At 47.7% G+C, this 72089-nt stretch overlaps 1 protein-coding gene across 1 annotated transcript; it reads right to left on the bottom strand.

Moving 5' to 3' along the window:
- Nucleotides 1-42666: 42666 nt before the first annotated feature.
- PELO (pelota mRNA surveillance and ribosome rescue factor) lies at nt 42667-62125 on the bottom strand. The gene is made up of 2 exons (XM_038765944.1): nt 61291-62125; nt 42667-43374 (listed from the first exon to the last, which is right to left on the bottom strand). Exons 1-2 carry the CDS (start codon nt 62029-62031, stop codon nt 42940-42942), a joined length of 1176 nt encoding a protein of 391 aa, XP_038621872.1. The 5' UTR covers nt 62032-62125; the 3' UTR covers nt 42667-42939.
- Between the last annotated feature and the right edge of the window lie 9964 nt (nt 62126-72089).

Raw genomic sequence — 72089 nt, 5'->3', positions numbered from 1 at the left:
ATGGGTTCGAATCCCGGCTCCCCCCCAAGTCTGCTGTGTGACCTTGGGCAAGTCACTTAACTTCTCTGAGCCTCAGTTACCTCGTCTGTAAAAATGGGGATTAAGACTGTGAGCCCCACGTGGGACAACTTGATCACACTGTATCCCCCCCAGCGCTTAGAACAGTGCTTTGCACATAGTAAGTGCTTAACAAATGCCATTATTATTATTATTTGCACGTAGTAAGGGCTTAATAAATGCCATCATTATTATTATTATAAGTGGGGTACCCAGAAGAAGAGCATATCCTCAAGGAGGCTACTGCCAACCTCATGGTACACCCTTGGCTTCTCCTGTACCCCTTATCCTTCATCTAGACAGTCCGGGAGAGAGAGTTCTCTCTGTCAGGGTCCATTGTGACACCAGGATCTTTCTCTTTGATCCGAGCTATGCATGACTCAAGCCTCTGTTTCCTTTTTCATCTTGTTTGTTTATCGTACAGGGTGGGTGGAATGTCCGGGGGAGAGAGGGAGGGTGTATATGTGTGTGTGTGTATCCAGTTTTTTCATGGTTCCTGACCTTAGGATGCCTTGTTGGAATCAGCCCACGTGATCACACACACAAAAAAACTGTATGAACCCAAAGGCATGAAGACCAATAACAATAATATATAATAATAATAATAATAATGGCATTTGTTAATAATAATAATGATGGCATTTCTTGAGCGCTTATTATGTGCAAAGCACCGTTCTAAGCACTGTGGGGGGGATACAAGGTGATCAGGTTGCCCCACATGGGGCTCACAGTCTTCATCCCCATTTTACAGATGAGGTAACTGAGGCTCAGAGAAGTTAAAAGTGCCCAAGGTCACACAGCAGATATGTGGAGGAGCCGGGATTCGAACCCATGACCTCTGACTCCAAAGCCCGGGCTCTTTCCACTGAGCCACACTGCTTCTCTAAGCACTTCTGTTAAGCACCTACTATGTGCTAAGCGCTGTTCCCTAAGCACTGGGGGGTGATAAGCAGCGTGGCTCAGCGGAAAGAGCATGGGCTTTGGAGTCAGAGATCATGGGTTCAAAGCCCAGCTCTGCGAGTTGTCAGCTGTGTGACTTTGGGCAAGTCACTTAACTTCTCTGGGCCTCAGTTACCTCACCTGTAAAATAAAGATTAAGACTGTGAGCAATCTGATCACCTTGTAACCTCCCCAGGGCGTAGAACAGTGCTTTGCACATAGTTAGCGCTTAATAAATGCCATCATCATTATACAAGGTGATGAGGTTGTCCCATGTGGAGCTGACAGTCTTAATCCCCATTTTGCAGATGAGGGAACTGAGGCCCAGAGAAGTGAAGTGAATTGCCCAAAGTCACACAGCTGGCAAGTGGCTGTGAGCCCACTGTTGGGTGGGGACCGTCTCTATATGTTGCCAACCTGTACTTCCCAAGCGCTTAGTACAGTGCTCTGCACACAGTAAGCGCTCAATAAATATGATTGAATGAATGAATGAATGACAACCTGATCACCTTGCAACCTCCCCACTGCTTAGAACAGTGCTTTGCACATAATAAGCGCTTAATAAATGCCATAATTTATTATTTATTATTATTATTATTATTAGCATGACTCTGGGCTCTCAAGGGTCTGCTCTCCGCCGCTCCCCAAGGGTTTATCAGGCTCCTGTAGACTCACGTTGGATCCGATCCCGGGGTACCCCATAGCTGGGGGAGCGGTTGACCCAGATTTGAGAAGCTGCTGTGGCTCAGTGGAAAGAGCCTGGGCTTTGGAGTCAGAGGTCATGGGTTCACATCCCGGCTCTGCCAACTGTCAGCTGTGTGACTTTGGGCAAGTCACTTCAATTCTCTGTGCCTCAGTTACCTCATCTGGAAAATGGGGATTAAAATTGTGAGCCCCCCGTGGTACAACCTGATCACCTTGTAACCCCCCCAGCGCTTACAACAGTGCTTTGCACATAGTAAGCGCTTAACAAATACCAATATTATTATTATTATTATTATTATTATTTGACTGTCAGGGACACCAAGGGGATTCCGTGACAAAATGCGGGAGCTGCAGGGACTCTGACTTGTCATTTTCTGGTGTTTTGTTTTTTTTTTTCCCTGAGTAGTCCCCTTCCCCTTCCCTGAACTGCAGTTAGGTTTTGCTTAAGGTTTTGTCGGTCAGTCAGTGGCATTTATTGAGCGCTTACTATGTGCAGAACATCGTACTAAGCGCTTGGGAGAGTACAGTAGAACAATATCATGGCATAGTGGATGGGGCACGGTCCTGGAAGTCAAAAGGTCATGGGTTCTAGTCCCACTCTGCCGCTTGTCTGCTGAGTGACCTTGGACAAGTCACCTCACTTCTCTGGGCCTCAGTTACCTCATCTGTAAAATGGGAATTGAGACCGTGAGTCCCACCTGGGCCAGGGACTGTGTCCAACTTGATTAAGCGCTTAGTACAGTGCTCTGCACACAGTAAGCGCTCAATAAATACGATTGATTGATTGAATCGCTCGTATCCACCCCAGCGATTAGTGCAGTGCCTGGCACATAGTAAGCACTTAACAAATAGCATTACTATTATATTTATGGAGAGCTTATTGCACACGGAGCACTGCATTTAGGTCCTGGAAGAATAAAAAATAACAGAGTTAGCTGGAAGACATGTTCCCTGCCCAAAATGAGCTTACACTCTAGAGAATCCTTGGGGACAGGGTATCCTGCCAATTCTATAGGTGGTATTTATTGAGCACTGTACTAAGCCCTTGGGAGAGTACAGAAGTAGCAGACACATTCCCTGCCCATAACAAGTTTACAGTCTAGAGGAAGAGCTGAGGCGGATACAATAATAATAATAATAATAATAATAATGGCATTTATAAAGCACCTACTATATGCAAAGCACTGTTCTAAGCACTGGGGAGGTTACAAGGTGATCAGGTTGTCCCAAGGGGGGCTCACAGTCCTCATCCCCATTTTCCAGATGAGGTAACTGAGGCCCAGAGAAGTGAAGTGACTTGCCCAAAGTCACACAGCTGACAGTGGGCGGAGCCGGGATTTGAACCCCTGACCTCTGACTCCAAAGCCCCTGCTCTTTCCACTGAGCCACGCTGCTTCTCATACAAGACGCAAGATAGGTTAGACACAATCCCTGCCCCACATGGGGCTCGCAGGCTCCATTTTACAGTTGAGGAAACCGAGGCACATGATTGAAGTGACTTGCCCAAGGTCACACGGCAGAGAAGTGGTGGAGCCGGGATTAAAACCCAGGTCCTCCGACTCCCAGGCCTGTGGTCTATCAGGTCACGTTGCTTCTCATTCTCTTGCAAGGAATATTCTCAAACACAGGACAACTCCCTCTGCAGAACCAAGGAAGACGTAGTTTCCTTGGGCAAATCACTTTAATCAATCAATCAATCAATCAATCGTATTTATTGAGCGCTTACTGTGTGCAGAGCACTGTACTAAGCGCTTGGGAAGTCCAAGTTGGCAACTTATAGAGACGGTCCCTACCCAACAGTGGGCTCATTTTACTTCTCTGACCTTCAGTTCCCTCATTAGTAAAATGGGAATTAAGACCATGAGCCCCATGTGGGACAGCGACTGTGTCCAAGCTGATTTGCTTGCATCCACCCCAGAGCTTAGTACAGTGCCTGGCACACTGTACCATCATCATCATCAATCGTATTTATTGAGCGCTTACTATGTGCAGAGCACTGTACTAAGCGCTTGGGAAGTACAAATTGGCAACGTATAGAGACAGTCCCTACCCAACAGTGGGCTCACAGTCTAAAAGGGGGAGACAGAGAACCAAACCAAACATACTAACAAAATAAAATAAATAGAATAGATATGTTCTATTTATTCACTGTATATATGTATATATATTTTATACATATTTATTACTCTATTTTGCTTGTACATATCTATCCTATTTATTTTATTTTGTTAGTATGTTTGGTTTGGTTCTCTGTCTCCCCCTTTTAGACTGTGAGCCCACTGCTGGGTAGGGACCGTCTCTATATGTTGCCAACTTGTACTTCCCAAGTGCTTATTACAGTGCTCTGCACACAGTAAGCGCTCAATAAATACGATTGATGATGGCACACAGTAAGCGCTCAACAAATACCACCATTATCATTATTATAGTTTATCCAGACCACCCCACCCCCTCAAACGAGTGATACCTTCCAGATAGCTACATGAGAAAAATTTAGCTTTTTTTCAGGTAGCTTGTCTGGCAGCGTGGCTCAGTGGAAAGAGCCTGGGCTTGGGAGTTGGCACTCATAATAAATCCTTAACAAATCCCATTAAAAAAAAAAAATGAAAACCTCTTCTCATATAGGATCTGGGATGACCCTGTGGGTTTTCTATGGGTCCATTTTTCATTTTTCCCAGAAACCGCTCTCCTTTCTAGCGGCATTCCCAGGCCAATTGTAAAGCCCACTTGTGCTGTTTCTCCCCCATCTCAAAACAGTCCCCTCACCCCTCTCTCTTCCTGAATGGATTTCTTGATTTCCCCTCTCCAGACAAAGGAACAGTAATAATAATTACTTTTAATTACTTTTAGTAATAATTTTGGTATTTGTTAAGCGCTTACTGTGTGCAAAGCACTGTTCTAAGCGCTGGGGAGGATACCAAGTGATCAGGTGGTCCCACGTGGGGCTCACAATCTTAATCCCCATTTTACAAAGCAATTCAGCTTTGGTTCCGCTCGGCAAAAGTTATCATCTATTGTGTTTCCCGAGCGCTTACTGTGTGCCGAGCATTTAAATAAATAAATAATAGCATTTATTAAGCGCTTACTATGTGCAAAGCACTGTTCCAAGCGCTGGGGAGGTTACAAGGTGAACAGGTTGTCCCACGTGGGGCTCACAGTCTGAATCCCCATTTTACAGATGAGGTAACTGAGACACAGACAAGTGAAGCGACTTGCCCAAAGTCACACAGCCGACAAGCGGCGCAGCTGGGATTTGAACCCACGACCTCTGACTCCCAAGCTCATGCTCTTTCCACTGAGCCAACAGGAGAACCACAGGCCTTGACCTACTGAAAAATCTGAGCAAGAGGGCTGTTGGGAATTCCCCAATCAATCAATCCATCAATCAATAGTATTTATTGAGCATTTACTATGTGCAGACCACTGTACTAAGCACGTGGGAGAGTACAATTTTTTTTCAATGGAGTTTGTTATGCACTGACTCTGTGCCAGGCACTGTGCTAAGCGCTGGGGTAAATACAACCTAATCTGGTTGGACACAGTCCTTGTCCCATATGGCGCTCTCATGCTTACTTAATCTAACATTTTATAGATGAAGTAAAAGAGGCACAGAGGAGTTAAGTGACTCGCCCATGGTCACACAGCAGACAAGCGGCTGTGTTGAGATTAGAATTCAGGTCCTCGAACTCCCAGGCCTGGGCTCTTTCAATTAGGCCCTGCTGCTTCTCTAATTACCACAGAATTAGTGGGTGCATTCCCTGCCCTTAATGAGCTCACAGCCTAGAGGGAGAGACAGACATTAATATGAATAAATCAGTAATTTATACTATAGAATTTCAATAATTTATATCATTTTTTATGTATTTGTTAAGCACTTGCTATGTGCCAGGCACTATACAAAGCGTCGGGATAGTCAGGTTGGACGCAGTCCATGCCCCACAGGGGGCTCACAGTCTTTAATCACCATTTTACAGATGAGGGAAGTGAGGCACAGAGACGTAAAGTGAGTTGCTGAAGGTCACACAGCAGGCGGATGGTAGAGCCAGATTTAGAATCAATCAATCAATCAATCGTATTTGTTGAGCGCTTACTGTGTGCAGAGCACTGTACTAAGCGCTTGGGAAGTACAAGCAGCAGCGTGGCTCAGGGGAAAAGGGCCCAGGCTTTGGAGTCAGAGGTCATGGGTTCAAATCCCGGCTCGGCCAATTGTTAGCTGTGTGACTTTGGGCAAGTCACTTAGCTTCTCTGTGCCTCAGTTACCTCATCTGTAAAATTGGGGTTAAGACTGTGAGCCCCCTGTGGGACAACCTGATCACCTTGTAACCTCCGCAGCGCTTAGAACAGTGCTGTGCACATAGTAAGTGCTTAATAAATGCCATCATTATTATTATTATTATTACAAGTCGGCAACAAATAGAGACAGTCCCTACCCAACAGTGGGCTCACAGTCTAGAAGGGGGAGACAGAGAACAAAACCAAACATATTAACAAAATAAAATAAATAGAATAGAGGTCCTCTGACCCCCGGGCTCGTCCTCTTTCTACTAGGCCATGCCACTTCTCCCACCTAGACTGTGAGCCCGTTGTGGGGTAGGGACCGTCTCTGTATGTTGCCAACTTGGACTTCCCAAGGCTTAGAGCAGTGCTCTGCACACAGTAAGTGCTCAATAAATATGATTGAATGAATGAATGAATGTGTACATAAATACATTGTACATATTTATTACTCTATTTATTTTACTTGTACATATCTATCCTATTTATTTTATTTTGTTAGTATGTTTGGTTTTGTTCTCTGTCTCCCCCTTTTAGACTGTGAGCCCACTGGTGGGTAGGGCCTGTCTCTATATGTTGCCAATTATGTACTTCCCAAGCGCTTAGTACAGTGCTCTGCACATAGTAAGCGCTCAATAAATACGATTGATGATGATGTACATACATAAGATACGTACCTAGCTCTCCATAGTGCTCCTCTGATGCTAACCTTGCCACTCTTCCTTGACCTCATCTATTTCACCACTGACCCCTCTCCCACTTCTGACCTCTGGCCCGGAACGCCCTCCCTCCTCAAATCCGACAGACAATCCCCTCAAATCCCCTCCTTTGAATCCTTATTTGCCCCCTTTAATAATAATTATGGCATTTAAGTGCTTACTATGTGCCAAGCATTGTTCTAAGCACCGGGGGGATACACGGTAAGCGGGTTGTCCCACAAGGGGCTCACAGTCTTCATCCCCATTTTACAGATGAGGGAACTGAGGCACAAGGAAGTTAAGTGACCTGCCCAAAGTCACACAGCTGACGTGTGGCGGGGCCGGGATTAGAACCCATGACACCTCTACTCCAGCACTTAGCACAGTGCCTGGCACATAATAAGCGCTTAACAAATGCCATATATATAAATAAAAATAGAACTACCCAGTAGACTAACTTATCCAGAAGGCTTACAGTTGTTTCAAACAATCTACCACTAGGCTACTGTTTAAACAAAACACTTCATCATCATCATCATCAATCGTATTTATTGAGCGCTTACTATGTGCAGAGCACTGTACTAAGCGCTTGGGAAGTACAAATTGGCAACATATAGAGACAGTCCCTTGCTGCTGTATCATTTTTCGTCCTTCTTTAGATACTAATTAAACTATTTTCCATGGTCTCGTCTGCAGCCGGTGTTTTGGTCTCCTTGCAGGGCTTTGTTAGTTCTGAAAAAATGTTTCTATCTTAGGGAAGCAATTGTAACGAATCTAGGAACATCCATTTTCGGAACACTTGAAATCATCTTGGCAACACATTACACAGATCAAGTGGCCTTGCCATTTAGCCACGCCAGAATTTATCTCCCTCTATAAAAGAGATAAGCAAAGGAATCAATAACGGTGGAATGCCTTGAGACATCCCAGAAGATGACACTTGCAGAGAAAGTTTCTTTCTTCTCAAAGGGATGAGACCGAGTTGAGTTTTCTTTGTTGTGCGGTTGCTAAGACGGAGATCTCTTCACGCTTAGGACGTCAGTTGAAGAATAACGTCCTTTAAACAGAAATGCATTCTTCCTGTTTACCTTCATGATCTAAATTCTTTCACAAATCTCTCCGGGTAGTAGAAGAAATATAGTTCCACTCAGTATCCGCAAATACTAGCTAGGCATATCTTCCATAAAAGGAAATTCTGCTTCTTGGCATTCCGGGATTATCACTCATTCATTCATTCAATCGTATTTATTGAGCGCTTACTGTGTGCACAGCACTGTACTAAGCGCTTGGGAAGTACAAGTTGGCAACATATAGAGACGGTCCCTATCCCACAGTCTAGAAGGGGGAGACAGAGAACAAAACAAAACGTATTAACAAAATAAAATAAATAGAATAAGTATGTACAAATAAAATAGCGCTTACTGTGTGCAGAGCACTGTACTAAGCGCTTGGGAAGCACAAGTTGGCAACATATAGAGACGGTCCCTACCCAACAGTGGACTCACAGTCTAGAAGGGGGAGACAGAGAACAAAACAAAACGTATTAACAAAATGAAATAAATAGAATAAGTATGTACAAATAAAATAGCGCTTACTGTGTGCAGAGCACTGTACTAAGTGCTTGGGAAGTACAAGTTGGCAACATATCAACCTAAACGGATGAGGGCCAGTTGAGAAATTTAACTGGGCTCAAAAAGTCGACTCTGCTATTAATATCGTTCCCCCCTAACAATAAGCCGGGCAGTAACAGTTAAAATTGAATCTGTTTTTGTTCTTGATAAGGTTGATGATGAGATAAACGCCGTAGACGAAACATAAGCAAGGGAAAAACACTCCTGACGACTCATTTCGAGTATCCTCTCCCCAAAGCGTACAAATATGAATTCTGTTTCTAGAACTGAACATAGTGTTGGTCTCAATTTGGAATGCGACGATGACGGTATTGAGCTCTAATGTCTGGAGCAAATTTGGACAAAGGCTATTAACATTTCCAGGAAAACCGTAGGAAGGTTTCCCAATTGTTTTGTAGCATTTCTTTTTGAATTATTTGAATGGCGGAGGACATTAAGCCTCATATCTTTCAGACGCCTTCCCTCAGTTCTATCTGAGTTCTATTTCTAGAACTGAACACAGTGTTGGTCTCAATTTGAAATGCAATAATGACGGTATTGAGCTCTAATGTCTGGAGCAAATTTGGACAAACGCTATTAACATTTCCAGGAAAACCGTAGGAAGGTTTCCCAATTGTTTTGTAGCATTTCTTTTGGAATTATTTGAATGGCGGAGGACATTAAGCCTCATATCTTTCAGACGCCTTCCCTCAGTTCTGAGTTCTATTTCTAGAACTGAACACAGTGTTGGTCTCAATTTGAAATGCGATAATGACGGTATTGAGCTCTAATGTCTGGAGCAAATTTGGACAAACGCTATTAACATTTCCAGGAAAACCGTAGGAAGGTTTCCCAATTGTTTTGTAGCATTTCTTTTGGAATTATTTGAATGGCGAAGGACATTAAGCCTCATATCTTTCAGACGCCTTCCCTCAGTTCTGAGTTCTATTTCTAGAACTGAACACAGTGTTGGTCTCAATTTGAAATGCAATAATGACGGTATTGAGCTCTAATGTCTGGAGCAAATTTGGACAAACGCTATTAACATTTCCAGGAAAACCGTAGGAAGGTTTCCCAATTGTTTTGTAGCATTTCTTTTTGAATTATTGAATGGCGAAGGACATTAAGCCTCATATCTTTCAGACGCCTTCCCTCAGACTGAGACTATACATCTTTGTTATCCCTTTACCTGAGGATGAGCTGAGATCTGATCTTTTAATGGTTTGGTAAAAAGGAGTTGAACATGGGACAGTGAGGGTTAGGGGGCTGGGCGGTGTTTTAAATGTTCCCGAAATGCAGCCGGAGAGAGTGCGGATCAAAATAACCCCATGAAGATCCTTTACCTGAGGATGAGCCGAGATCTGATCTTTTAATGGTTTGGTAAAAAGGAGTTGAACATGGGACAGTGAGGGTTAGGGGGCTGGGCGGTGTTTTAAATGTTCCCGAAATGCAGCCGGAGAGAGTGCGGATCAAAATAACCCCATGAAGATCCAGTTAGAAGCAAATATCTTTCAGAGACAGGACGGGAGAAAGTTTACTCGTGTTTATGTCTGCATTGTAAATTATACTTTTTAATACAGGAGCTGAAACGATGGACATACCACTTGCTTTCTATTTAGAAGGGGCACAGCTTAGTGGAAAGCACACAGGACTTAATAATAATAATAATAATGGCATTTATTAAGCGCTTACTATGTGCAGAGAGCACTGTTCAAAGCGCTGGGGAATTTACGAGGTGATCAGGTTGTCCCACGTGGGGCTCACAGTCTTCATCCCCCTTTTACAGATGAGGGAACTGAGGCCCAGAGGAGTTAAGTGACTTTCCCGAAGTCACACAGTTGACAAGTGGTGGAGCCGGGATTTGAACCCATGACCTCTGACTCCAAAGCCCGGGCTTTTTCCACTGAGCCACGCTGCTTCTCTGACTTGGAAGCAGAAGACCCGGGTTCTAATCCTACCTCCACCACACGCCTGTTGTATGACCTTGGACAAGCCAGGGGATAATACTGTGGTGGATAATAATAATTATTATCAAACCAATGATCCACCTAGACTGTAAGCTAGACCGCAAACTCGCTGTGGGCAGGAAGTGCAATACTGTACTTTCCCAAGCGCTTAGTACAGTGCTCTGCACACAGTGGGCGCTCAATAAATACCACTGACTGACTGACTGAATTCTTGCTCCCACCCTCCCTCCTAAGAAGCAGCATCGCGAAGTGGAAAGAGTCCGGGCCCGAGAGTCAGAGGGATCTGGGTTCTAATCCCGGCTCCGCCACTTGTCTGCTGTGTGACCTCAGACAAGTCATTTCACTTCTCTGTGCCTCAGTTCCCTCATCTGTAAAAAGGGGATTAAGACTGTAAGCCCCATATGGGACAGGGACTGAGTCCAACCTGATTAATAATAATAATAACGGTATTTGTTAAGTGCTTACTGTGTGCCAAGCACTGTTCGGTAATCAGGTTGTCCCATATGGGGCTAACAGCCTTAATCCCAAGCGCTTAGTACAGTGCTCTGCACACAGTAAGCGCTCAATAAATACGATTGAATGAATGAAGAAATGAATCCCCATTTTACAGATGAGATAACTGAGGCAGAGAGAAGTGAAGTGACTTGCCCCAAGTCACACAGCTGACAAGTGGCGGAGCCGGGATTAGAACCCATGACCTCTGACCCCCAAGCCCGGACTCTTTCCACTGAGCCACGCTGCTTCTCAATAGCTTTATCTATGATTTTTTATGATTAGCTTTATCTACCCTAGCACTTAGTACAGTGCCTGGCACATAGTAAGTGCTTAACAATTACCGTAATTCTTATTATTATTCACTTCTCTGAGCCTCAGTTCCCTCCTCTGTAAAATGGGGATTAAGACTGTGAGCCCCATATGGGACAGGGACAGTGTCCAACATAGTAAGTGCTTAACAATTACCGTAATTATTATTATTATTCACTTCTCTGAGCCTCAGTTCCCTCCTCTGTAAAATGGGGATTAAGACTGTGAGCTCTATATGGGACAGGGACAGTGTCCGACAGGATTAGCTACCCCAGAGCTTAGTACAGTGCCTGGCACATAGTAAGTGCTTAACAATTACCGTAATTATTATTATTATTCACTTCTCTGAGCCTCAGTTCCCTCCTCTGTAAAATGGGGATTAAGACTGTGAGTCCCATATGGGACAGGGACAGTGTCCAACATAGTAAGTGCTTAACAATTACCGTAATTATTATTATTATTCACTTCTCTGAGCCTCAGTTCCCTCCTCTGTAAAATGGGGATTAAGACTGTGAGCCCCATATGGGACAGGGACAGTGTCCGACAGGATTAGCTACCCCAGCGCTTGGTACAGTGCCTGGCACATAGTAAGTGCTTAACAATTACCATTATTATTATTATTATTCACTTCTCTGAGCCTCAGTTCCCTCCTCTGTAAAATGGGGATTAAGACTGTGAGCCCCATATGGGACAGGGACAGTGTCCGACAGGATTAGCTACCCCAGCGCTTAGTACAGTGCCTGGCACATAGTAAGTGCTTAACAATTACCGTAATTATTATTATTATTCACTTCTCTGAGCCTCAGTTCCCTCCTCTGTAAAATGGGGATTAAGACTGTGAGCCCCATATGGGACAGGGACAGTGTCCGACAGGATTAGCTACCCCAGCGCTTAGTACAGTGCCTGGCACATAGTAAGTGCTTAACAGTTACCGTAATTATTATTATTATTCACTTCTCTGAGCCTCAGTTCCCTCCTCTGTAAAATGGGGATTAAGATTGTGAGCCCCATATGGGACAGGGACAGTGTCCGACGGGATTAGCTACCCCAGCGCTTAGTACAGTGCCTGGCACATAGTAAGTGCTTAACAGTTACCGTAATTATTATTATTATTCACTTCTCTGAGCCTCAGTTCCCTCCTCTGTAAAATGGGGATTAAGATTGTGAGCCCCATATGGGACAGGGACAGTGTCAGACGGGATTAGCTACCCCAGCGCTTAGTACAGTGCCTGGCACATAGTAAGTGCTTAACAGTTACCGTAATTATTATTATTATTCACTTCTCTGAGCCTCAGTTCTCTCCTCTGTAAAATGGGGATTAAGACTGTGAGTCCCATATGGGACAGGGACAGTGTCCAACATAGTAAGTGCTTAACGATTACCATAATTATTATTATTATTCACTTCTCTGAGCCTCAGTTCCCTCCTCTGTAAAATGGGGATTAAGACTGTGAGCCCCATATGGGACAGGGACAGTGTCCAACATAGTAAGTGCTTAACAATTACCGTAATTATTATTATTATTCACTTCTCTGAGCCTCAGTTCGCTCCTCTGTAAAATGGGGATTAAGACTGTGAGCCCCATATGGGACAGGGACAGTGTCCGACCGGATTAGCTACCCCAGCGCTTAGTACAGTGCCTGGCACATAGTAAGCGCTTACCAAATACCACAATTATTATTATTATTATTATTATTAGGAACATCCTGGATGAGAAGGAAACATGAAACCCAGTAAAAACATCACAACAGTCCTAGGGAAACAAGCAAACCCCGTTGCAAGTTTCTCAGAGACACTATCAGGTGGCTGTTGCTTGTTGGCAGGAAATGTATGATGATGGCGTTTATTAAGCGCTTACTACGTGCAAAGCACTGTTCTAAGCACTGGGGAGGTTACAAGGGGATCAGGTTGTCCCACGGGGGGCTCCCAGTCTTAATCCCCATTTTACAGATGAGGTAACTGAGGCCCAGAGATGTTAAGTGGCTTGCCCAAGGTCACACAGCAGACACGTGGTGGAGCCAGGATTCGAACCCCTGACCTCTGACTCCAAAGCCCGGGCTCTTTCCACTGAGCCATGCTGCTTCTCTGTTTTGCTGTTCCATTGTCCTCTCCAGGAGCTTAATACAGTGCTCTGCCCACAGAAAGTGCTCAATAATAATGATGATGATAATAATAATAATAATAATGATGGTAATTGTTAAGCGCTATTTGCCAAGCACTGTTCTAAGCGCTGGGGTGGATATAAGGTGATCAATTTGTCCCGCGAGGGGCTCACACTTTTAATCCCCATTTTACAGATGAGGTAACTGAGGCACAGAGAATCAATCGATTGTATTTGATACAGGGTGATCAATTTGTCCCACGAGGGGCTCACACTTTTAATCCCCATTTTACAGATGAGGTAACTGAGGCACAGAGAATCAATCAATCAATTGTATTTATTGAGCGCTTACTGTGTGCAGAGCACTGTACTAAGCGCTTGGGAAGTACAAGTTGGCAACACGTAGAGACAGTCCCCACCCACCAGTGGGCTCACAGTCTAGAAGTTAAGTGACTTATCCAAGGTCATACAGGTCATACAGCAGAAAAGTGGGGGAGCCGGAATTAGAACCCACATCCTCTGACTCTCAAGCCTGTGCTCTTTCCACTAAGCCACATTGCTTCTCCATGAGCGTTTGAGACCGTGACTTTTTTAGACTGTGAGCCCACTGTTGGGTAGGGACTGTCTCCATACGTTGCCAATTTGTACTTCCCAAGCGCTTAGCACAGTGCTCCGCACATAGTAAGCGCTCAATAAATACGATTGATGATGATCAAGGCTGGGTGGATGGCAGAGAGCCAATAAGTTCGATAAGAACTTGGAAATCAAAAATCTACATGTCACCAAGTAGGAAATTAATCTTTGCAACTCCTCTCACGGCAGTAAAGAAACAGAGGCCTACAAAAGCTGTGATGGGGACATTTAGCACCAACTAAGGACCTTACTTGACCAGTAATAATTAATCAATCAATCAACTGTATTTATTGAGTGCTTACTGTGTGCAGAGCACTGCACTAAGCACTTGGGAGAGTACACGAGAACAGAGTTGTAGCCACTTTCCCTGCCCACAGTGAGCTCACAGTCTAGAGGGGCAGATGGACGTTATAAAAATAAACGACGGATATGTACGCTTTGCACATTGAAAGCGCTTAATAAATACCATCATTATTATTATTATAAGTGCTGTGGGGCTGAGGGAGGGGTGAATAAAGGGTGCAAATAATGATAATCACCTCCTCCAGGAGGCCTTCCCAGACCGAGCCCCTTCCTTCCTCTCCCCCTCGTCCCCCTCTCCATCCCCCCATCTTACCTCCTTCCCGTCCCCGCAGCACCTGTATATATGTATATATGCTTGTACATATTTTTTTACTCTATTTATTTATTTATTTATTTTATTTGTACCTATCTATTCTATTTATTTTATTTTGTTAGCATGTTTGGTTTTGTTCTCTGTCTCCCCCTTTTAGACTGTGAGCCCACTGTTGGGTAGGGACTGCCTCTAGATGTTGCCAATTTGTACTTCCCAAGCGCTTAGTACAGTGCTCTGCACATAGTAAGTGCTCAATAAATACGATTGATGATGATGATGATAATAATAATAATAATAATAATAATAATAATAATAATAGTGATGGTATTTGTTAAGCGCTTACTATGTTCCAAGCACTGTTCTAAGTGCTGGGGGAATACCAGGTGATCAGGTTGTCCCACGTGGGGCTCACAATTTTAATCCCCATTTTACAGATGAGGTAACTGAGGCTTGGGAGAGTGCAAATACCACGATAGACCCATTCCCTGCCCACAATAAGCTTACAGAATAAATGCTTTCCCAAATGCTTAGCAAAAGTGCTCTCCAACTCTTTGGACTCTCCAAAATGCTCAGTCCATTGCCCTGAACACAGTAGACTGTGAGCTCCTTGAGGGCAGAGATGGTCTACTACTCCTACTATACTCTCTCCAATGCGGTCAGCACGCAATAGATGCTCAGTACATAGCACGGAGTGATTGGCGGACAGTCCAAATAACGGTATTTAAGTGCTTACTATGTGCCAGGCACTGTACTAAGCGCTGGTGCGGATACAAGCAAATCGGATTGAACACAGTTCCCGTCCCACACGGGGCTCACAGTCTCAATCCTCATTTTATAGATGAGGTGACCGAGGCCCAGAGAAGTGAAGTGACTTGCCCGGGGTCACACAGCAGACAACCGGCAGAGCCGGGATTAGAACCCATGACCTTCTGAATCCCAGGCCCCTGTTATGATGGTATTTGTTAAGCGCTTACTATGTGCAAAGCACTGTTCTAAGCGCTGGGGGGGGGATACAAGGTGATCAGGTTGTCCCACGTGAGGCTCACAGTGGTCATCCCCATTTTACAGATGAGGGAACTGAGGCGCTGAGAAGTGAAGTGACTTGCCCAAGGTCACACAGCAGGCATGCGGTTCTATCCACCATGCCAGCCAGATGCAAGGGCGATGCAGAAGGGAGAGGAAGAAGAGAAGAGGAGCAGTGTGGCCTAGTGGCTAGAGCATGGGTCTGAAGGCCCTGGGTTTTAATCCCGGTTCTACCACCGGTCCGCCGGGTGACCTTGGGTAAGTCATTTTGCTTCTCTGTGCCTCGGTTGCCCCATTTGTAAAATGGGGATGAAGTCTTTGAGCCCCGTGTGGGACGTGAACTGTGTCTACCCTGATTAGCTCGCATCTACTCCAGCGCTTAGTACAGTGTCTGGCACACAGTAAGCACTTAAATCAATAAAAAAAAAAGAGAAAAAGAGGGCCCTGTTGGGGATGGAGGAGATTCAAGGAAAACACTGACCACCCCCGATACTAAGGGCTTGGACTCGATGCGAAGTCTGACAGCATTTCATCTGGGGACTAGCAGGGGAATGTGGAACTGGCAGCGGGCCCGGAAGAGGGAAGAAGATCATGGCAAAGATCAAAGACTGGAGGAGGAGGAGGAGGGAAGTGGAGGAGTTGGAAATTCTTTGGAATTTTGGGTGCCCTAAATTCCATAGAAGTGACAAAAACAGTCTGCTTTGAGCCGCTGGGACCCCTTGAGGGTTGAAGGAATGATCCACGCTACTATGAATCTCGGTAGAGCACAGAAAATAATGATTAATAATAATGATGGTATTTGTTAAGTTCTACGTGCCCGGCACTGTACTAAGCGCTGGGGTGGATACCAGCAAATGGGGTTGGACACAGTTCCTGTCCCATGTGGGACTCAGGGTCTCAATCCCCATTTTACAGATGAGGTAACTGAGGCACAGAGAAGTAAAGTGACTTGCCCAAGAGCACACAGCGGACAAGTGGCGGAGCTGGGATTAGAACCCGTGACCTTCTGACTCCCAAGCACATGCTCTACTCATATTCCCCCTTCTAGGCTGTGAGCCCGCTGTTGGGTAGGGACCGTCTCTATAGGTTGCCAACTTGTCCTTCCCAAGCGCTTAGTACAGTGCTCTGCACACAGTAAGCGCTCAATAAATATGATTGAATGAATGAATGAATTATAATAATAATAATAATGATGATGACGATACATGTTAAGTGCTTACTATGTGCCAAGCACTGTTCTAAGCACTGGGGTAGATCTAAGGCAATCAGGTTGTCCCACGTGGGGCTCACAGTCTTAATCCCCATTTTACAGATGAGGTAACTGAGGCACAGAGAAGTAAAGTGACTTGCCCAAGAGCACACAGCAGACAAGTGGCAGAGCTGGGATTAGAACCCGTGACCTTCTGACTCCCAAGCCCATGCTCTACCCATTATAATAATAATAATAATAATGATGATGGTATACGTTAAGTGCTTACTATGTGCCAAGCACTGTTCTAAGCGCTGGGATAGATCTAAGGCAATCAGGTTGTCCCACGTGGGGCTCACAGTCTTAATCCCCATTTTACGGATGAGGTAGCTGAGGCACAGAGAAGTTAAGCGACTGGCCCAAAGTCACACAGCTGATAAGTGGCGGAGCCGGGATTAGAACCCACGTCCTCTGACTCCCAACTCCGGGTTCTTTCCATTAAGCCACGCTGCTTCTCATAATAATGATAGTATTTGTTAAGCGCTTACCATGTGCCCAGCACTGTTCTAAGCGCCGGGGTAGATACAAGGAAATGAGGTTGTCCCAAATGGGGCTCACAGTTTTCATCCCCGTTTTCCAGATGAGCAACTGAGGCCAAGAGAAGCGAAGCCATGCCCCTCCACAAATGGCTCAATCAATTACCTTGTATCTACCCCAAAGCTTAGAACAGTGCTTGGTACATAGTAAGCATTTAACAAATAGCACAATTATCATTATCATTATTAATTCTGTACTTTCCAGGCGCCTTGTACAGTGTATTAAGTGGGCATTTTCAATAATTGCCGCTACTTGCTATCCCTGCTAGAAATTTGTTTTTCTTATCTGTCTCCCCAACTAGATTGCAACCTCCTTGAGTTCAGTCGACCAACTGAACTGTATTCATCATCATCATCATCATCAATCGTATTTATTGAGCACTTACTATGTGCAGAGCACTGTACTAAGCGCTTGGGAAGTACAAATTGGCAACATATAGAGACAGTCCCTACCCAACAGTGGGCTCACAGTCTAAAGGGGGGGGACAGAGAACAAAACCAAACATACTAACAAAATAAAATAAATAGACTAGATATGTACAAATAAAATAAATAACTGTATTAATAACTGTATTACCAAATACAGTTTGGTAATAATAATATAATAATTATATTAATTATTAATAATTAATATTAATAATATTAATTGATTAATAATGGTATTGCCAATAATATTACCAATATTTGGTATAATAATAACTGTAATAGACTCCTCAGCGCCCTGCGCACAATAAACACTCAAATACCACTGATCACTATCCTTACAACGTATAATCTTGGGCTTGGAAGAAATGTTCCGCCACAGAAAGGACACTCACGAAAAGATAGGAATGATCATTTTTTTTAGGGGGGTGGAGAAGTGTAAATAGTCGAGCTACTGATGGATTAGTGGGGTTCGGTTTTGTTTAACATATTAGTTAGGATTCTAAAAACGGGAGTGGGTAGTGGAATTTTTTTTTTAAACCGCCAAATTATCGCAAGGCGCTCAAGCACTTCTGCGGGCTAAAATGCTCTGCAGACTGGGATGAACTTTGGAGAACTCATAAATCTGAGACTAAAAAATATTAGACGAGCGTCAGTGAGAGTATAAGGTAGGTACAAATCAATCATCATCATCATCAATCGTATTTATCGAGCGCTTACTATGTGCAGAGCACTGTACTAAGCGCTTGCGAAGTACAAATTGGCAACATATAGAGACAGTCCCTACCCAACAGTGGGCTCACAGTCTAAAAGCGCTTACTGTGCGCAGAACACTGAACTAAGCGGTTGGGAGAGTTCAATGTAACAGAGTTAATAATGATAATGACGGAATTTGTTAAGTGCTTACCATGTGTCCAGCATTGTTCTAAGCCCTGGGGTAGATAGGAGTTAATCGGGTTGGACACAGTCCACATATTAGTAATAATAATGATGGTATTTGTTAAGCATTTATTATATGCCAAGCACTGTTCAAAGCGCTGGCTGGCTCGAACTCTTAATCCCCATTTTACAGATGAGGTAAGTGAGGCTCAGAGAAGTGACTTGCCCAACGTCATACATCAATCGTATTTATTGAGCGCTTACTATGTGCAGAGCACTGTACTAAGCGCTTGGGAAGTACAAATTGGCAACCTATAGAGACAGTCCCTACCCAACAGTGGGCTCACAGTCTAAGAGATAATAGTTTTGGTATTTGTTAAGCGCTTACTACATGCCAAGCACTGTTCTAAGCGCTGAGGGAGATACAAGGTGATCAGGTGGTCCCACATGGGGCTCCCAGTCTTCATCCAGCAGACATGCGGCGGTGTCAGGATTAGAACCCAAGCTGCTTCTCCCAAAATCAGGCTAGAAAACAGTAGATGAGTTTCAGGGAGAGTGAGTACAAGTTCCAACTCAAACGTATTTATTAAGTGCTTACCGTGGGCAGAACACTGTACTAAGCGCTTGGGAGAGTTCAACATAGAGTTTGTAGATACGTTCCCTGCCCACAAGGAGTTTACGGTCTAGAGTAGGAGCTCCATAATTCTGGGTTCAGATCTGTGAGTGGCGATTCAGGAGAGAAAGATCAGAGCGTCGTCGCTGACTTATTTTCTAACATCGAGCCAATGCCTGAAGCCAACCAAATGCTGGGCATCGTTAGAAAGAAGGAAAAAAATGGAAAATTTGCCCTTCACGAAACCGCAACTAAATCCGGAGAGCAGTTGGGCTTGCAACATCTTAAAAGAAGCTGGAAGAGGGATGGAGAAAGGCGGTGAAGATAATCAGAGGAATGAAGGATTTTTGTCACGAGAAAAGACCGAGGAAGTTAGGACCGTTCAATCCGGTAAAACAGATGGTGTGAGTGAAAAGTTTTGAAGTTGACAAAAGCCCAACGGGTGAAGATGGAAAGATCATCTTTCCAGAGCAGGGCAGCAGCGTGGCTCAGTGGAAAAAAGAGCCCGGGCTTTGGAGTCAGAGGTCATGGGTTCAAATTCCAGCTCTGCCACTTATCAGCTGTGTGACTTTGGGCAAGTCACTTCGCTTCTCTGGGCCTCAGTCACCTCATCTGTAAAACGGGGATTAAGACGTGAGCCCCTCGTGGGACAACCTGATCACCTTGCAACCTCCCCGGCGCTGAGAACAGTGCTTTGCACATAGCAGGTGCTTAATAAATGCCATTATTCTTCTTATAGAATTGTTGTACACAAAATTCCACAGGGGCACCCACTGAAGTCAGAAGGTGGTAGGCTCGAATCGAGCAAGAGGAACGCGTCTTTCCAGAGTGGGCGGCAAACGTATTGAATTTATCAAACCAGAAGCAATTTCTCCTCACTGGCTTTAAAGCACTCCATCGCCTCGCTCCCTCCTGGCTCTCCTCCCTGATTTCCTAAACTCAGCATGAACCCTTTGCTCCTCTCCCGACCTCCTCACGGTGCTTCGATGTCATCTAGCTCACCGCCGACGCCTTACCCACATCCTGCCTCTGGCCTGGAGCCCCTTTCCCCCCATCACATCCGACACCTGATATTCTCCTCAACTTTAAAGCCTTATTATGAGAAGCTCTGTAGAGTAGCGGAAAGACTTCTAATCTCTATTCTGCCCTGTCCCCATTGAGTGACCTTGGGTAAGTCGCTTCACTTCTCTGTGCCTCAGTTTCTTCGATGTAAAATGGGGATTATCTGCCCTCCCTTTCCAACTGGTCCGTGAGCCCCATGCGGACAGGGGCTGGATTATCCTGTATCCTCCCCAGAGCTCACTATAGTGCTTCGCACCAAGTGCTTAACAAACACCGCAATTATTATCTCGGGGATTCCAGAGCCAATCAAACAATCAGTGGCATTTGAGTGCTTACTATGTGCAGAGCACTGTACTAAGCACTTGGGAGAGTACAATGTAACGGTGTTGTTGGACACGCTCCCATTAGGCCAATGTGGAGGGGAGGGATGCTTTGAGAGCCACAGTGTGAGGCAGCCGGCTGGCACGAATAGTTTAGAGAGGGTTGGTAGTCGGGTTCTTGAGAGAGAATCGGCTATTTATTTATTAATTTTACTTGTACATATCTATTCTATTTTATTTTGTCAGTATGTTTGGTTTTGTTCTCTGTCCCCCCTTTTAGACTGTGAGCCCACTGTTGGGTAGGGACTGTCTCTATATGTTGCCAATTTGTACTTCCCAAGCGCTTAGTACAGTGCTCTGCACACAGTAAGCGCTCAATAAATACGATTGATGATGATGATTTTCTTCCCAACTCCACATGCCTCTCCTGGAAGGATGGAAATATACTGAACAGGCACCTGAAGGAATTTCTGCTAAACCACCACCATCACAGCGAAGCACCATGCCCCAGTGGATGGAGCACGGGCCCGGCAGTCAGAAGGACCTGGGTTCTAATCCTGACTCCGCCACCTGTCTGCTGTGTGACCTTGGGCAAGTCACTTCACTTCTTTGTGCCTCGGTTACCTCTCTGTAAAACGGTGATTAAGACTGTGAGCCCCATGTAGGGAAGAGAATACGTCCAACCCGATTTGCTTGCGTCCTTCCTGCAGTTAGTACAGTGCCTGGCACAAAGTACGCACTTAACAAACACCACTATTATCATTATTAATCAATCAATCGTATTGATTGAGCGCTTACTGTGTGCAGAGCACTGTACTAAGCGCTTGGGAAGTACAAGTTGGCAACATATAGAGATGGTCCCTACCCAACAGGGGGAACACAGTCTAGAAGGGGGAGACACAGAACAAAACATACTAACAAAATAAAATAGACTAGATATGTACAAGTAAAATAAATAAATTACTATTATTACCATCCCTGCTGCCTTAATGTCTAAACCACTGGGGCCAGAGCTCTATAGTGTTTCCCAGCTATTTCACTGTGCTACGGAAAATTTAAATTGGCTTTTCATTTTGGGGAGATACAGAAGGGTCTTTGTAAAGTGTCGCCTGCGATGGGTCTGACTTAATCTTTAACCTTTCTACCAAGAAGTAACTGGCTTTCTGGAGGGAGTCCAACCCACTGGAAAATGGCAGTTGACCATTTTAAAAAGTCTTCAATTGTCAAGTAAGGCAAAGGCGAAGCTGCTTGCCAAACCATCCCCGCGGACATAAATTGGGACTTGTTCAAAACTGAGCTAGGCTTCATCCCATCCAGTAACTGTAAGTTTCCTAAAATAGTGATCCCGGAGAACACAGTTTTCAAATCAACTGGAAGGCGGAGAAAGGGGTGAATCAAAGCTTTGTCATCCACTTCTGAACCCAGGTCATCGCCGGGGAGGAAAAACCATCCTAAGGTCGCACAGTAGTTCCCAAAAAATGAGTGCCTGGACTTTAGTCTTCTGAATTCAGTCATTGATTGCAAATCTCTAGGTTTGCATATTGTCATGCAGAAACTATTATTCATAAGGCTGCTTTATAGGGAACTTGGAAAGCTTTTCTCCTTACATTCAGGATTGCAGAAGGGTTCCCATACAACTAGCTAATTCATCATTCGTGGGAAGCGAGGGCCTCTTTCTTCCCGTATCTGTTTCTCAGCTCAATAACCAAGACTCAGACTGCCCGACTCGAACTAGGAGTTAAATAAATCATTTCCCGCCTCACGTTAAGGACCATAACCTTTACCTCGGTGTCCGTATTCTGTGGCATTTAGTAAGAAGCGGAGTTTTGAAATGTGTGGGAGAAGGCTTTTGCGAACACCGCGGACTGCCCGAAAAACAAACAGAAGGATTTTAGAGGAAATTAAGCCAAAGTGGTCGTTGGAAGGCCGAATGACTGAACTTAGATGAGCATATTTTGGACACATCTCTGGAGTGATTCTCTGGAGAAGACGCTAATGCTAGGAAAAGTCCAGGGAAAATGTGGAAGAGGCAGGCCAGCAGCTAGATGGATAGAAACCGTAACAACGATATGGGAAGAACCGTTAGAAAGGTTACGGATTATCATCATCATCATCATCATCAATCGTATTTATTGAGCGCTTACTGTGTGCAGAGCACTGTACTAAGCGCTTGGGAAGTCCAAGTTGGCAACATATACAGACAGTCCCTACCCAACAGTGGGCTCACAGTCTAAAAGGGGGAGACAGAGAACAAAACCAAACATACTAGCAAAATAAAATAAATAGAATAGATATGTACAAGTAAAATAGAGTAATAAATATGTACAAAATATATCCATAGAGTCGCTATGAATCAGAAACGACTCGCTGGCACTTGATAACGCTAGAGTTTAATTTAGAGTCAGGTCTCGTGAGCTTGTTTCATCTTGGAAGCAAAAAAACTGCCCTGTGTGTAAGTATATGTTGATGCTGCTCCTGGTGCCTCTTCTTTCCAAGATAATTCCCAGAAATCACGGCCGCAGGAATGTGTCTCTGGCTGGGAAGAGATGTGATTTGCCGGTAGAGAAGACAGGGAATGTAAAAAAGCTCGCTGCAGGTGAGACAGCTTTGTGAAAACTGAGGGAGATTAAGGAAGAAGGAGAAGCAGTGTGGTCTGGTAGAGTCGGAAGGACCTGGGTTCTAATCCTGCTCTGCCACGTGCCTGCTGCCGTGTGACCACGGGCAGGTCACTTCACTTCTCTGTGCCTCAGTTACCCCACCTGTAAAATGGGGGCTAAAACTGTGAGCCCCAGGTGGGACAGGGACTATGTCCAACCCGATTAGCTTGTATCTACCCCAGTGCTTAGTACAGTGCCCGGACACTGCCAATGATACCGTAAGCGCTCAATAAATATGACTGAATAATAAAAAAGGAGGAAAAGAACCTAAAAGGGGGAAATTTTTCCCCCTCATAAGTGTCGGGAGGAGTGGTCAGTTACGTTTCTCAAAGTCCAGCCAGGGATCAGTGGCACGAGTTCAGGGGACAAGCACAACCAAAGCGCTTAGTTCAGTGCTCGGCACACAGTAAGCGCTCAATAAATACGATTGAATGAATGATGAGTCAAATACAAAGTGGGAAAAGATCGACGGCCCAATCCTTGGGAAGGGGAAATAAAGGCAAGGGAGGAGAGAAGGCCTGAAAAATAAAACGAAACTCATAAAGTAAGACACACAGACGGACACGTAGCCAGAAAGAGCACGGACTTGGGAGTCAGAGGTCATGGGTTCTAATCCCGACTCCGCCACTTGTCAGCTCTGTGACTTTGGGCAAGTCACTTAACCTCTCCAATGCCTCAGTTCCCTCATCTGGAAAACGGGGATTAAGACCGTGAGCCCCACGTGGGACGACCTCGATTACCTCGTATCCCCCCAGCGCTTAGAACAGTGCTTGGCACGTAGTAAGCGCTTAACAAATACCAACATTATTATTATTTCACACATCCACAAGTGACCCCACAACCACTCCCACACGAATACACTCATGCGAATCTCCGTGTAGACGTAAACATCCACAGTCATGCTTCTTTTTCCCACATGCAGCAACGAGTCAAAGTACAACCAGAGTGCTGACTTCCCAGAATTGCTCAGGTCGAGGGGAAGGGGAGAAAGTGGACAGACAGCCCTGCTCTGGATTAAAGATGGGAATTCTGACTGTGGTGAAGACTGCCCTGGGCTATGGGGTTGGAGGCAGCGGGAACTAAGGACACAATGGGACTGGGAGTCAAAAGACGAGGATTCTTGTCCTACCTCTACCACCGGTCTGCTGTGTGACCTCGGGAGATTTGCTTAACATCTCTGTGCCGCTTTCCTCAGCTGAAAAATGGGGACAACGCCTGCCTCACGGGAATACTGTGCAAGTAAATTGAGATAAGCAATGTGAAAGGGCCTAAGATATTCCCATTTGTTTTCATGATCCTTGTTAAGCACTTACTACTACTACTACTACTAATAATGGCATTTGTTAAGCGCTTACTATGTGCAAAGCACTGTTCTAAGCACTGAGGGGGATATAAGGTGATCAGGTTGTCCCAAGTGGGGCTTACAGTCTTAATCCCCATTTTACAGATGAGGTAACTGAGGCTCAGAGAAGTTAAGTGACTTGCCCAAGGTCACACAGCAGACATGTGGCAGAGCCAGGATTCGAACCCATGACCTCTGACTCCAGAGCCAAAACCTCTGACTCTTTCCACTAGGCCATACTAGGTGCCAGGCCCTGTTGTAAGCACTGGAGTAGATACAAGCTAATCAGATAATAATAATAATAATGATGGCATTTATTAAGCACTACGTGCAAAGCACTGTTCTAAGTGCTGGGGAGGTTACAAGGTGTTCAGGTAGACCCACGGGGGGCTCACAGTCTTCATCCCCATTTTACAGATGAGGTGACTGAGGCACAGAGAAGTGAAGTGACTTGCCCAAAGTCACACAGCTGACAATTGGTGGAGCCGGGATTTGAACCCATGACTTCTGACTCCAAAGCCCGGGCTCTTTCAGCTGAGCCACACTGAGATGAGACACAGTACGTGTCCCACAAGGGGCTCATGGTCTTAATCCCCATTTTCCAGATGAGGTGGCTGAGGCACAGAGAAGTGAAGTGGCTTGTACAAGGTCACACAGCTGGCAATTGGTGGAGCCGGGATTTGAACCCATGACTTCTGACTCCCAAGCCTGGGCTCTTTCCACTAAGCCACGCTGCTTCTCTATGTATAGTAGTTTCACAGTCGGTCTTTTTTCTCTGGTATTTGTTAAGCGATTACTATGTGTCAGATGCTGTAATAATAATAATACTAATAATGATGGCATTTATTAAGTGCTTACTATGTGCAAAGCACTGTTCTAAGCACTGGGGAGGTTACAAGGTGATCAGGTTGTCCCACGGGGGGCTCGCAGTCTTAATCCCCACTTTACAGATGAGGGAACTGAGGCCCAGAGAAGTGAAGTGACTTGTCCAAAGTCACCCAGCTGACAAGTGGCGGAACCGGGATTTGAACCCATGACCTCTGACTCCAAAGCCCGGGCTCTTTCCACTGCGCCACACTGCTTCTCCCTGCACTAAATGCTAGGGCAGAAACAAATGGTATTTGTTAGGTGCTTACTATGTGCCAGGCACTGCATTAAGTGCTAGGGCAGACACAAACTAATCAGGTTGGACACGGTCCTTTTCCCAGATGAGGTAACAGAGGCACGGAGAATAATAATAATAATAATAATGATAATAATAATAATAATGTTGGTATTCGTTAAGTGCTTACTATGTGCAAAGTGCTGTTCTAAGTGCTAGGGGGAAACACAAGGAGATGAGGTTGTCCCATGTGGGGCTCACAGTCTTAATCCCCATTTTACAGATGAGGGAACTGAGGCACAGAGAAGTGAAGTGACTTGTTCATGCAGCAAACAAGTGGCAGAGCCGGGATTAGAACCCAGGTCCTGCTGACTCCCAGCCCTGTGCTCTATCTAGGCCACGCTGCTTTTCTCCCCACCCACCATCTGCCAATTCCTTTATGGAAACAGAGAAAAGATAGGGATTCTAAACTGGAAGCTCTCTGTGGACAGGGAACACATCTACCTGAGCTGTTATACTGTATTCATTCATTCATTCATTCAATCAATCATATTTATTGAGCGCTTGCTGTGTGCAGAGCACTGTACAAGTTGGCAACATCTAGAGACGGTCCCTACCCAACAGCGGGCTCACAGTCTAGAAGGGGGAGACAGACAACAAAACATATTAACAGAATAAAATAAATAGAATAAATATGTACAACGCAGCGCTCTGCCCACAGTGAGCACTCAATAAATATCAGAGGGAAGAACCTTTAGTTTTAGGAGTTGTTTCGGGGTTGTGTCATTGGGCATTTTGCAATCTGCCTTCCTCCTACTGGGGAAAGTACAGGACTGAATCATCATCATCATCAGTCGTATTTATTGAGCGCTTACTATCATCAATCATCAATCGTATTTATTGAGCGCTTACTGTGTGCAGAGCACTGTACTAAGCGCTTGGGAAGTACCAATTGGCAACATATAGAGACAGTCCCTACCCAACAGTGGGCTCACAGTCTAATGATCAAGGTTTCTCAGAACCCAAGAGAAGACGGAAGAACAGCCTTTTAAATTATCTGGGAACTATCCGACCTTCTGGGAATCGGAAGGTCATGGGATCCAATCCCGGCTCTGCCACTGGCCTGCTGTGTGACCTTGGGCAAGTCATTTCACTCCTCACGCCTCAGTTCCCTCATCTGTAAGACTGGGAACCCCACATGGGACAGGGACTGTGTCCAACCCAATTTGCCTGTATCCACCCCAGTGCTTAGTACCGTGCCTGGCACATATAGTAAGCAATTACCAAATAGCATCATTATTATTATCGTTCTTATTATTATTCCTAAGATCTAGATTCTACGTGCCCGGCAGTTCTGAAAGATGAGGCGGCGCTTTTAATAATAATAATAATGGCATTTATAAAGCTCTTACTATGTGCAAAGCACTGTTCTAAGCGCTGGGGAGGTTACAAGGTGATCAGGTTTCCCCACGGGGGGCTCACAGTCTTCATCCCCATTTTACAGATGAGGGAACCGAGGCACAGAGAAGTTGACACAGCTGACAATTGGCGGAGCCAGGATTTGAACCCATGACCTCTGACTCCAAAGCTCGTGGTCTTTCCACTGATCCACGCTGCTTCTGCCCTGATTTCTCCAAAGAAAAATCAATTCTATCGCCAAACTAACACTGCACGTGTCCTTCTTAACTTCCTGTGTTCAAAAATGTACCCATCTCAGGGACTGAAGTTAAAGGTTGTGGGAGAGGAGACCGCATAAGAGCCGAACTTCACACACTTTTTTTCTTTTCAGATTTGCTTCAGGATTCAAGGTTCTTCACCATTTCCTCCGAAAACATAGCAAACTGCTTCCTCGGCAGATTTTAGGGAAGGCATCCTCCAGGACAATCAGGCTCTAAAATTAGTTTTCTCTTGGCAACGCTCGTTAAAGGAAGGGCTCTTCAAGAAAAAGAATGGGAGCAATAACATCCCGTAGTATTAAACTCCGACAGATCTGTAGGAAACGGAACCGCTCTCCAAGACAATGGAAAGCATTTGTTGAAGACGAGCATCTCGTTAGGTTTACACTGAAGCACTCGAAGTTTGAAGGAAAAAGCAACTTGTGGAGATGGTTCTGGTGCCCAGATGACCCCGTCCGAGCTAGTCAAGGCTCAGATTTGAGGATGACAGAAATTTAATTTGAATTTTCTTAAAGCGGTCATCGTGATTATGCTGTTGTTTGCTTTTCCTAGGAACCGAGCTGTCAAGTGGCTTCGAAAACATCGAGTGCTAAAAACACAGGCTCCAGATGGCAACCAGGTTGAGCTTTGTCGTTTAGGTTTTAATGACTTTGGACGCGAGGGTGGGGAAAACGCGACGCCTACTCAACCGGTTCCACGGCTGAAATAATATTAGCTCACGGTGAGTTAGGCGACGGCTCTGATACCTAGTAAGTACTAAATCATCATCATCATCAATCGTATTTATTGAGCGCTTCCTGTGTGCAGAGCACTGTACTAAGCGCTTGGGAAGTACAAGTTGGCAACATATAGAGACAGTCCCTACCCAACAGTGGGCTCACAGTCGAAAAGGGGGAGACAGAGAACAAAACCAAACATACTAACAAAATAGAATAAATAGAATAGATATGTACAAGGAAAAGAAATGGAGTCATAAATATGTACAAACATATATACATATATACAGGTGCTGTGGGGAAGGGAAGGAGGTAAGATGGGGGGGATGGAAAGGGGGACGAGGGGGAGAGGAAGGAAGGGGCTCAGTCTGGGAAGGCCTCCTGGAGGAGGTGAGCTCTCAGCAGGACCTTGAAGGGAGGAAGAGAGAGAGCTTGGCGGGTGGGCAGAGGGATTGGGGGCATTCCAGGACCGGGGGATGACGTGGGCCGGGGGTCGATGGCGGGACAGGCGAGAACGAGGCCTAACGGTGAGGAGATTAGCGGCGGAGGACCGAGCTGTCAAGTGGCTTTGAAAACATCGAGTGCTAAAAACACAGGCTCCAGATGGCAACCAGGTTGAGCTTTGTCATTTAGGTTTTAATGACTTTGGACGCGAGGGTGGGGAAAACGCGACGCCTACTCAACCAGTTCCACGGCTGAAATAATATTAGCTCACGGTGAGTTAGGCGACGGTTCTGATACCTAGTAAGTACTAAATCATCATCATCATCAATCGTATTTATTGAGCGCTTCCTATGTGCAGAGCACTGTAGTAAGCGCTTGGGAAGTACAAGTTGGCAACATATAGAGACAGTCCCTACCCAACAGTGGGCTCACAGTCTAAAAGTGGGGAGACAGAGAACAAAACCAAACATACTAACAAAATAAAATAAATAGAATAGATATGTACAAGTAAAATAAATAGTCATAAATATGTACAAACATATATACATATATACAGGTGCTGTGGGGAAGGGGAGGAGGTAAGATGGGGGGGATGGAAAGGGGGACGAGGGGGAGAGGAAGGAAGGGGCTCAGTCTGGGAAGGCCTCCTGGAGGAGGTGAGCTCTCAGCAGGACCTTGAAGGGAGGAAGAGAGAGAGCTTGGCGGATGGGCAGAGGGATTGGGGGCATTCCAGGACTGGGGGATGATGTGGGCCGGGGGTCGACGGCGGGACAGGCGAGAACGAGGTACGCTGAGGAGATTAGCGGCGGAGGACCGAGCTGTCAAGTGGCTTTGAAAACATCGAGTGCTAAAAACACAGGCTCCAGATGGCAACCAGGTTGAGCTTTGTCATTTAGGTTTTAATAACTTTGGACGCGAGGGTGGGGAAAACGCGACGCCTACTCAACCGGTTCCACGGCTGAAATAATATTAGCTCACGGTGAGTTGGGCGACGGTTCGGATACCTAGTAAGTACTAAATAAGTACTAAATACTGGTACTTCTAGACTGTGATCCCGCTGTTGGGTAGGGACCGTCTCTATATGTTGCCAACTTGTACTTCCCAAGCGCTCAGTACGGTGCTCTGCACACAGTCAGCGCTCAATAAATACGATTGATTGATTACCTGGGCTGAGAAGTCAGCGAAACAGAATTAACAACAAAATCCAGAAGCACTGTGGCTTAGTGGCTTGAGCACGGGCCCTCGAATCAGAAGGATCTGGGGTCTACTCAGTGTGGCTCAGTGGAAAAGAGCACGGGCTCTTTGGAGTCAGAGGTCGCGGGTTCAAATCCCGGTTCCGCCAATTGTCGGCTGTGTGACTTTGGGCAAGTCGCTTAACTTCTCTGTGCCCCAGCTACCTCATCTGCAAAATGGGGATGAAGACTGTGAGCCCCCCGTGGGACAACCTGATCGCCTTGTAACCTCCCCAGCGCTTAGAACAGTGCTTTGCACATAGTAAGCGCTTAATAAATGCCATTATTATTATTAGGGACCGTCTCTATATGTTGCCAACTTGTACTTCCCAAGCGCTTAGTACAGTGCTCTGCACACAGTAAGCGCTCAATAAATACGATTGAATGAACGGAATCTGGACCCTTCTGACTCCCAGGACCGTGCTCTACCCACTAGACCACAATAGTAAGCGCTTAATAAATGCCATTATTATTATTATTATTATTGTAACCTCCCCAGCGCTTAGAACAGTTCTTTGCACATAGTAAGCACTTAATAAATGCCATTATTATTATTGTAACCTCCCCAGCGCATAGAACAGTTCTTTGCACATAGTAAGCGCTTAATAAATGCCATCATTATTATTATTATTACTCCCGGCTCCACCATTTACCTGCTGTATGACCTTAGGGAAGTCGCTTAGCTTCTCTGTGCCTCAGTTATCTCAGCTGTAAAATGGGGGTTAAGAATGTGAGCCCCACACGAGACAGTCAGTCAATCCTATTTATTGAGCACTTTGTGCAGAGCACCGTACTAAGAGTTTGGGAGATTATAATAAAACAATATAACGGCCCCACCCACAACTTCTCTGAGCCACAGTTACCTCACCTGTAAAATGGGGATTAAGACTGGGAGCCCCATGTGGGACAACCTGATCACCTCATATCCCCCCCAGGGCTTAGAACAGTGCTTTGCACATAGTAAGCGCTTAACAAATGCCATTGTTATTATTATCTCCCCAATCAATGGCATTCATTGAGCGCTGTGTGCAGGACACTGTACTGAGCACTTAGTACAATGCCATTATCGTGGGCCTGCTGGGGTCCTAAGAGCTCCTCACCCTAAGACAACTATGTGGACCTGTGCAAACTGTGACCCTTAAAGAGATGGGCCCATGGGTGACAGTCAATCCGTCCATCGTATTTATTGAGCGCTTACTGCGTGCAGAGCACTGTACTAAGCGCTCAGGAGAGTACGCTAAAACAATAAGCGGAGACGTTCCTTGCCCACAACGAGCTTACAGTCTCAAGCAGGGGACCCAGCTTTCCACAGGTTCCCACAAAACAAGTTCCAAGGCAGGAGTTGGATGGCTTGGGAATGCGGTTGCCCTCTAGACTGTAAGCTCATTGTGGGCAGGGAATGTGACTGTTTATTGTTCTATTGCCCTCTCCCAAGCACTTAGTACAGTGCTCTGAACGCAGTAAGCGCTCCATAAATACAGTTGAATTCTGGCTTAAGTCCCTCTCCTGATTTGGAGTTTGGCAGTTCCTCTATTTAGCCTCTCCTCCACAACGTTTCCCACTGTGGCCTCTAGACTGTAAGCTCACTGTGGGCAGGGAATGCGTCTGTTTGTTCTATCATACTCTCCCAAGTGCTTAGTACAGTGTTCTGCGCACAGTAAGTGCTCTGTAAATACGACCGGACGAAAGCCTCAGAATAAACCCGTTCACAAGTCGCAAACTTTTGATCCCAGTCTCCCTCTGAGCTCGGCTTTGAGAATTCCGGGTGGAGAAGAGGTTGGGCAGTGCCAGCAGGGATTCACGCTACGGTATTTATTATTTTCATAAGGATTTTTCGGGAGTGGCCAAGGTTGCGTGGTCATAGTCGTGGCAACATTTATTGGGCGCCCACTTGGTGCGGAGCACTGTAATAGGCCCTGGGAAAATATGGAATAACAAAGTGGCAGGTTTCCTGCCCACAAGGAGCTTACACTGAGATAAGCTCCTCTTCCCTGGCACATAAGAGGTTGAAGGCAGTGGAAATCAAGCGATCGATGAGTGGTATTTATTGAGCGCTTACTACGATCAATCAATCAATCAATCGTATTTATTGAGCGCTTACTATGTGCAGAGCACTGTACTAAGCGCTTGGGAAGTACAAATTGGCATCACATAGAGACAGTCCCTACCCAACAGTGGGCTCACAGTCTAAAAGGGGGAGACAGAGAACAGAACCAAACATACCAACAAAATAAAATAAGTAGGATAGAAATGTACAAGTAAAATAAATAAATAAATAAATAGAGTAATAAATATGTACAACCATATATACATATATACAGGTGCTGTGGGGAAGGGAAGGAGGTAAGATGGGGGGGATGGAGAGGGGGACGAAGGGGAGAGGAAAGAAGGGTCTGAGTCTGGGAAGGCCTCCTGGAGGAGGTGAGCTCTCTGCTGTGGGGAAGGGAAGGAGCACTGGGGATGTTAACATTTCTTGAGGTTTGCTGCAGACACTTGAGTTTTTGTTGCCTAGTGAGCAAGGCTAGGAGAGGGAAGAAGTGCCAGTGTGGCGGAGCGTCCGCCTCTTTGCCGGCCAACGAAAACATCCATTAGGGCCAAGACTTTTTGCGTCTGTCTGGGAGGCTGTTTCACGCACCACCTCTCCCCGAAATGCCTCGAGCTGAAACGCCGCAGTGTTTGAAAAATCTGGGAGTGGCGGCAAAGTATCCAAAATAAACGGCCTAAGCTAAGGCTGTCGGCATTTGTCTTCGCACCGGGCCAGAGATCTTCCAAGGCTTAGGGCAAAACCCAATTTTCCTACCTTGCCAGCGCTAAGGGTTTCATTTGGGCCAGAGGGCCCCTACTTTGAAACAGAAGGCTCATTGCTACGGCACGAAATATGACGCACGAGCTCAATAAATACGATTGAATGAATGAATGAATGAGTAGTTCATTTGCCTGGCAACAGCCTTTTCACGATTTCAACGTGAAATGCCTGGGATTAGGCCCTACTTGCTCAGTCCGTTGTGTTGAAAGATGAATTCTTTGTAGGATCATCATTGGCCGATTTTTAACAAGCCCTTGATGTTTAAATCTATGCACCCAGATGAAAAACACGTGTTTTTTTCAATGGCATTTGTCAAGTGGTTACTATGTGCCAAGCACTGTACTAAGCGTTAGTCGGTACGAACGAATCAGCTGGACAACTGATGTTGCATGTCCCCATTTTACAGACGAGGTAACTGGAGCACAGAGAAGTTAAGTGATTTGCCCCTGGTCCCACAGCAGACAAGTGGTGGAGTCGAAATTAATAATAATAATAATAATAATGATGGCATTTATTAAGTGCTTACTATGTGCAAAGCACTGTTCTAAGCACTGCGGAGGTTACAAGGTGATCAGGTTGTCCCGTGGGGGGCTCACAGTCTTCATCCCCATTTTACAGATGAGGTAACTGAGTCACAGAGAAGTGACTTGCCCAAAGTCACACAGCTGACAAGTGGTGGAGCCGGAATTTGAACCCATGACCCCCCGTTACGCGACCCCCCGAAGACCGAGCCCCCTCCTTCCTCTCCCCCTCATCCCCCTCTCCATCCCCCCATCTTACCTCCTTCCCTTCCCCACAGCACCTGTATATATGTGTTTTTACGTATTTATTACTCTATTTTATTTGTACATATCTATTCTATTTATTTTATTTTGTTAGTATGTTTGGTTTCGTTCTCTGTCTCCCCCTTTTAGACTGTGAGCCCACTGTTGGGTAGGGACTGTCTCTATATGTTGCCAATTTGTACTTCCCAAGCGCTTAGTACAGTGCTCTGCACATAGTAAGCGCTTAATAAATACGATTGATGATGATTGATGATGATGATGATGACCTCTGACTTCAAAGCCCGTGCTCTTTCCACTGAGCCATGCTGCTTCTCTTCGCTAAACTGCCTTTTTAAAATGGGAATTTCAAATTCTATCTAAACGCGGTGAGCACACAGTACTTCCCGGCAGCGTGGCTTAATGGAAAGAGCACGGGCTTGGGAGTCAGAGATCTTGGGTTCTAATCCTCCTCCAAGGGGCCTTCCCAGACTGAGCCCCCTTTTTCCTCTCCTCCTCCCCATCGCGCTCCCACCCTACCTCCTTCCCCTCCCCACAGCACTTGTATATATTTAAACAAATTTCTCTATTTATTTTCCTTGTACATATTTACTACTCTATTTTATTAATGATGTGCATATAGCTATAATTCTATTTATTCTGACGGTTCTGACACCTGTCTCCACGTTTTGTTTTGTTGTCTGTCTCCCCCTTCTAGACTGTGAGCCCGTTGTTGGGGAGGGACCGTCTCTATATGTTGCCAACTTGTACTTCCCAAGCGCTTAGTACAGTGCTCTGCACACAGTAGGCGCTCAATAAATACGATTGAATGAATGAATGAATGAATCCTGGCTCCACCGCTTGTCAGCTGGGTGACTTTGGGCAAGTCACTTAACTTCTCTGGGCCTCAGTTCCCTCATCTGTCAAATGGGGATTAAGACTGTGAGCCCCATGTGGGACAACCTGATTACCTTGTACCAACCCCAGCGCTTAGAACAGTGCTTTGCACATAGTAAGCACTTAAACACCATAATTATTATTAATCTACCTTATTAAGGGTCCATTGGTTTTCTACAGAATTTCCTCCGTAGACTGACCTTCAGGAAGGTGTGTGGATTAAGCGAAAAGTTTTCGACTGCTGCTCACACTACTACCAACCGCTAAGCTTGTATCCCCCCCACCGCTTACTACAGTGCCTGGCACAAAGTCCTTAATAAACACCATTATTATCATTATCCGGAGTCTGAGCCCTGGTCCGGAGGGAGGAGAGCCCGTTTGTGGAAAGGCAGGAATTCGTCAGTTGAGTGGCAAACTCATTTTCTCCAGACTGCCACCTGTTTCCATTGCTGTTCCGGGTCTACTTCATTTGATGTTGCCGAATTGTAATAATAATAATAATAATGGCATTTATTAAGTGCTTACTATGTGCAAAGCACTGTGCTAAGCGCAGGGGAGGTTACAAGGTGATCAGGTTGTCCCACAGGGGGCTCACAGTCTTCACCCCCATTTTACAGATGAGGGAACTGAGGCACAGAGAAGTGACTTGTCCAAAGTCACGCAGCTAAGTGGCGGAGTCGGGATTTGAACCCATGACCTCTGACTCCAAAGCCCGTGCTGTACTTTCCAAGCACTCAGTACTCTGCACACAGTAAATGCTCAATAAATATGATTGAATGAGTGAATGAATGAATTTGATGCCCGTCTCTTGACATTACACTCCTTTAGGAGAAGCAGCCTGGTGAAGTGGCTAGAGCCCGGGCCTGGGAATCAGAAGGACCTGGGTTCTAATCCTGCCTGTCACCACTGGCCTACCACCTCATCCGTCAAATGGGGATTGAGACTGAAAGCCCCACGTGGGACAGGGACTGTGGCCAACCCGATTTGCTTGGCTCCACCCCAGCGCTTAGTACAGAGCCTGGCATTTCCCCCTTTTAGACTGTGAGCCCACTGTTGTGTAGGGACTGTCTCTATGTGTTGCCAATTTGTACTTCCCAAGCACTTAGTACAGTGCTCTGCACATAGTAAGCACTCAATAAATACGATTGATTGATTGATTGATTGATGTATGAGTGTTTCACAATTATTAGTATTACTTCAACTTCCTTCCCCTTCTGGCTGAGGAGACCGTTGAGGTCCAGCTGGCCACAGTCCTCTTCATCCAGCTTATTTTCGGCATTCTCCATCTCTCCGAACCTCATTTCCCTTTCTCCGCTCTTGAAATCTGTTGGTCCCGTCCCGGACTTTGAGGGGTGGGTGGGGATTGAGAGGGGCCTCATGGAAACTCCCCCGTGCTGGGCAGCAGCGCCAAGGGACAGAGTCAAGGCTGGAGACTCAAGTTGACTGCGTGGAAGAAGGATTTTCACCCAGAAAACTCTGTGGATCCACTTTTGGAACGACTGCAGATGGAGGTGGGGATGTTCTGGGGGAGATGCGCCTACGGTGTCACTATGGGTCGGACACGACAACAGTGTAAGACAAAAACAACATGGAAACCTGCCTCCCTCCTACTGTGAGCTCCACTTGGGACGGGGGCTCAGAGGGATGGTGACCTCACTTTTCTTGTCTCTTTCTCAGCATTTAGTATACTGCTTGGGGCATAGCAAATGCTTAATACCGCAATTATTATTTTTTATAAGGGTGAAGCACCTCAGTCTCACAAAAGACCCCATTTTATCCTCTTGCCTGAAAACATCCTTCAAGATTTTCCCCGCAACAACTCAGTGTTCAAGGACCAACGGCAATCGCAAATAATAATACTGGTATGGCATTTGTTAAGCGCTTACTATGTGCCAGACACTGTTCTACGTTCTCAAGTAGATACAAGATAATTGGGTTGGACACAGTCCCTGTCCCACTCAGGGCTCACAGTCAATCCCCATTTTTCCAGATGAGGGAACTGAGGCCCAGGGAAGCGAAAGCAGTCGCCCAATTTCACACAGCAGGCAAGTGGCAGAGCTAGGATTAGAACCCACAACCTTCTGACTCCCAGCCCCTTGTTCTATCCACTAGGCCATGCATCAGTTCAAATAGACGGAACCGAACGAAGCTTTACGATCATGAAACAATTTAGCAGGAAGGCGTAAAAAAGAAAAAGTTCTGCATCAATGTTTATACTCTCCCTTGCTGAAGAATTCCAGGCATAAAAATGCTGGAACTTGGATGCAGACTTTGAGACCTAAAATCTTTAGCATCTCCTCTTTCAATTACACCCACATTTATTTACATCCAGATAACTGGGACCGTTTCCTTAATCAGAATATGATTATATGTTTCCATATAATGGCATGGATACAAAAGTGCCTTCATTTAATGTTGGTTCACCAGAGAATCCAGTGCTTAGAACAGTGCTTTGCACATAGTAAGCGCTTAATAAATGCCATTATTATTATTTGGAGGTTTGCAATATAGGGCAAACTCCTTCTAGTCCCAGGTTTGTAAGTGCAAATTTGTACAATTTTACAGGTTTGTTGGCATTTAATCCATGGATGTCCGATTTTTAAGAGTTCACGTCCCCGTAAGCTGTATGCAACTGCACAAATGGTATCTACTTGGAAAATGCCTTTTGTGCTGCTCCATTTAAAATAGGGTCCTCAGTACAAAGGAAAAAAAAACTGAAGAAAAAAACAAGTTTCATTGTTTTTATGGTATTTCTTAAGCACTTAACGTGCCACACACTGTATAAAGCGTGGGGATAGATACACGATCTTCAGGGTGCACGCTGTCCCCTGTCCTACATGGGTTTGGTCTAGGTAGGAGGGTGTAGGATCTAATCACCATTTTACAAATAAAGAAACTAAGGCTCGGAGATGTGAGATGACTTGCTCAAGGTTGCCCAGCAGACATGTAATGGAGTCGGCATTAGAATCCATGTCCTCTGACTCCACTACTTCTCCAAGTGCATTTTTAGGGGGCATTTTCTGCTCTTGCAATTATTTGCAAAACTGATGAGGCTATAAAAACAGCAAATCAAATTATGGGCGATGCCTTTAAGATTGACATCCCTGTAAATGGTGTGAGGCTAAAATGAACCAGATGGTGTGCCGAAGACTTTGGATGTGATTCTCCCTTTCCAGACTGCAAACTCATTGTGGGCAGGGAACCAATTCTGCTATATTGTAGTCTCGCAAGTATTTAGTACAGTGTTCTGCACAGTAAGCACTCAATAATTACGACTGATTGATTTTTGAGACCAAATCATAAGAAATTCATGCAAAGGAATTCATCTGAGTAAGGATTCAGGTTCCTTATTTTCAGTACAGTTCTTTACTTCTGGTCCTTTGCTCAAAAAAAAAAAGTTCCTTTGAAGTTAATGTATGTTCAAGAACAGCCCCACTTAACATAATCCTTTCAAATATTCACTCTGTACACTATTTCATTATTGCACAGAAATGACTATTCATTTGGGGACTCTCCATTATTTTATTATGATTATTATTGTTATTATTATGGTACTTAAGTGCTTACTATGTGCCAAGATAACATATGGATAAGAACAGCCCCACTTACGTAACCTTCACATATTCACTCTGCGTTTTTTTATTACTGCACAGATATGACCGTTCATTTGAGGACTCACCATTTTATTATTACTATTTCGGCACTTGTTGAGAGCTTACTATGTGCCAAGCACTTTACTAACTGCTGGGGCGGAAACACGATAACCAGGTTGGAAGCAGTTCCTATCCCACATGGGGCTCACAGGAAAGGGAGGACGGGTATTCCCCATTTTACAGAGGAAGAAACTGAGGCACAGAGAAGCAAAGTGATTTGCCCAAGCTCACACAGCAAACGGTGGAGATGGAATTAGAACTCAGGTCCTCTGACTCCGAGGCCAGTGCTCTATCCCCTAGGCCATGCTGCTTCCCATTTTGACTCAAGGATCAGCTCACTAAATCAATGTCAATCCAATCCATACTACAAATTTAGTTTCCCCAGCGAAAACCAAACTTTTTTTTTAAAAAAAAAGTTTCATTAATTTCAACTTGGAATTAATTTCTTAAACAGGAAATTCTTGAGCTTCCTGATTTCAGGCAGCTGTGGGCTACAAGGTTAGGGCAGATGAAAAACAACAGTTCCAGTAGCAGTAAATAAACTCTTCCGAGAAGCATTTGCCACTTTTTATCATTAACGCGCTTTCATTCCAGAACTTCCCTTCACAGAAGAGAGGGGCTACAACAGGCAAACTCATCTCTGCACCATGAAGCTACTGAAGATGTTCCAGAGACTGACAGTTTATGCTACCAGGGAAAATAGGAAGGTAGTGGGAGCCGAGAAACGGTCAGGAGGAAAAAAGAACACGCAACGTCAGTCCACTGTCCAACTTCCAGTATTGTCCTCAGGTCACTGTCCTCTCCAATTTTTGCAATTTGCCCTACGGGTCACAAGCCTCAGCTGCCTAACATCTGGAAATACTGAACTCACCCTTGAAAATGACATTTCTGCCTTTCACAAGAGCACTGTTTTTAACAGGAGTATGAAAAACCCATCACATTCCAGTTTGCTGATTTAAAAACCAAAGACGCAAAATACGCCTCGCTTCTAGTTCGCGGGCATCTACCACATGCGTTGGAGTACGAATGCTCTACGGTATGATGGGCGAAGCTAGGGTTTCAAGGGAAAACGTAATTTTTCTATTTCTTCTAAGTTGATGAAAAAACCTTACCCAAGTTAAGTGTATTAAAATGTTTTTGTCTCTTAAATTCCACTCTGATCTCCATATCGGCTTGAAACTCTGATCTCCACATCATTGGATCATGTAGTTGTGGGATGGTGGTAGTGTCAATGGGAGTCTTACACCAGGAATAAGGTAAGTAGTAAGTAATAGTAGCATTTATTGAGCACCCTGAGGGGGTGGTGTAATGGACTAAGTAAGCATTTGAGAAGTACACAGTGCAGGCAAGTGACAAATTTCCTGCCCACAAGGTGCTTACATTCTAACGGGGGGGGGAGGCCCCCTCCCAAAGTGCTGAAAGGAATACACGATCATTGATTGAGATGCAGAACACGGCCTGTGATCTAAAAGGGGAATGAGGAGGCCAGATACAATAGGTCACCTCACCCATTAACCAGAAAAAAATAACCCACGTAACACTAAATTACAAACTCACCCAAACAATTGCACTGCTATCATTTTTTAATGGTACTGGCTAAGCGCCAGGCACTACATTCAGCACTGGGGTAGATACAAGCTGATCGGGTTGGGCACAGTCCCTGTCCCACCTAGGGCTCACAATCTTAATCCCCATTTTACAGATGAAGTAACAGACACAGAGAAGCGACTTGCCCAAGGTGACACAGCAGACATGCGGCGGAGGCCGCGTCAGAACCCGGGTCCTCCCGACTCAAAGGCCTGTCCTCTCTGCTGCTTCTTAAAGAACGAGGCCGGTCAGACTCAAAGCTGGCCTTTTTAACTCAAAAGAAGCCTCTTCTCCTCCCACCCCTCAAAAGGTTGACAAAATACTTGACAGCAACAGATTACGCAAGATAACAGATGCAAAGTTGGGTAGGATAATGGAATTTTTCCCTTGACCCAAATAAGCAAGGGGTTCTCTCTGCCTACCACTGATTCGAAAGAAAAAAATCTAACACTTTCAAGGCTAATGCATTTGATTTGGTGGAGGGGGAGACGGACTCGATTTTTAATTTTAAATAGTTCAAGTCTTTAAAGAGCTGACCTGTCGTTAGTTGGAATGGCAACTGAAGGGAGATGACAAAATCGGGCTGTACTTCCAACAGAAAAAGGATAGACTGGTGCATATTCTCTCAGAATCACCCCCAACCTCACTGTGGCAATGGGAGGCGAGATAGCTGCAAGGGAGGGAAAACTGGCAGCTATCAAAATACGAGTGAATGAATGAATGAATGAATGATGAATTTCTTATTTTTATATAGAGTAGCCCCGAAGACTTCAGAGGCTACCAAGGAGGCTACACGCTGATGACCAGTAGGACCATATGGCACTGTATCAACCCTCTGCTATGGGTCCTTTGGCCATAAATTGATTTTATACTTCAAGTCTTGCAAACGCTTTGCCACGTGCCTGCCTGCCAGTTCACGGTGCTATAGGAAGATGACAAGCAGGAGGAACAGAAGCAGTGTGGCCTAATGGAAAGAGCACTGGCCTAGGAGTTGGAGGACCTGGGTTCTAAACCAAGCCTGCCAACTGCTTGCTTTCCGACCTTGGGCAAATTATTTCCCTTCCCTGTGCCTCAGTTTCCTCGACTGTAAAATGGGCACTCAATACCTGTTCTCCCTCCTACTTAAATTGTGAGCCCCGTGAGGGACAGGGAATGTGCCCGACCTAATTACTTTGGACCCACCCGAGCGCTTAGAATGGTGCTTGACGCGTGGTAAGCGCCTAACCAATACCATAGAAAACCACCCCGTTAAGACGATTATCCTTTCCTGAATGCAAGTCCAGAGTTCTCGTGTTTGGATTAGGACTTGGACTCCCCTTCGTCCTTAAGCACAATGTCGGCGATCTGAAAATGATTCTTTACGGCAACTTCAGGGATCTGAACCGTACAGGAGCATTAACGGAAACCGAATCAGAATTTTCGAGGACGTTTGGGATCATCCGTTTACTTCTAAATCCCTGAAACTGATCGTTAGCGCCAAAGCAGCTTTCACACTCTACTCTGAGCAACCCCCAAGAAAACCAACTCTCGTTTAAGTGACCATTAGAGCTTTAAGGCATTAAAGAATACCATTTAGCCTGCTTAAACTACATTTCTTTTCCTCCAAGAAGTACGGTGAGAATGGTAGAGATTGCGGGTTTGGCACCGGTGTGCTTTCTCTTGCATTTCTCGGTCCTCACTCTGTTCATGAAAATATACTCTTACCCGATTTAAAGGTGAGTTCCCACCTGTGTTGAGCAGTTTCAGAACTAATGGGCAACTCTCCTGGTCCTGTTCTCACCAACTAAGTCTATTTTCACTTGGAAAGACGTGAAGTCTGAGGTCGCGATCTCTAAGGGGCTCCCCTGGGCATCTCGGCTTCACCCCACGCCCCGCTTTAGGGGCCCACTCCGACTACACTCATTGAGCTGAATTAGTTCCACCTCTGGTGCAACTGCCTTCTTAAAGCTAGCGCTTAGAACAGTGCTTGGCATCTAGTAAGCGCTTAACAAATACCATCATCATCAAACCCAGCCTCTTCTCCCGTTACACACACTGTTGTAAGTCGCTGGGGTAGTTATAAGCTAGTCGGATTGGACGCGGGCCCTGTCCCACATGGGGCTCCCAGCCTCAATCCCCATTTTACAGATGAGGTACCTGAGGCATAGAGAGGTGGAGTGACTTGCTAAAGGTCACACAGCAGAGAAGCGATGGGATCGGAATTGGAATCCAGGGCCTACTGACTCTCAGGCCTATGCTCTATCTACGTCTCAATCTTAATCTCTCCTTGTCTTCATTCAGTAAAGCATAGCTATAATCATTTAATATTGAAATGATGCAAATGATTAGCAGATTGAATATCCTTGTCCCCTCAGCCTAATGCTCACTGTTAAGACTTAAGCATTTTATTCTTGTCCTTGACATAAGTAAGCTGGGCGTGGGCAGGGATCACCTCTTTATCGCTGAATTGTACGTTCCAAGTGCTTAGTACAGTGCTCCGCACACAGTGAACGTTCAATAAGTACGATCCAATGAATGACGGGACTCATTTTCTTGAAAGGTTTCCCGTTCACGGTTTGTTTACTTTGAAGGCGTCCTGGGAAGCGGAAGACGGTGAAATAGGTTCATGGCACTTCCTTTCCCCGGAGTCTGTTGGGCATCTCAAGTACACCTTGGAACCACACTTCTTAACCTGGACTTTTTACATCTCCCACTCTGTGTTTTTTTCTTTTTACTACAGCCAAGTTCCGTATTCAACCTACCCACCCTGTATGAAACGTTTCTACCTCCTCGCCTCTTTCTCGGCCTAGAAGGCCCTCCCTCATCATTCCTTTATCCACAGAGCCTTCCCCGCTCACCCCCAGCGCTCGGCTCTATCGCCGTAAAACTTTCTTTTTAAACGGCGTCTTTATTCCTTAGTCCGTCGGCCCCTCCTACTCGTACGAGAACACGCCGCGCAGGAATGACAGGGGTCCCCGAGCACCCCTGCTCCAAACGCTACCGCGAAAATCGATTCCGGCGCGCGGGTTTTCGGTCGTGCGGTGTCAGGACCGAGCCCCGTCCGTTGTCCTCGAAGAGAGGCGCCGGCGCATTTCTTTAAACCGCGTTTGTGTATTTGAACTCGTCCCGCCTCCCCCTTTCTGAATCCTTCCTGAGGCGGGGATCTGCTTCATCTGTTTTAACGCCCCCCCCCACCCCAGGGTACCCAGCTTCCCACTCTATGTACGACTACCCGCAGCTCAGTTAACAGGCACGTTTTTCGGGTCCGCATTTTAGCGTTATTACACGAGGAACTTAATAGACGCTTCTCCCCTCTCCGTTTATTTTTCATCTGGAGGCCTACTATGGTGAGCGAAAAGAAGCCAGCCTGGCGAGACGTCCCGAGAACCCCAAGAGGGGGAAGGAAGATCCGCCCCAGCGGCACGCGGAAGGGAGCCGCCGACGTTTTGCCTTATATCTAAACAGATTTTATCTTTCGACGCAGAGCCGGATGGGCTCTTTCTCGGGATGAGAGAAAAGAGCAGGAGGCTCTCCCTCCCGGGGCGGCGGGAGGGGCGGGGGGGAATAATCCCAGCCCCTAATCCTCTCCGGAACTACTGGAGCTGTCTTCTTCATCGGAGAGATCGGGGACGGGGAAGCGCAGGATGGCGGCCACTCCGGTCAGCTTGCCGAGCTGCTCTCCGGACACGTGGAGGCTGGAGAATATGTGCACCGTGCCCGCGTTCTCCTGCACGCTGTCCACCAGGCGCACGTACCGGCTGCGGGTGGCCACGTCCTGGTGCCGGAACAGTGCGTCGCTGATGAGCAGGACGTCGATGGCCAGGATTTCGTTGGCCTTCTCCACCTGCTTCACGCCGTAGAAAGCCCGGTCCGGCTCGTGCTGCAGCATCTTGTAGAAGTCATCCAGCGCCTTGACCTCCCCGGCGGCCTTGGTGTCCGACATGCGGCTGAGGACGACCGGGTCGCACAGGACCTCTTTCAGGGAGTATTTGTGCCCGGAGGAGGTGTGGACCTGGAAGCGGAATTCGGGGACATTTAGGGACCGATCTGTCAGGGGACGTGGGTTCTAATCCCGCCTCCGCCACTTGTCTGCTGTGGGACCCTGGGCAAGTCACTTCACTGTGCCTCAGTTCCCTCATCTGTAAAATGAGGGGGAAGACTGTAACCCGATTACCTTGTGTGCCTCCCCCCAGCGTTTAGAACAGTGCTTGGAACATAGTAAGCGCTTAACAAAAACCATCATCATCATCATTAAGATTACGAGAAGTGGCGTGGCCCTGGGGGGAAAGAGTACGGGCCCCAGAGTCAGAGAACTTGGGTTCTACTTCCGGCTCTGCCATCTGCCTGCTGGGTGACCACAGGCAAGTCGCTTCACTTCTCTGGGCCGCAGTTTCCTCAATTGCAAAATGGGGATTAAGTCCTACTCCCTCCTACTTAGACTGTGAGCTTCCCATGGGAGAGGGACTGCATCCAACGGGATAAACTTGCATCTACCTCAGAGCTTAGAACAGTGCCTGACACCCAGCAGGCATTTAACAAATAACACATATATATGTATACATCGTGTGCCAGGCACTGTACTAAGCACTGGGGTGGATACCTGCAAATCGGGTCGGACACAGCCCCTGTCCCATTGGGGCTCACAGGCTCAATCCCCATTTTACAAAGAAGGTCACTGAGGCACGGAGAAGTGAAGTGACTTGCCCAAGGTCACACAACAGACGAGTGGCGGAGCTGGGATTAGAACCTTCTGACTCTCAGGCCCGCGTTCTAGTCACTGTTGATTCAATCGTATTTATTGAGCGCTTACTGTGTGCAGAGCACTGTACTAAGTGCTGATACATATACATATATATATATATATATATATATAGCGCCAGCTGGCCTACTCTACCAAATCAAACGAAACCATTCCCTACCTTTGGAAAGTGGTCTGAGCGGTTGGTAAACAGTTTGCCGAGAACCTACTCGAGGCAGTGTTTGGTGGCATTTATTATTGTCCTCCAAAACAAAAAGGGGAGCCGTGTGGCCTAGTGGAAAGAGCACAGGCCCGGGAGTCGGGAGACCCGGGTGCTGATCCTGGCTCTGTCAACGGCCTACAGAGGGGCCCTGGACAAGGTCACTTAACTCTGTGCCTTAGTTTCCTCATCTGTAAAAATGTATCCAATCAATCAATCAATCAATTGTATTTACTGAGCGCTTACTGTGTGCAGAGCACTGTACTAAGCGCTTGGGAAGTACAAGTTGGCAACATGTAGAGACAGTCCCTACCCAACAGTGGGCTCACAGTCTAACCTGTACTCCCTTAGACTCTGAGTCCCACGTGGAACGGTGCTTTGTACAGCACTGGCTTGGCACGTAAGAAGTACTTAAATACCAGCATCGTTACCCCAATGCTTAGCAGAGTGCCTGCCCATAGTAAGCACTTCAGTAGCTCAATGACTGTTATTTAGAGCACAACGTCCTCCTTGGCATCAGCCTCGTTTAAAATATATCATACAAACGCAGCCTCAAATGCTTAAACCACTGACGAAGCACGCCCAGCAAATTTACCAGTTAAGGAGGTTTTGTTTTGTAAAATCTCATTTTCGTTATTCCTTAATGCTGTCGTGTCCCCACCTCTAGAATATTAGAGAATCTAAATATCCCCTCTTCCAGTACCAAGTAGGGTGCTCTATCTTGAGCAAGTGCTCAATAAATACCACTGACTGCTTCAACCCCAAACTAAGAGTGGCAGGACAGAAGCGGCACGGCCTACCGGAATGAATACGGGCCTGGGAGTTAGAGGATCCGGGTTTTGAATCTCAGCTCTGCCACCTGCCTACCTTGCGACCGTTTCCTTTACCTCTTCTGGGCCTCAGTTTCCTCATCTGGAAAATGGGGCTTCTGTATCTACTGAGCTCTCTCCACCCCTGATCGTGAGCCCCCTGGGGAGGCAGGAGCTGTGTCTGACCTGATTATCACATCCCTAACCCGGCATTTAGTACAGCACTTGGCACATAATAGGCATAATAAATAATAATAATAGGCATACATAAATACCACAGGGATCATTCCTGTTACAGTTCAAGTTTTTTTAAATGGTATCTGCTAAGTGTTTACTCTTTGCCATGTGCTGTACTTGGCAATGGGGTAGATATCCCCCCAGCCCTCCCGGCTCCCAGCCCCACAGCACCTATATGTACATATATGTATATACACATATAGGTGCTGTGGGGCTGGGCTATATATATATATATTTATATATATATATAGTTTTATTTCTTTGTATTGATGTCTATCTCCCCCACCCCCCAGACTGTGAAATCGTGGCGGGCAGGGCCTGTCACTGTTTCTTGCTGTATTGTACTTCCCCAAGCGCTTAGTACAGTGCTCTGCACACAGTAAGCGCTCAATAAATATGATTGAATCAACAGTGGCTAGAACGCGGGCCTCAGAGTCAGAAGGTTCTAATCCCAGCTCCGCCACTCGCCTGTTGTGCGACCTTGGGCAAGTCACTTCACTTCTCCGTGCCTCAGTGACCTTCTTTGTAAAATGGGGATTGAGCCTGTGAGCCCCAATGGGACAGGGGCTGTGTCCAACCCGATTTATTTTATTTGTATATATTTATTTTATTTAGTTAATATGTTTTGTTCTGTTGTCTGTCTCCCCCTTCTAGACTGTGAGCCCACTGTTGGGTAGGGACCATCTCTATATGTTGCCAACTTGGACTTCCCAAGGCTTAGTACAGTGCTCTGCACACAGTAAGTGCTCAATAAATACAACTGAATTAATGAATGAATGAATTTGCGGGTATCCACCCCAGTGCTTAGTACAGTGCCTGGCACACGGTAAGCGCCGAGAACAGGTACGATTATTAATACTTCACAAGCAGATTCCCCGCCCTGCTCCACCACTCGTCTGCTGCGTGGCCTTGGGCAAGTCACTTAGCTTCTCTGTGCCTCAGTTTCCTCATCTGTAAAACGGGGATGAAGACGGCGAGCCCTTCGTGGGCCCGAGGCTTGCATCCAACCTGATCACTTTCATTCAATTGTATTTATTGAGCGCTTACTGTGTGCAGAGCACTGTACTAAGCGCTTGGGAAGGACAAGTTGGCAACATATAGAGACAGTCCCTACCCAACAGTGGGCTCACAGTCTAGAAGACAGTCTAGAAGATCACCTTACCAGAATAGTGCCTGGCTCACAGTAAGTGCCTAACAAACACCATCTGGCAGCGTGGCTCATTGGAAAGAACACGGACTTTGGAGTCAGAGGTCATGGGTTCAAATCCCGGCTTCGCCACTTGTCAGCTGTGTGACTTTGGGCAAGTCATGTAACTTCTCTGGGCCTCAGTTACCTCATCTGTAAAATGGGGATGAAGACTGTGAGCCCCCCATGGGACAACCTGATCACCTTGTAATCTCCCCAGCGCTTAGAACAGTGCTTTGCACATAGTAGGCGCTTAATAAATGCTATCATTATTATTATTATTATTATTATCTTGGCTTGAGAGTCATAGGTTGTGAGTTCTAAAGCCGGCTCCGCCACTTGTCAGCTGGGTGACTCTGGGTGAGTCACCTCCCTTCTCTGGACCTCAGTTCCCTCATCTGGAAAATGGGGATGAAGACTGGGAGCCCCACGTGGGACAGCTTGATTCACCTGTACCTACCCCAGTGCTCAGAACAGTGCCTGGCACATAGTAAGAGCTTAACAAATACCATTATTATTATTAACGAGGTCGCGATGGAGAGGATAATACTACTAATGGTACTTGTTAAGCGCCTACTCTGCGCCGGGCATTGTACTGAGCGCTGGGGTAGATACAAGCCAATCAGGCTGGACACAGTCCGGGTTCCACATGGGGCTCAAAGCCTTAATCCCCATTTTCCAGAGGAGGGGACCGCGGCCCACAGAAGGGAAGTGACTTGGCTAAGGTCACCCGGCAGGCAAGCAGCGGAGCATGCATCGGATGCTACTGATGCCCGTTTATTTGTTTTGATGTCTGTCCCCACCCCCCACCCCTTCTAGACTGTGAGCCCACTGAGGGCTGGGATTGTCACCTTTGGCTGCTGAATTGTACTTCCCCAGCGCTTGGTGCAGTGCTTTGCACACAGTAATCGCTCAATTAACAGGACTGGAACGAATGAACCCAGCCCCGCTGCTTCTCCAGGATAATAATAATAATAAATAATAATAATAATAATAATAATGGCACTTGTCAAGCGCTTGATAATAATGGCACATTAAGCACTTACTATGTGCCAAGCACTGTTTTAAGCGCTTGGGGGGGGCGGGGGGGGAGGAGATACAATAATACTACTAATGATGACATTTGTTAAGCACTTACTATGTGCAAAGCACTGTTCTAAGCACGGGGGTGGGGATACAAGGTGATTAGGTTGTCCCACATGGGGCTCCCGGTCTTAATCCCCATTTCAATAATAATAATAATAATAATAATGGTATTTGTTAAGCAATTACTTTGTGCCCAGCACTGTTCTAAGCACTGGGGGGAGGGTGGGGGGGGAATACAAGGTCATCAGGTTGTTCCATGCGGGGCTCACAGTCTTCACCCCCATTTTAATAATAATAATACTGGTATTTGTAAAGCACTTACTATGTGCTGAGCACCGTACTAAGCACTGGGATAGATATAAGGTCATCAGGTTGCCCCACATGGGGCACGCAGTCTTCATGCCCATTTTAATAATAACAATAATAATGATGGCACCTGTTCAGCGCTTACTATATGCCAAGCACTGTTTTAAGTGCTGGGGTAAATACAAGATCCTCAGGTTGTCCCCCATGGGGCTCACGGTCTTAATCCCCATTTTAATAATAATAATAATAATAATAATAATAATAAATAATAGCAGCATTGGTTAACCGCTTACTATGTGCCCAGCACCATTCTAAGTGCTGGGGGGCGGGGGGGGGGGGGGGGGGGGGGGAGGAAGAACACAAGGTAATCAGGTTGTCCCCCATGGGGCTCCCGGTCTCAATCCCCATTTTAAAAATAATAATAATGGCATTTGTTAAGCGCTTACTATGTGCCGAGGACGGTTCTAAGCGCTGGGGGAGATATGAGGTAATGAGGTTGTCCCCCCATGAGGCTCACAGGCTTCATCCCCATTATAATAATAATAATAATAATAATGATACTTGTTAAGCTCATACTATGTGCCCAGCACTGTTCTAAGTGCTGGGGAGAATACAAGGAGATCAGGTTGTCCCACGTGGGGCTCACAGTCTTAATTCCCATTTTACAGATGCTGTAACTGAGGCCCAGAGAAGTGAAGTGACTTGCCCAGGGTCACCCAGCTGACAAGGGGTGGGGGCTCGGATTCGCACCCAGGACCTCTGACTCCCAAGCCCGGACTCTTCCCACTGAGCCGCGCTGCTTCTCTTAGAGAATAATGCTAAAGATGGCGTTTGTTATGCGCTTACTATGTGCATAGCACTGTTCTAAGCACTGGGGAAGTTACAAGGCGACCAGGTTGTCCCAAGGGGGGCTCATGGTGTTCACCCCCAGTTTCCAGATGAGGGAACTGAGGCCCAGAGAAGTGAAGTGACTTGCCCAAAGTCACCCAGCCGACGAGGGGCGGAGCCGGGATTGGAACCCACGACCTCCGACTCCCAAGCCGGGCTCTTTCCTCTGAGCCACGCTGCCTCTCTGTGATGACAACTGTGAGCCCCCGGGTGGGACAACCCGATCACCTTGTATCCTCCATAGCGCTTAGACCAGTGCTCTGCACAGATTAAGCGCTCAACAAATACGAAAATTATTATTATTCACCCCCATTTGACAGACGAGGTCACTGAGGCCCAGAGAAGCGACTGGCCCAGTCACCCAGACGAATGAGTTCACTGAGGCCCAGAGAAGCTAAGCGAGTGACCCAGCGCTGCCCGGCCGACAAGGGGCGGGGCTGAGATTCGAACCCACGACCTCTGATTCCCAAGCCCGGCCTCTTTCCACCGAGCCACGGTGCTTCTCCTAGAGAATAATGACGATGGCATTTACTAAGCACTTACTACGTGCCAAGCACCGTTCTGAGTGCTGGAGGGATACAAGGTGATCAGGTTGTCCCACGTGGGGCTCACAGGCTTAATCCCCATTTTAGAGATGAGGGAACTGAGGCACAGAGAAGTGAAGTGACTTGCCCCAAATCACGCAGCTGATTAGGGGCGGGGCTGGGATTCGCACCCACGACCTCTGACTCCCAATCCAGGGCTCTTTCCACCGAGCCACGCTGCTTCTCAGAGAAGTGAAGTGACTTGCCCCAAGTCCCAGGGCGGACAAAGGGGCGGGGCGGGATTCGCACCCAGGGCCTCTGACTCCCAAGCCCGGGCTCTTTCCACCGAGCCACGCTGCTTCTCTTAGAGAATAATAATAATAATAATGACTGCATTTGTTAGGCGCTTACTATGTGCACAGCACTGTTCTAACCAATGGGGAAATTACAAGGTGATCAGGTTGTCCCACGGCGGGCACACAGTGCTCACCCCCAATTTTCCAGGTGGGGGAACTGAGGCCCAGAGATGTGAAGTGACTTGCCCAAAGTCACACAGCTGACAAGGGATCGGGCCGGGATTAGAACCCAGGACCTCTGACTCCCAAGCCCAGGCTCTTTCCACCAAGCCAAGCTGCTTCTCTTAGAGCATAATAATAATACTGATGGCATTTATTATGCGTTTACTATGTGCCAAGCACTGTTCTGAGCACTGGGATAGATACAAGGTCATCAGATTGTCCCACACCGGGATCACAGTCTTAATCCCCATTTTGCAGGTGAGGTAACTGAGGCTCAGAGAATAATAATGATGATGATGATGGCATTTATTAAGCGCTTATTATGTGCAAAGCACTGTTCTAAGCGCTGGGGAGGTTACAAGGTGGTCAGGTTGTCCCACGCGGGGCTCACAGTCTTCACCCCCATTTTCCAAATGAGGGAACCGAGGCTCAGGGGAGCGAAGTGACTCGCCTAAAGTCACAGAGCTGACAAGTGGCGGAGCAGGGATTCGAACCCACGACCTCCGACTCCCAAGCCCGGGCTCTTTCCACTGAGCCACACCCCCTCTGTTACAGAAGCTAAGTGACTTGCCCAAAGTCACCCGGCCGACAAGGGGAGGGGTCGTGATTCGCACCCAGGACCTCCGAATCCCAAGCCCGGGCTCTTTCCACCGAGCCACGCTGCTTCTCTTTGGGAAGTGAAATGACCTGCCCCAAGTCCCGCAGCTGACAAGGGGAGGGGCGGGGATTCGCACCCAGGACCCCTGACTCTCAAGCCCGGGCTCTTTCCACTGAGCCACGCTGCTTCTTTTAGAGAATAATAATAATAATGACGGCATTTGTTAGGCGCTTACTATGTGCGCAGCACTGTTCCAACCGCTGGGGAAATTACAAGGTGACCAGGTTGTCCCACGGGGGGTGCTCACAGTGTTCACCCCCATTTTCCAGATGGGGGAACTGAGGCCCGGAGAAGTGACTTGCCCAAAGTCACACAGCTGACAAGGGGTGGGGCCGGGATTAGAACCCAGGACCTCTGACTCCCAAGCCCGGGCTCTTTCCACCGAGCCACGCTGCTCAGAGAAGCCAAGTGACTTGACTAAAGTCACAGAGCTGACAAGTGGTGGAGTGGGGATTCGAACCCAGGACCTCCGACTCCCAAGCCCGGGCTCTTTCCACTGAACCACGCTGCTTCTCTTAGAGAGTAATAATAATAATAATGATGGCATTTATTACACGCTTACTCTGTGCCAAGCGCTGTTCTAAGCCCCCTGGGGGGAAAACCTGATGAGCCCGGATCTCCCCCAGCCATCATCATTATTATTATCATCTCACTTCACTTCTCTGGGCCTCAGTTCCCTCAGCTGTAAAATGGGGGTGAAGACTGTGAGCCTCCTGTGGGGCCACCCGATCACCTGTATACATGCATATATGTTTGTACATATTTATTACTCTATTTATTTATTTATTTATTTTACTTGTACATATCTATTCTATTTATTTTATTTTGTTAGTATGTTTGGTTTGGTTCTCCGTCTCCCCCTTTTAGACCGTGAGCCCACTGTTGGGTAGGGACTGTCTCTGTATGTTGCCAATTTGTACTTCCCAAGTGCTTAGTACAGTGCTCTGCACATAGTAAGCGCTCAATAAATACGATTGATTGATTGATTGAGACAGAAAACAAAACATATTAACAAAACATAATAGAATATGTACAAATAAGAGTAATAAATACGTACATATATACATTCATTCATTCATTCAATCGTATTTATTGAGCGCTTATTGTGTGCAGAGCACTGGACTAAGCGCTTGCACTGGACTAACCACCCCAGCGCTTGGCACACAGTAGGCGCTTAACTAATGCCATCGTAATAATTTATTATTTTTATTATTTATTATTTTTTAGACTGTGAGCCCACTGTTGGGTAGGGACTGTCTCTATGGGTTGCCAATTTGTACTTCCCAAGCGCTTAGTACAGTGCTCTGCACATAGTACTATGTGATTGATTGATTGATTGATTATTATTATTATTATTACTATTATTAGGGACAGCGTCTGTAGCCGACCGGGCCCGTCCCAGGCGCTGGTCGCAGCGCTGGGCCCACAGTGGGTTGTCGGGGAAGACGAGTGACTGTGAACCTGCTGGTGGGTAGGGACCGTCTTTATACGTGGCCGCCTTGTCCTTCCCAAGCGCTTAGTACAGTGCTCCGCACACAGTAAGCGCTCAATAAATACGATTGAATGAATGACGATGACGATTATTATTATTAGGGACAGCGCCTGTTGCCGACCGGGCCTGTCCCGGGCGGTCGGGGAAGACTGTGAGGGACTGGGAGCCCGCTGGTGGGTAGGGACTGTCTCTATACGTTGCTGGCTTGCCCTTCCCAAGCGCTTAGTCCAGCGCTCCGCACGCAGTAAGCGCTCAATAAATACGGCTGAATGAATGAGGGACGGAGGGACCGTCTCTATACGTTGCCGACTTGTTCTTCCTAAGCCCTTAGTCCAGCGCTCCGCACACAGTAAGAGCTCAATAAATACGACTGAATGAATGAGGGACGGAGGGACCGTCTCTATATGTTGCCAGCTTGCCCTTCCAAAGCGCTTAGTCCAGCGCTCCGCACGCAGTAAGCGCTCAATAAATACGGCTGAATGAATGAGGGACGGAGGGACCGTCTCTATACGTTGCCGGCTTGCCCTTTCCAAGGGGTTAGTCCAGTGCTCCGCACGCAGTAAGTGCTCAATAAATACGACTGAATGAATGAGGGACGGAAGGACCGTCTCTATACGTTGCCGACTTGTCCTTCCCAAGCGCTTAGTCCAGCGCTCCGCACGCAGTAAGCGCTCAATAAATACGGCTGAATGAATGAGGGACGGAGGGACCGTCTCTATACGTTGCCGGCTTGCCCTTTCCAAGGGGTTAGTCCAGCGCTCCGCACGCAGTAAGTGCTCAATAAATACGATTGAATGGATGAGGGATGGAAGGACCATCTCTATACGTTGCCGACTTGCCCTTCCCAAGCGCTTAGTCCAGCGCTCCGCACGCAGTAAGCGCTCAATAAATACAACTGAATGAATGAGGGACGGAGGGACCGTCTCTATATGTTGCCGACTTGTCCTTCCCAAGCGCTTAGTCCAGCGCTCCGCACGCAGTAAGCGCTCAATAAATACGGCTGAATGAATGAGGGACGGAGGGACCGTCTCTATACGTTGCCGGCTTGCCCTTTCCAAGGGGTTAGTCCAGCGCTCCGCACGCAGTAAGTGCTCAATAAATACGATTGAATGAATGAGGGACGGAAGGACCGTCTCTATACGTTGCCGACTTGTCCTTCCCAAGCGCTTAGTCCAGCGCTCCGCATGCAGTAAGCGCTCAATAAATACGGCTGAATGAATGAGGGTCGGAGGGACCGTCTCTATACGTTGCCGGCTTGCCCTTCCCAAGCGCTTAGTCCAGCGCTCCGCACACAGTAAGAGCTCAATAAATACGACTGAATGAATGAGGGACGGAGGGACCGTCTCTATATGTTGCCAGCTTGCCCTTCCCAAGCGCTTAGTCCAGCGCTCCGCACGCAGTAAGCGCTCAATAAATACGACTGAATGAATGAGGGACCGTCTCTATACGTTGCCAACTTATCCTTTCCAAGGGGATAGCCCAGCGCTCCGCGCACAGTAAGCGCTCAATAAATACGACTGAATGAATGAGGGACGGAGGGACTGTCTCTATACGTTGCCGACTTGTCCTTCCCAAGCGCTTAGTCCAGCGCTCCGCACACAGTAAGCGCTCAATAAATACGACTGAATGAATGAGGGACGGAGGGACCGTCTCTATATGTTGCCAGCTTGCCCTTCCCAAGCGCTTAGTCCAGCGCTCCGCACACAGTAAGCGCTCAATAAATACGACTGAATGAATGAGGGACCGTCTCTATACGTTGCCAACTTATCCTTTCCAAGGGGATAGCCCAGCGCTCCGCGCACAGTAAGCGCTCAATAAATACGACTGAATGAATGAGGGACGGAGGGACTGTCTCTATACGTTGCCGACTTGTCCTTCCCAAGCGCTTAGTCCAGCGCTCCGCACGCAGTAAGCGCTCAATAAATACGACTGAATGAATGAGGGACGGAAGGACCGTCTCTATACGTTGCCGACTTGTCCTTCCCAAGCGCTTAGTCCAGCGCTCCGCACGCAGTAAGCGCTCAATAAATACGACTGAATGAATGAGGGACGGAGGGACCGTCTCTATACGTTGCCGGCTTGCCCTTTCCAAGGGGTTAGTCCAGCGCTCCGCACACAGTAAGCGCTCAATAAATACGACTGAATGAATGAGGGATCGTCTCTATACGTTGCCGACTTATCCTTTCCAAGGGGATAGCCCAGCGCTCCGCGCACAGTAAGCGCTCAATAAATACGACTGAATGAATGAGGGACGGAGGGACCGTCTCTATACATTGCCGGCTTGTCCTTCCCAAGCGCTTGGTCCAGCGCTCTGCACGCAGTAAGCGCTCAATAAATACGACTGAATGAATGAGGGACCGTCTCTATACGTTGCCGACATCCTTCCCAAGGGGATAGCCCAGCGCTCCGCACACAGTAAGCGCTCAATAAATACGACTGACTGATTGATTGACCGACCTGCCCTTCCCAAGCGTTTAGTCCAGCGCTCCGCACGCAGTAAGCGTTCAGTAAGTACGACTGACTGACTGAATGAATGACTGGGAGCCCCCCCACGGGAATGAATGAATCATCACCATCAATCGTATTTATTGAGCGCTTACTATGTGCAGAGCACTGTACTAAGCGCTTGGGAAGTACAAATTGGCAACATCTAGAGACAGTCCCTACCCAACAGTGGGCTCACCGTCTAAAAGGGGGAGACGGAGAACAAAACCAAACATACTAACAAAATAAAATAAATAGAATAGCTATGTGATTCATCGTGAATGAATCACGATGACGATTATTATTACTATTATTATTATTATTATTATTATTAGGGGAGGGGTCTGTAGCCGACCGGGCCTGTCCCAGGGCGCTGGGCCAGACTATGAGGGACCGTGAGCCCGTTGTTGGGTAGGAACCGTCTCTATACGTTGCCGACTTGTCATTCATTCATTCCGTCGTATTTATCGAGCGCTTACTGTGTGCGGAGCACTGTGCTAAGCGCTCGGGGAGCCCAAGTTGGCAACGTATAGAGACGGCCCCTACCCACCCTTCGCAAGCACGCGGTAGGCGCTCAATAAACACGATCAATCAATGTCAGAGGTCATGGGTTCAAATCCCGGCTCAACCGCTTGTCGGCTGTGTGACTTTGGGCAAGTCACTTCACTCCTCAGGGCCTCAGTGACCTCATCTGTCAAATGGGGATGAAGACCGTGAGCTCCCCTTGGGACAACCCGATCACCTTATAGCCTCCCCAGCTCTTGGCTCAGTGGAAAGGGCCCGGGCTTTGGAGTCAGAGGTCACGGGTTCGAATCCCAGCTCTACCGCTTGTCGGCTGTGCGGCTTTGGGCAAGTCACTTCTCTGGGCCTCAGTTCCCTCACCTGTCTAATGGGGACGAAGACTGCTAGCCCCCTCAGGACGACCCGATCACCTCGTAGCCTCCTCAGCGGAAAGGGCCGGGGCTTCGGAGTCAGAGGTCGCGGGTTCAAATCCCGGCTCTACAGCTTCAGGCAAGTCGCTTCACTCCTCCGGGCCCCAGTGACCTCATCGGTCAAATGGGGATGAAGACTGTGAGCCCCCCGTGGGACAACCCACTCACTTCGTAGCCTCCCCAGCTCGTGGCTCAATGGAAAGGGCCCTGGCTTTGGAGTCGGAGGTCACGGGTTCAAATCCCGTCTCTACCGCTTGTCGGCTGTGTGGCTTTGGGCAAGTCACTTCTCTGGGCCTCAGTTCCCTCACCCATGAAATGGGGACGAAGGCCGCGAGCCCCCTTGGGACGACCCGATCACCTCGTAGCCTCCTCAGCGGAAAGGCTTTGGAGTCGGAGGTCGTGGGTTCAAATCCCAGCTCTACCACTTGTCGGCGGTGTGGCTTTGGGCCAGTCACTCCTCTGGGCCTCAGTTCCCTCACCTGTCAAATGGGGACGAAGGCCGCGAGCCCCCTCGGGACGACCCGATCACCTCGTAGCCTCCTCAGCGGAAAGGCTTTGGAGTAGGAGGTCGCGGGTTCAAATCCCAGCTCTACAGCTTTGGGCAAGTCGCTTCACTCCTCCGGGCCTCGGTGACCTCACCCGCGCGCCCCCTCGGGACACCCCGACCACCTCGCGGCCTCCCCGGCGCCCCGCACGTAGTAAGCGCTTAATGGACGCCAACACCGCCGTCATCCTGAATTATCACTTATCATCACCATCTAGTAAACGCCGCCACTGTCATCGTTAATTGATGATGATGAGAAGCATCAATCATTCACGCTGAGAAGCAGCGTGGCTCAGTGGAAAGAGCCCGGGCTTTGGAGTCAGAGGTCATGGGTTCGAATCCTGGCTCCACCAATTGTCAGCTGGGTGACTTTGGGCAAGTCACTTGATTTCTCTGGGCCTCAGTTCCCTCATCTGTAAAATGGGGGTGAAGACGGTGAGCCCCCCGCGGGACAACCCAATCACCTTGTAACCTCCGCAGCATTTAGAACACACAATATTTGCACACAATAAGCACTTAATAAATGTCATTATTATTATTATTATTATTATTTTTGTTATTATCGGTCATCATCCCCGGCTCCGCCAATTGTCAGCTGTGTGCCTTTGGGCGAGTCACTTGATTTCTCTGGGCCTCAGTTCCCTCATCTGGAAAATGGGGGTGAAGACGGTGAGCCCCCCGCGGGACAACCCGATCACCTTGTAACCTCCGCAGCGCTTAGAACAGCGCTCTGCACGTAGTAAGCACTGAATAAATGCCATTATTATTATTATAATAATAATTGACTGACAATAGACTGAGCCCCTTCCTTCCTCTCCCCCTCGTCCCCCTCTCCGTCCCCCCCATCTTACCTCCTTCCCTTCCCCACAGCACCTGTACATATGGATATATGTCTGTACATATTTATTACTCTATTTACTTATTTATTTATTTTACTTGTACCTATCTATTCTATTTATTTTATTTTGTTAGTATGTTTGGTTTTGTTCTCCATCTCCCCCTTTTAGACTGTGAGCCCACTGTTGGGTAGGGACTGTCTCTATATGTTGCCAACTTGTACTTCCCAAGCACTTAGTCCAGTGCTCTGCACATAGTAAGCGCTCAATACGATTGATGATGATGATGATGATGATGATGTTGGGTAAGGACTGTCTCTCTATGTTGCCAATCTGTACTTCCCAAGCGCTTAGTCCAGTGCTCTGCACATAGTAAGCGCTCAATAAATACGATTGATGATGACGACGATGTTGGGTAAGGACTGTCTCTATATGCTGCCAACTTGTACTTCCCAAGCGCTTAGTCCAGTGCTCTGCACATAGTAAGCGCTCAATAAATACGACTGATGATGATGATGATGATGGGTAAGGACTGTCTCTCTATGTTGCCAATTTGTACTTCCCAAGCGCTTAGTCTAGTGCTCTGCACATAGTAAGCGCTCAATACGATTGATGATGATGATGATGTTGGGTAAGGACTGTCTATGTTGCCAATTTGTACTTCCCAAGCGCTTAGTCCAGTGCTCTGCACATAGTAAGCGCTCAATAAATACGATTGATGATGATGATGCTGGGTAAGGACTGTCTCTATATGCTGCCAACTTGTACTTCCCAAGCGCTTAGTCCAGTGCTCTGCGCATAGTAAGCGCTCAATAAATACGATTGATGATGATGATGGGTAAGGACTGTCTATGTTGCCAACTTGTACTTCCCAAGCGCTTAGTCCAGTGCTCTGCACATAGTAAGCGCTCAATAAATGCTTCTCTGCAGAGAAGCAGCGTGGCTCAGTGGAAAGAGCCCGGGCTTTGGAGTCAGAGGTCATGGGTTCGAATCCCGACCCCGCCACATGTCTGCTGTGTGACCTTGGGCAAGTCACTTCACTTCTCTGAGCCTCAGTGACCTCATCTGTAAAATGGGGATTACGACTGTGAGCCCCACGTGGGACAACTTGATCACCTTGTATCTCCCCCCCCCCCCCGCGCTTAGAACAGTGCTCTGCACATAGTAAGCGCTTGACAAATGCCATTATTATTATTATTATTATAATAAATACGACTGATGATGATGATGATGATGTTGGGTAAGGACTGTCTGTACTTCCCAAGCGCTTAGTCCAGTGCTCTGCGCATAGTAAGCGCTCAATAAATACGATTGACGATGATGACGATGTTGGGTAAGGACTGCCTCTATATGTTGCCAACTTGTACTTCCCAAGCGCTTAGTCCAGTGCTCTGCACACAGTAAGCGCTCAATAAATACGACTGATGATGACGACGATGATGATGTTGGGTAAGGACCATCTATGTTGCCAACTTGTACTTCCCAAGCGCTTAGTCCAGTGCTCTGCACATAGTAAGCGCTCAATAAATACGATTGATGATGATGATGATGTTGGGTAAGGACTGTCTGTACTTCCCAAGCGCTTAGTCCAGTGCTCTGCGCATAGTAAGCGCTCAATAAATACGACTGATGATGATGATGATGATGGGTAAGGACTGTCTCTATATGTTGCCAACTTGTACTTCCCAAGCGCTTAGTCCAGTGCTCTGCACATAGTAAGCGCTCAATAAATACGATTGATGATGATGATGATGTTGGGTAAGGACTGTCTGTACTTCCCAAGCGCTTAGTCCAGTGCTCTGCGCATAGTAAGCGCTCAATAAATACGACTGATGATGATGATGGGTAAGGACTGTCTCTATATGTTGCCAACTTGTACTTCCCAAGCGCTTAGTCCAGTGCTCTGCACATAGTAAGCGCTCAATAAATACGATTGATGATGATGATGATGATGTTGGGTAAGGACTGTCTATGTTGCCAACTAGTACTTCCCAAGCGCCTAGTCCAGTGCTCTGCGCATAGTAAGCGCTCAATAAATACGATTGATGATGATGATGATGTTGGGTAAGGCCTGTCTCTATATGTTGCCAACTTGTACTTCCCAAGCGCTTAGTCCAGTGCTCTGCTCATAGTAAGTGCTCAATAAATACGACTGATGATGATGATGATGGGTAAGGACTGTCTCTCTATGTTGCCAACTAGTACTTCCTAAGCGCTTAGTCCAGTGCTCTGCACTTAGTAAGCACTTGACAAATGCCACTATTATTATTATTATAATAAATACGATTGATGATGATGATGTTGGGTAAGGACTGTCTGTACTTCCCAAGCGCTTAGTCCGGCGCTCTGCGCATAGTAAGCGCTCGATAAATACGATTGACGATGATGATGATGTTGGGTAAGGACTGCCCGTACTTCCCAAGCGCTTAGTCCAGCGCTCTGCACACAGTAAGCGCTCAATAAATACGATTGATGATGATGATGTTGGGTAAGAAACGCCTGTACTTCCCAAGCGCCTAGTCCAGCGCTCTGCACACAGTAAGCGCTCGATAAATACGATTGACGATGATGATGATGTTGGGTAAGGACTGCCCGTACTTCCCAAGCGCTTAGTCCAGTGCTCTGCACATAGTAAGCGCTTGACAAATACCATTATTATTATCATTATAATAAATACGATTGATGACGATGATGATGATGTTGGGTAAGGACCGCCTGTACTTCCCAAGCGCTTAGTCCGGCGCTCTGCGCATAGTAAGCGCTCGATAAATACGATTGACGATGATGATGATGTTGGGTAAGGACCGCCTGTACTTCCCAGGCGCTTAGTCCAGCGCTCTGCACACAGTAAGCGCTCACTAAATACGGTTGATGATGATGATGTTGGGTAAGGACTGCCTGTACTTCCCAAGCGCTTAGTCCGGCGCTCTGCGCATAGTAAGTGCTCAATAAATACGATTGATGATGATGATGGGTAAGGACTGTCTCTATAAGTTGCCAATTTGTACTTCCCAAGCGCTTAGTCCGGTGCTCTGCACCTAGTAAGCGCTTGACAAATGCCATTATTATTATTATTGAAATAAATACGATTGACGATGACGATGATGCTGGGTAAGGACCGTCTGTACTTCCCAAGCGCCTAGTCCAGTGCTCTGCACATAGTAAGCGCTTGACAAATGCCATTATTATTATTATTATTATAATAAATACGATTGATGATGATGACAATGTTGGGTAAGGACCGCCTGTACTTCCCAAGCGCCTAGTCCAGCGCTCTGCACACAGTAAGCGCTCGATAAATACGATTGACGACGATGATGATGATGTTGGGTAAGGACTGTCTGTACTTCCCAAGCGCCTAGTCCAGTGCTCTGCGCATAGTAAGCGCTTGACAAATGCCATTATTATTATCATTATAATAAATACGATTGATGACGATGATGATGATGTTGGGTAAGGACCGCCTGTACTTCCCAGGCGGTTAGTCCGGCGCTCTGCGCATAGTAAGCGCTCGATAAATACGATTGACGATGATGATGATGTTGGGTAAGGACTGTCTCTATAGGTTGCCAATTTGTACTTCCCAAGCGCTTAGTCCAGCGCTCTGCACACAGTAAGCGCTCGATAAATACGATTGACGATGATGATGATGTTGGGTAAGGACTGCCTGTACTTCCCAAGCGCTTAGTCCAGCGCTCTGCGCATAGTAAGAGCTTGACAAATGCCATTATCATTATTATTGTAATAAATACGATTGATGATGATGATGATGATGTTGGGTAAGGACTGCCCGTACTTCCCAAGCGCTTAGTCCAGTGCTCTGCACACAGTGAGCGCTCAATAAATACGATTGATGATGATGATGATGATGATGTTGGGTAAGAAACGTCTGTACTTCCCAAGCGCCTAGTCCAGCGCTCTACACACAGTAAGCGCTCGATAAATACGATTGATGATGATGATGGGTAGGGCCCGTCTCTATATGTTGCCAACTAGTACTTCCCAAGCGCTTAGTCCGGCGCTCTGCACACAGTAAGCGCTCGATAAATACGATTGACGATGATGACGATGTTGGGTAAGGACCGCCTGTACTTCCCAAGCGCTTAGTCCGGCGCTCTGCACACAGTAAGCGCCCGATAAATACGATTGACGATGACGACGATGTTGGGTAAGGACCGCCCGTACTTCCCAAGCGCTTAGCCCAGCGCTCTGCACCTAGTAAGCGCTTGACAAACGCCATTGTTATTATCATTATAATAAATACGACTGATGGCGACGATGATGACGTTGGGTAAGGACTGTGGGTACTTCCCAAGCGCTCTGCACCTAGTAAGCGCTCACTGAATACGATGGATGGATCGATTGTTACCGCGCACCTCGTGAGCGCTCGCTGAATACGATCGATCGATCGGTTATCGTTAGTCACGGGTCCCCACCCCCGCCGCCCGCCCGCCGGACGGCCCGACCGACCTGCAGGAACTTGTCCCTGTTGTCGAGCACGTTCCTGTCGCCGTCGCGGAGGGCCTTCTGGAAGAGGCGGCGGCAGAAGCGTTCGCGGAGGAATCCGGGGCTGCCCACCAGCACGCACTTGACGGCGGCCAGCGGCACGTGGCGCAGCAGGGCGGCGCCCGCCAGGTCGAGGAAGCGGTCGAGGGCCCGCTGGTGCTGGGCGGCGCGGCCGCGGCGCTTGCGCGGGACGGCCGCCTCCACGCGGGCCCGGGTCAGCGTCATGGCGGGCGTCAGCAGGCAGACGGTGGCCAGCCCCTCCTGCAGCAGCACGGCGGCGGCCGCCGCCTCGGCCGCCCCGGCCCAGCCCGGCCGGCAGGCCCGCTCCACCCGCGCCAGCGCCACGCTGTCCCAGCCGGCCTTGGCCAGCGTGAAGGGCCGGTGCGGCGCCAGCTCCAGCGTGTGGTAGGCGCCCAGCCGCACCCAGGCGTTCTCCTCCGCCGTGGGCCCGCCCACCCGCAGCCGCCGGGACCCCGGCTCCAGCTCCACCGCCGACACGCACAGCGTCAGCGTCGTCCGCACCCGCCGGCTGCCGCCCACGCTGCCCGTCGACGACTCCGGCTGCACCTTGCGGAACGTGGCCGCCCGCAGACGGTCGCCCGCCTGCACCAGGTTGTACGCGTGCCACAGGTCCTCCGCCTCCTCGGGCACCAGCGTCACCTCGCCCGAGCTGTCCTTCTCCAGCGTCTTGCTCACCAGCTTCATGATGGCGGGCCGACGAAGGACCGACCGATCGACGGACGACGGACGCTTCCCTCAGCGGCCGGAGGGAGCCTCTGCGCCTGCGCGGAGGCGGATTCGGGCGGGGCGCCTCCCCTCTGCGCCTGCGCGGCGGTGGGGATGACAGGGGCGCCTCCCCTCTGCGCCTGCGCGGCGGTGGGGATGACAGGGGCGCGTCCCCTCTGCGCCTGCGCGGCGGCGGAATCGGGAGGGGCGCGTCCCCTCTGCGCCTGCGCGGCGACGGAGGGGGGGAGGGGGGGCGCGTTCACGCGCACGGAGCGAAAAGCGACCTAAGGGAGAAGGAGGGGGGACGGGAGGGGCGAGCCCCCTCTGCGCCTGCGCGGCGACGGTAGGGGGGGGGGGGGTGTGGGGGCGCGTTCACGCGCACGGAGCGAAAAGCGACCTAAGGGAGAAGGAGGGGGGACGGGAGGGGCGCGTTCCCTCTGCGCCTGCGCGGCGGCGGAATCGGGAGGGGCGCCTCCCCTCTGCGCCTGCGCGGCGGTGGGGATGAGAGGGGCGCGTCCCCTCTGCGCCTGCGCGGCGGCGGAATCAGGGGGGGGCGCGTCCCCTCTGCGCCTGCGCGGCGACGGGGGATGGAGGGGGGGCGCGTTCACGCGCACGGAGCGAAAAGCGACCTAAGGGAGAAGGAGGGGGGACGGGAGGGGCGCGTTCCCTCTGCGCCTGCGCGGCAGCGGGATCGGGAGGGGCGCCTCCCCTCTGCGCCTGCGCGGCGGTGGGGACGGGAGGGCCGCGTTTCGCGCGCACGGAGCGAAGACTGACGTGTCGGGGGGGGAACGGAGGCCCTTCCCTCTGCGCCTGCGCGGCGGCGGAATCGAGAGGGGCGCGTCCCCTCTGCGCCTGCGCGGCGGCGGTAGGGGGGGGGGGGGGGCCGTTCACGCGCACGGAGCGAAAAGCGACCTAAGGGAGAAGGAGGGGGGACGGGAGGGGCGCATTCCCTCTGCGCCTGCGCGGCGGCGGGATCAGGAGGGGCGCCTCCCCTCTGCGCCTGCGCGGCGGCGGGGACGGGAGGGGCGCGTTTCGCGCGCACGGAGCGAAGACTGACGTGTCGGGGGGGGAACGGAGGCCCTTCCCTCTGCGCCTGCGCGGCGGCGGAATCGGGAGGGGCGCGTCCCCTCTGCGCCTGCGCGGCGGCGGGGACGGGAGGGGCGCGTTCGCGCGCACGGAGCGAAGAGTGACGTGTCGGGGGGGGGGAATGGAGGCCCTTCCCTCTGCGCCTGCGCGGCGGCGGAATCGGGAGGGGCGCGTCCCCTCTGCGCCTGCGCGGTGGCGGAGACGGAGGAGGGGCGCGTTTGCGCGCACGGAGCGAAGAGCGACCGGGGGGAAGGGGGGGAGGGAGCCCCTTCTCTCTGCGCCTGCGCGGGAGCGGGTGGGGCGCGCCCGGAGCGAAGAGCGACCTAAGGGGGAAGGGGGCGGGGGGGGGGGGAGCCCCTTCCCTCGGCGCCTGCGCGGTGGCGGGGACGGGCGGGGCACGGTCGCGCGCACGGAGCGAAGAGCGACCTAAAGAGGGGGAAGCGGGGGCCCTTCCCCTCAGCGCCGGCGCCTGCGCAGTAGCGAGGATGGGCGAGGCACATCTGCACGCACGCGCGGAGCGAAGAGCGACGCGAAGGGGGGGAGAAGGGGGCCCCTTCCCTCAGTGCCGAAGCGCGAGCCCCGCGGGGCCACGGCGCCTGCGCGTGGGGGCCCGCAGCCTCATTCAGTCAGTCATTCATTCATTCATTCATCCAATCGTATTTATTGAGCGCTTACTGTGTGCGAAGCACTGTACTAAGCGCTTGGGAAGGACAAGTTGGCAACGTATAGAGACGGCCCCTACCCAACAACGGGCTCACAGTCTAGAAGGGGGAGGCAGACAACAAAACATATTAACAAAATAAAATAAAGAGAATAAATATGTACCTTCACCTCCTCCAGGAGGCCTTCCCAGACTGAGCCCCTTCCTTCCTCTCCCCCTCGTCCCCCTCTCCATCCCCCCCCATCTTACCTCCTTCCCTTCCCCACAGCACCTGTATATATGGATATATGTTTGTACATATTTATTACTCTATTATTTATTTATTTTACTTGTACATATCTATTCTATTTCTTTTATTTTGTTAGAATGTTTGGTTTTGTTCTCTGTCTCCCCCTTTTAGACTGCGAGCCCGTTGTTGGGTAGGGACTGTCTCTATACGTTGCCAATTTGTACTTCCCAAGCGCTTAGTGCAGTGCTCTGCACACAGTAAGCGCTCAATAAATACGATTGATGATGATGTTGATGATGTACAAGTAAAATAAATAATTAGCCTCGAATTCCTCAACACCAACGCTCCCCTCGACCCCCTCCAATGTGGCTTCCGTCCCCTACACTCCACCCAAACTGCCCTCTCAGAGGTCACCGGTGACCTCCTTCTTGCCAAATCCAACGGCTCCTACTCTATCCTAATAATAATAATCTATTCTATTTATTTTATCATCTATTCTATTTATTTTATTTTGTTAGTATGTTTGGTTTTGTTCTCTGTCTCCCCCTTTTAGACTGTGAGCCCACTGTTGGGTAGGGACTGGCTCTATACGTTGCCAACTTGTACTTCCCAAGCGCTTAGTACAGTGCTCTGCACATAGCGCTCAATAAATACGATTGATGATGATGATGATGATAATGGCATTTGTTAAGCGCTTACTATGTGCAAAGCACTGTTCTGAGCCTCTTCGACCTCTCATCTGCCTTGGACACTGTGGACCACCCCCTTCTCCTCAACACGCTATCCATCCTTGGCTTCACAAGACTCTGTCCTCTCCTGATTCTCCTCTTATAATAATAATCATAATGATGGCATTTGTTAAGCACTTACTATGTGCAAAGCACTGTTCTAAGCGCTGCGGGGGGATACAAGGTGATCAGGGTGTCCCACGTGGGGCTCACAGTCTTAATCCCCATTTTACAGATGAGGGAACTGAGGCTCCGAGAAGTGAAGTGATTTGCCCAAGGTCACACAGCAGACGTGGCAGAGCTGGGATTCGAACCCATGACCTCTGGCTCCAAAGCCCATGCTGTTTTCCACTGAGCCACGCTGCTTCTCTTATTCATTCAGTCGTATTTATTGAGCGCTTACTGTGCGCACAGCTCTGTACTATCTTATCTCTCCGGCCATTCATTCATTCAGTCGTATTTATTGAGCGCTTACTGTGAGCAGAGCACTGTACTAAGCGCTTGGGAAGTCCAAGTCGGCAACATCTAGAGACGGTCCCTACACAACAGTGGGCTCACAATCTTGAAGGGGGAGACGGACAACAAAACAAAGCCTGGAGACAGGTGTCAAAATCGTCAGAACAAATAGAATTACAGCTATATTCATTCATTCATTCATTCAATCGTATTCATTCATTCAATCGTATTTATTGAGCGCTTACTGTGTGCAGAGCACTGGACTAAGCGCTTGGAAAGTACAAGTTGGCAACATATACAGACGGTCCCTACCCAACAGCGGGTTCACAGTCTAGAAGGGGGAGACAGAGAACAAAACAAAACGTATTAAAATAAATAAAATAAATAGAATAAATATGTACAAATAAAATAGCGCTTACTGTGTGCAGAACACTGTACTAAGCGCTTGGGAAGTACAAGTTGGCAACATATACAGACGGTCCCTACCCAACAGCGGGGTTCACAGTCTAGAAGGGGGAGACAGACAACAAAACAAAACGTATTAAAATAAACTAAATAGAATAGTAAATATGTACAAGTAAAATAGAGTACATCATTAACAAAATAGTAACCTTTGCGGGCTCCTCCTCCCCCGCCCAGCCCCTCACTGTAGGGGTTCCTCAAGGGTCAGTTCTCGGTCCCCTTCTGTTCTCGATCTACACGCACTCCCTCGGTGACCTCATTCGCTCCCACGGCTTCAACTATCACCTCTACTCTGATGACACCCAGATCTCCATCTCTGCCCCTGCTCTCTCCCCCTCCCTTCAGGCTCGGGTCTCCTCCTGCTTTCAGGGCATCTCCATCTGGATGTCTGCCCGCCACCTAAAACTCAACATGTCCAAGACTGAACTCCTTATCTTCCCTCCCAAACCCTGCCCTCTCCCTGACTTTCCCGTCACTGTAGACGGCACTACCGTCCTTCCCACCTCACAGGCCCTCAACCTCGGTGTCATCCTCGACTTCGCTCTCTCGTTCACCCCTCACATCCAAGCCATCACCAAAACCTGCCGCTCTCACCTCCGCAATATCGCCAAGATCCGCCCTTTCCTCTCCATCCAAACCGCTACCCTGCTCATTCAATCTCTTATCCTCTGCCGACTGGATTACTGCATCGGCCTCCTCTCTAATCTCCCATCCTCCTGTCTCTCCCCACTTCAATCTATACTTCACGATGCTGTCCGGATCATCTTTGTGCAGAAACGCTCTGGGCATATTACTCCTCTCCTCAAAAATCTCCAGTGGCTACCAATCAACCTACGCATCAGGCAAAAACTCCTCACTTTCGGCTTCAAGGCTGTCCATCCCCTCGCCCCCTCCTACCTCACCTCCCTTCTCTCCTTCTCCAGCCCAGCCATCGACCCCCGGCCCACGTCATCCCCCGGGCCTGGAATGCCCCCAATCCCTCTGCCCATCCGCCAAGCTAGCTCTCTTCCTCCCTTCAAGGCCCTACTGAGAGCTCACCTCCTCCAGGAGGCCTTCCCACACTGAGCCCCCTCCTTCCTCTCCCCCTCCTTCCCCTCCCCACAGCACCTGTATATATGTTTGTACAGATTTACTACTCTATTTATTTTACTTGTACATATTTACTATTCTATTTATTTTATTTTGTTAATATGTTTTGTTTTGTTGCCTGTCTCCCCCTTCTAGACCGTGAGCCCGCTGTTGGGTAGGGACCGTCTCCATATGTCACCAACTTGTACTTCCCAAGCGCTTAGTCCAGTGCTCTGCATACAGTAAGTGCTCAATAAATACGATTGAATGAATGAATCCCCCGCCCCTCCTCCTTCCCCTCCCCACAGCACCTGTATATGTATCTGTACAGCTTTATCACTCTGTTTATTTTACTTGTACCTATTTACTATTCTCTTTCTTTTGTTAATGATGCGCATCTAGCTTCTTAATTCTATCTGTTCTGACGATTTTGACACCCGTCTCCACATTCTGTGTTGTTGTCAAGCAGCGTGGCTCGGTGGAAAGAGCCCGGGCTTTGGAGTCAGAGGTCATGGGTTCTAATCCCGGCTCCGCCACTTGTCAGCTGTGTGATTTTGGGTAAGTCGCTTCACTTCTCTGGGCCTCAGTGACCTCATCTGTAAAAGGGGGATGAAGACTGCGAGCCCCCCTTGGGACAGCCGGATCACCTGGTAACCACCCCAGCGCTTAGAATGGTGCTTTGCATATAGTAAGCGCTTAATAAATGCCATTATTATTATTATTGTTATTAATCCCGATTTTACAGATGAGGTGACTGAGGCTCAGAGAAGTTAAGTGACTTGCCCCAGGTCACTCAGCTGACAAGTGGCAGAGTTGGAATTTGAACCCACGACCTCTGACGCCAAAGCCTGGGCTCTTTCCACTGAGCCACGCTGTAGCCAGGCGTCAATACCATCAAAATAAATAGAATTATAGCTATATGCACATCAGTAAAATAAAGTAATGAATCTGTACAAATATATATATACAAGTGCTGTGGGGAGGTGGAGGTAGGGCAGGGGGAATGGGGAGGAGGAGAGGAAAAAGGGGGCTCAGTCTGGGAAGGCCTCCTGGAGGAGGTGAGCTCTCAGTAGGGCTTTGAAGGGAGGAAGAGAGCTAGCTCCAGGCGCTGTACTAAGCGCCGGGATGGAGGCATCATTTTACAGAATGCCTCCTCTACTCTTTCTTTCTTCCTTCCTTCCTTCCTTCCTTCCTTCTTTCTTCCTTCCTTCCTTCCTTCCTTCCTTCCTTCCTTCCTTCCTTCCTTCCTTTTTTCTTCCTTTCTTTCATTCATTCATTCATTCATAATAAATAATTAAGAATATAAATAATAAATAATGATGGCATTTGTTAAGCGCTTCCTATGCGCAAAGCACTGTTCCAAGCGCTGGGGGAGATGATACAACATAATCAGGTTATCCCATGAGGGGCTCACAGTCTTCATCCCCATTTAACAGATGAGGTAACTGAGGTACACAGAAGTGAAGTGACTTGCCCAAGGTCACACAGCCGACAAGCGGTAGAGTCGGGATCCGAACCCATGACCTCTGACTCCCGAGCCTGGGCTGTTTCCACTGAGCCACGCTGCTTCTCATTCATTCATTCATCCATTCATCCATCCGTATTTATTGAGCGCTTACTGTGTGCAGAGCACTGGACTAAGCGCTTCAATCGTATTTACTGAGCACCTACTGCGTGCAGAGCACTCAAAGCTCTGCTCGCCTCAGCAGCTTCTTAAAGGGTATTAATGGTGGTGTTTGTTAAGCGCTGACTATGTGATAGGCACTGTTCTAAGCGCTGAGATGGATACAAGGTGCTCAGGTTGTCCCACTTGGGGCTCACACGTCTCGATCCCCATTTTACAGATGAGGGAACTGAGGCCCAGAGAAGTGAAGCGACTCGCCCAGGGTGACACAGCCGACAAGTCGGCATTAGAACCCACAACCTCTGACTCTCAAGCCTGGGCTCTTGCCACTGAGCCACGCTGCTCGTCCAAGCGTATTTTTGAAGCGCTCACTAAGTGGCCAGACTCCGGGCTTGGGAGTCAGAAGGACCTGGGTTCTAATCCGGCCTCCGCCACTTGCCCGCTGGGTGAGAAGCAGCGTGGCTCAGTGGAAAGAGCACGGGCTTTGGAGTCGGAGGTCACGGGTTCGAATCCCGACTCCGCCACATGTCTGCTGTGTGACCTTGGGCAAGTCACTTAACTTCTCTGAGCCTCAGTTACCTCATCTGTAAAATGGGGATTAAGACTGTGAGCCCCACGTGGGACAACTTGATCACCTTGTATCCCCCCAACGCTTAGAACAGTGCTCTGCACCTAGTAAGCGCTTAACGAATGCCATCATCAAGTCACTTCACTTCTCTGCGCCTCAGTTACTTCATCTGGAAAATGGGGATGAAGACTGTGAGCCCCACGTGGGACAACCTGATCACCTTATATCTTCCCCAGTGCTTAGGATAGTGCTTGGCACATAGTAAGCGCTTAACAAATGCCATTATCATTATTATTATTATTATATAGCATTTTACAGACCACCCCTTCTCTCCCTCACAAGAACAGTGCTTGGCACATGGTAAGCGCTTAACAAATGCCAAATTATTATTATTATTATAATTATTATAATTTTACAGACCACCCCTTCTCTCCCTCACAAGAACAGGGCTTGGCATATAGTAAGCGCTTAACAAATGCCATTATTATTATTATTATTATTATTATTATATATCATTTTACAGATCACCCCTTCTCTTCTTCACAAGAACAGTGCTTGGCACAGAGTAAGCTCTTAACAAATGCCATTATCATCATTATTATTATTATTATTATTATATAGCATTTTACAGACCACCCCTTCTCTCCCTCACAAGAACAGTGCTTGGCACATGGTAAGCGCTTAACAAATGCCAAATTATTATTATTATTATAATTATTATAATTTTACAGACCACCCCTTCTCTCCCTCACAAGAACAGGGCTTGGCATATAGTAAGCGCTTAACAAATGCCATTATTATTATTATTATTATTATATATCATTTTACAGATCACCCCTTCTCTTCTTCACAAGAACAGTGCTTGGCACAGAGTAAGCTCTTAACAAATGCCATTATCATCATTATTATTATTATTATTATTATTATTATTATTATATAGCATTTTACAGACCACCCCTTCTCTCCCTCACAAGAACAGTGCTTGGCACCTGGTAAGCGCTTAACAAATGCCAAATTATTATTATTATTATTATAATTATTATCATTTTACAGACCACCCCTTCTCTCCCTCACAAGAACAGGGCTTGGCATATAGTAAGCGCTTAACAAATGCCATTATTATTATTATTATTATTATATATCATTTTACAGACCACCCCTTCTCTTCTTCACAAGAACAGTGCTTGGCACAGAGTAAGCGCTTAACAAATGCCATTATCATTATTATTATTATTATTATATAGCATTTTACAGACCACCCCTTCTCTCCCTCACAAGAACAGTGCTTGGCACATGGTAAGCGCTTAACAAATGCCAAATTATTATTATTATAACAATTATTATCATTTTACAGACCACCCCTTCTCTCCCTCACAAGGACAGGGCTTGGCATATAGTAAGCACTTAACAAATGCCATTATTATTATTATTATTATATATCATTTAACAGACCACCCCTTCTTCACAAGAACAGTGTTTGGCACAGAGTAAGCGCTTAACAAATGCCATTATTATTATTATTACATATCATTTTACAGACCACCCCTTCTTCACAAGAACAGTGCTTGGCACAGAGTAAGCGCTTAACAAATGTCATTATTATTATTATTATTATTATTATTATTATTATTATCCTATATCATTTTACAGCCCGCCCCTTCTCTCCCTCACAAGGCTCCGCTGGCTTCAGCAGTTTTTTAATGGTATTTGTTAAGCGCTTACTATGTGCCAGACACTGTACTGAGCACTGGGGTAGATACAACCTAATCAGGTCGGACACAGTCCCTGTCCCACGTGGGGCTCACAGTCTTCACCCCCATTTTGCAGACGAGGTTACCGAGGCACAGAGAAGCGTGACAGTGTGACTGGCCTCTATTTATTCTATTTATTTTATTCTGTTAATATGTTTTGTTTTGTCCTCTGTCTCCCCCTGCTAGACTGTGAGCCCACTGTTGGGTAGGGACCATCTCTATATGTTGCCAACCTGTACTTCCCAAGCGCTTAGTACGGTGCTCTGCACACAGTAAGCGCTCAATAAATACGATTGAATCAATGAATGAATGAATGAACATATTTATTACTCTATTTATTTATTTATTTATTTATTTTACTAGTACATTTCTATCCTATTTATTTTATTTTGTTGGTATGTTTGGTTCTGTTCTCTGTCTCCCCCTTTTAGACTGTGAGCCCACTGTTGGGTAGGGACTGTCTCTCTGTGTTGCCAATTTGTACTTCCCAAGCGCTTAGTACAGTGCTCTGCATATAGTAAGCGCTCAATAAATACAATTGATTGATTGATTGATTGAATGAATGGGCCAGGGTCACACAGCAGACAAGGGGCCGAACGGAGATTAGAACCCAGATCCTTCCACTCCTAAGCCTGTCCTCTATGCACTAGGACACGCTGCTTCTCTGATTACTTGGAAGTGACAACAGTTAGACCCTTTTTGACAAATAACATTATTATTATTATTATTTTAGAGAATTTGCCCGCCACAGAGAGTGCACAGGGAAGAAGCTGTCAGCTGGTCCATCCCGTTCATTCATTCAATTGTCTTTATTGAGCGCTTACTGTGTGCAGAGCACTGTACTGAGCGCTTGGGAAGTACAAATAGGCAACAGATAGAGACGGTCCCTGCCCAACAACGGGCTCGCTCTGTGCTCCAGCCTTGAGTCATTTTTCTAGCCCAGCTGAGTTTAGACATGGTGCAATTCTCCTTGTAAAGAGGGGAAGACGGGAGACAAAACGCCCTTCCCTCATTCATTCACTCAATCGCATTTAGCGAGCGCTTACTGTGTGCTAAGCACTGCTCTAAGCGCTTGGGAGAGTACGGTACACGTGGCTCGGTGGAAAGAGCACGGCCTTTGGAGTCAGAGGTCGTGGGTTCAAATCTCGGCCCCGCCAACCGTCAGCTGGGTGACTCTGGGCAGGTCACTTCGCTTCTCTGGGCCTCAGTTACCTCAGCTGTAAAATGGGGATTGAGACTGTGAGTCCCCTCCCACCGCGGGACAACCTGATCACCTTGTAACCTCCCCAGCGCTTAGAACGGTGCTTTGCACAAGTAAGCGCTTAACAAATACCATCGTTATTATTATTACAACAACAGACACGTTCCCCGCCCACACGGGCTCATCGTCTAGAGGGGGGCACA

Source organism: Tachyglossus aculeatus, chromosome 23, assembly GCF_015852505.1.
Source record: "Tachyglossus aculeatus isolate mTacAcu1 chromosome 23, mTacAcu1.pri, whole genome shotgun sequence".
NCBI classification, from domain to species: domain Eukaryota; kingdom Metazoa; phylum Chordata; class Mammalia; order Monotremata; family Tachyglossidae; genus Tachyglossus; species Tachyglossus aculeatus.
The sequence above is the reverse complement of the archived record's forward strand: the minus strand, read 5'-3'. Positions and strand labels throughout refer to the sequence as shown.

Coding starts and splice junctions, on each gene's coding strand:
- PELO (XM_038765944.1), bottom strand. CDS start 62,031: ATGAAGCTGGTGAGCAAGACGCTGGAGAAGGACAGCTCGGGCGAGGTG. Junction 43,375..61,290: donor ACAGGGACAAGTTCCTGCAG/GTCGGTCGGGCC, acceptor TTCCGCTTCCAG/GTCCACACCTCCTCCGGGCA.